This window comes from Emys orbicularis, chromosome 3 (assembly GCF_028017835.1).
Source record: "Emys orbicularis isolate rEmyOrb1 chromosome 3, rEmyOrb1.hap1, whole genome shotgun sequence".
NCBI lineage: Eukaryota > Metazoa > Chordata > Testudines > Emydidae > Emys > Emys orbicularis.
The window spans coordinates 78,134,886-78,195,833 of NC_088685.1; the positions used below are offsets into that span (position 1 = coordinate 78,134,886).

Consider the following 60,948-nt stretch of genomic DNA (forward strand, 5'->3'; position numbering starts at 1 on the left):
TTAAAATAAACAAACAAACAAAGGTGAGAAATAACAGACCTCAACTCTATTGCCCCTCTGCAAATTTGTGTACACAGAGTCAATCCCTTACCTCTCTCTAAAAGTGCAAAGTTTCAAAAAGTTCAATGAATAGAAGATTGTTGGGGGCGGAATAGATCTGGACACGGAGAAGAAGTCTGGAGATAAATGTGAGAAGCGAGGGACATATGCTTGTTTTGTTAAAATATTATATGTTTGCTGTTGAAGAAAAAAAATCCAGAATACTTAACGTTGTTTTAGTTAAATAAAACAATTTAAATGTCTGTCTGCTGATGGTCTTCTCCTAATACAGCATGGCAAGAAAATCCTCCAAATATTAATGATTAACCTGATGAATTGGAGATAGTTCACCTCCCAATGATTTCATAAATATCTGCTTCAATTACCTTTGGTAAATGAAATAACCAAACAATCATTCATTTTCTGATATAGCTGTAAAACTAATCTGAAAAGTTTTCAAAATAAATCACTGTTTAAAAATGTATAGTGTGTACCTTCTAAAAATGAAACCTGCATCTATCTCTGAGTTGTGAAGAATATGTATTAAGGTTATAACAACCAACAGGAATGTACTTTTATGTAGAAACCATGATTAAATCGAGTCTTCCTGACTAGTGATTTAAATCAAATCCACCCTGTGAAGAACTAAGGTTCAACTTCCAAGGGGACAGGGAGGATACTGAAAAATGACAAAGTACAGAACACTAACCTTTAAAAAAGGATATTTCAATAAAATGAGATTAGTTAAAAGAAGGCCCTAAAGTTAAAAGCTAAGAAAGTAAAATCCATAGAGGTGGCATATATGCTAATTTTAAAAATATAAGCATCTCAAAAGATGTGAACAAAAAGGGAACCAGCAAGGAGTAAACCAATATGGCTAAATGGCAAGGTTGAAGAAGCTATTTAAGCCAAACAGAAATCCTTCAAAATTTAGAAATCTGACCCAGTGAAATCAATAAAGAGAAATATAAACTGCAGAAGGCTATAAGCTAAAGGAAAATTAGAAAGGCCTACATGGATGTTGAAAAGCAAATAGCTAAAGGTGTTAAAAACAAACAAGTAAATCAGAAAGCAGGAAGTTTATAAAACAATCAGTGGGTCTGTTGGATCACCAGGAATTAAAGGGAACAATTGAGGAAGATAAAGAAGTTTCTTCGCATCCGTCTTCACCAGAGACGATGTTTGGAAGATGCCTATCCTGGACCTGCTTTATTCTGGTAATAAAGATGAAGTACTCTCAGAGACTGTAGTATCAGAAGAAGAGGTGCTAGAGGAAATTGATAATTTAAGAAGCAAAAGTCAACAGGACCAGATGATAATCTCTTTTAGAACTCTTGGATGTAAGTATGAAGTAGCTGAGCTAATAACAAAAATATGCCATCTGTCATTAAAAACAGCCACTATTTCAGAGGCCTGGAGGGTAGCAAATGTTGTATCTATATTTTAAAAAAGGCGCTGGAGATGATATAGGGAATTAATTATAGGCCAGTAAACCTTACCTCTGTATCTGGCAAATTGGTTGAAATGGTGGTTAAAAACAGAATAAAACACCTGGAAGATTATATAACTGGGTCTAACAAGCACAGTTTCTGCAAAGGACAATCATGTCTCACTAATATCTTAGAATTTTTGGAATGTGTCAATAAACTGATATAATTTAGACTTCACAGAGGCCCTACATAAAGAAGCTAAAAAGTCATGGGGAGAGAGGCAAAGTACTGTCAAATAAAAAACTGGCTAGGAGACAGAAAGCAAAGACTAGAATTAAATGAACAATTTTCATCATAGCAAAAGGTTTGTGAGAGTTAATAAAGCATCTGACTTGCTGTACCCAAACAAATAGTGAGAACTCTGTTTTTCTCCGACAGGTTAACAATGGGGTTGTTCAATATATTGCTTAGTGATCTGAAAACACAGGCTAAGTAGTGAGATAGCAAATTGTGCAGATGACAAAGTTATTTAGATTATTCAGGACCAGAGAGGGCTGTGAGGAACTTCAGAGAGATCAAACAAGCTGGGTGAATGGGCAACACAAAGGCAAATGATCACAATATTGATAAATGCAAAGTCATGCACACTGAAGACAAAAAATATAAACTACTTGTACACCTTACAGGCTTCTAAATGAATTGTATTAACTCAAGAAAGGCACCTGGATGTCACTGTAGACAGCTCAATGAAAGCCCATGCTCAGTGGGCAGCTGCAGACAAAAAGCAAACAAGATGTTAGGATGCATAAGGAATGGGAGGGAGAATAATACAGAAAACATTATTATTATAATAAAATAATAATAATAATAATATAAATCAATTGAGTGATCTCATCTGGAATACAGTGTACAGTACTGTCACACCATCTCTAAAAGGGTACTGCAGACCTGGTGGCGGTTCAGAGGAGGCTATGAGAATGATCCAAGGCCTGGAAAAACACTTACATGAAGAGAGAGATTGAAGATTACGATTATTTACCTTAGAAAGGAGGCGAGTAAAAGGGAACATGATAAAAGTCTATAAAATAATAAATAATACAGTGTAGGTAGATCAGGAACTTCCATTCTCCCTGATTCATAACACAAGAACAAGAGGACATTCAATGACATTATAAGGTGGAAAATTCCAACTAGTTAAAAGAAAATACTTTTGCACACAACATATCATTCACCCGTGGTACTCCTTGCCACAGAAAGTTATTGAGGCCAAGAAATTAACAAAATTTCAAAAGGGATTGGACATTTATATGGATATCAAAAATATCCAGTTATAATTAATGATAAACATTTTGGAAGGGATATTAAACCTCTTACTTCAGGTCTTCCACTGATCTCTGCTATTAGAGACCAGGAAGAGTCTGCCTCCACATTGTCTATCTGCCTACTGCAGGATTCTTACACCTTCCTCTGAAGCTGCTGGTGCTGGCCTGTGAGAGACACAATACTGTACTAGATGGACCTTGGCTCTGATCCAAGATGACAATTCATATGTGCCGAAATCTGAATGTCTTAAGCGAAATCCTAGTACCTAGGTACCTAAATCCCATTGACTTTTGATGAGACCTATCTCCTAAATCTCATTTGAAAATGGGATTTGGGTACTTTTGAAAATTGTACCCATTTTCTATTCCCACTGTTTTAGTTAAATATGTAGCTTAACATTGTATTCTTTGTCATAAAACATACAGGATATGCAACACAGCTGAGTTAGCATCACTACTGCAACCATAACTTCTGGAATTCCTAAATTTTAACTGTGCAATCATAATGTTGCATATAGCTTCTTCTCCCTCCCCCCCCTTCCAGTACACTTTAAGATTAAATAGTGAGTGAGCTTTTAAAAAAGAAAAACCATGAACTATCGAAAGAAAAGTTGCCAAAAACATCAGTCTGTCATTAAGAACTCAGATACAAAACAAAGGGAATAGCTAGCTTTATTCCCGTAGTAGACGATTTCGGGCATCAAGCTTGAAGTATCTAGAAAAACTAATTATCACCTCTCATTTAGACATACGCGTCGTCATAGTCTGTGTGTTTATACTTGAGTAACAAAACAGAATTAGAGCAATTATTTTAAGCAATTTGTTCTTATGTAAATTCTTATACCGCCCCTCATCACTGAAATATGAGTGCCTTCCAGCAGAGTGTTAAGCAATGTGACTAACATCTGTTCATATGCAGTTCGCTCTGTCTCATCCTCTCCCCATGGGAAAAATTACGTGGGCTAGTGTAGTGTTTTGGTAGGGTTTTTTGTTTTATTAATTTATATGAATACACTCCAATATGTTTATATTACAGTCAGTTTCATGCTAACAGTGCTGTATCCCTTCTGAGGAGAGAAGGGAGAATCTCACAACTAAGTTATTTATAGAAAATACTTAGGTAATTTACAGGTGATAAAAAAAGCAACTAAATGACGGGGGGGGGGGGGAGAGAGAGACTCAAGGTGGGTGAGGTCATATCTTTTATTGAACCAACTTCAGTTGGTAAGAGAGAAAAGCTTCCGAGTTTACAAGGAGTTCCTCTTCAGGTCTGGAAAACTGACACACAATGTCTGAGTTAGCTTCCCAGACCTGAAGAAGAGCTCTGTGTAAACTTGGAAGCTTGTCTCTCTCACCAACGGAAGTTGGTCCAATAAAAGATATGACCTCACCCACCTTGTGTCTCTAATACTCTGAGACTAACATGACTACAACAACATTGCATAAAAAAATAAAAATAAAAATAGAACTAATGTAGATAAAATGAAACACAAATGTGCGGTCAAAGGACTGGAAATGTATAATGCAAATAAAGCAAGTACACAGTTCAAAGGCCATATAGATCTGCCAGTATTATTTTTATGGATCAGATCACTCTAGCAATGCTTTAGTCTGATTTTTTTGCTGGCAGATTAAAAAAAATACAAAGCAAATCATTTTGGTAGTTTTAATTTATTAACCCTATTGGGGTCCTTCGGTACTATCATTATATGAATATTTACTACTGCTAATGGTGGCTTATGCCCTTATTTTATGTAACAATATATACCTACAACTATGTCCTTTAGTTATTGATTTAGGAAAATCCACCAGTGAAGTAGAAAAGTGCTTATCCTGTTTTATTGTGTGATGAAGTAAGAATTTTGGTAATATTTTTATGATTGCTATTGCGCTTTAGTTTCCCTCTGTGTTCTGCATGGCTATGCACGGAGTGTAAAGGGTTAAAAAGCTGCTCTTGGGGCAGAGCAGGGGACATGGGAACATCAGAATGGCCATACTGAGTCAGATCAATGGTCTATCTAGCTCAGTATCCTGTGTCCCCACAGGGGCAGGTGCCAGATGCTTCAGAGGGAATGAACTGAACAGGGTAATTATCGAGTGATCCATCCCGTCGTCCAATCCCAGTCTCTGGCAGTCAGAGGTTTAGGGACACCTAAAACATGGAATTGTGTCTCTGACCATCTTGCTTAATAGCCACTGATGGACCTATCCTCCAGGAACTTATCTAACTATTCTGAACAAAGTTGTACTTTTGGCCTTCATAACATCCTATGTCAATGAATTCCATAGGTTGACTGTGCACTGTGCCACATGTGTGTCTAGGGTGGTAGGAATAGGTTATTAAGGACTGACTGAAACCAACACATATCTATGGAAAGACAATGGGAACCCCAGTGGCTAGGACATTCAGACCTAGCAATCAACAACCAAGAGAAAGGAGATTTTTTTCCCCTCACCCCCCTGCAGGGAAGCAGAGCAAAAGCCTAGCTGAAGAATGAAGAGGAAAGGTTTTTGGTAGTTGGATTAAGAACTGGCCTTGCGGGAGGGGGAAGAGAGAGACTTAGGGCATGTCTATACTTGCCATTTAAAACGGAAAAAGTCCCTTTTTTACACAAAAACAGTGGGTGCATCTACACTTGCCAATGACTTTTTGCGGTGAAACGTCTGAGTTTCACCGCAAAAAGAAAACCATCTCCACGAGAGGCGTAAAGCTCTTACCAGTGATGCTTTTGCAGTGATGTGCAAGTGAAGACACTTCTTCCTGTTTACACAGCCTTTAGCCTCCCTAGGATATCCCACAGTGCCTAGGGCTAGGTCTACACTGCAGCGGGGGTCCGACCTAAGATACGCAACTTCAGCTACGTGAATACCGTAGCTGAAGTTGCGTATTTTAGGTCGGCTTACCTGGCGGTGAGGACGCGGGAAAGTTGACCGCTGCCGCGCTGCCGCCGACTCCGCTGCCGCCTCTTGCCGAGGTGGATTTCCGGAGTCGACGGCAGAGTGATCAGGGATCGATTTTACCGCGGCTTCACTAGACGCGGTAAGTCGATCCCCGAAAAACCGATTGCTACCCGCCGGATCGGCGGGTAGTGAAGACAAAGCCTAGGTAACCACTCTGGCCAGCAGCTCTGCAGATCTGATGCCAGGTAAACAGACATCTACCCTCCCCCTGTAAAGCCCCGGGGAACTTTGAAACTCCCCTTCCTATTTTCTTGGCAAGTGCTCACTTATCATCTGGCCAGGTGACAATGCCTGCTCCAGGGAGCAAATGATCCCCTGCTTGGAGCAATGCTGGCCTACTGGAGCTAATCAGTGTTGGGGAGAGGAGACTGTGCAGGGACCCAGGATGCCCCGCAATCACCCCCCACCCCTTCTCACAAGACCCATAGTCAAAATGGAGAGAGCTGCATTGTGGGATAGCTGCCCTCAGTGCACTGCTCTCATCAGGGATAGAAGTGCTGCAAATGTAAACACTCTCTGATGCCTATGGAAGTAAGTGAGTATACAAAACAGCTCTTTTCTTTCACCGGTTCACTATCACCATTGAAACTGACAGCGCAAAAACTCTGCAAGTGTAGATGTAACCCCCACACCTTCTGGGTGTGGGACTAAGGACAAAAATATAGTGAGAGTGCTAAGATGGAGTAGTTGGCATGGCAGCATGGCTCAAGGGAGCAACTCTATATTAACCTTTGTTTCTCTATGCTAATTTAAGGACTTTCAGATTCTGTATGCTAGGTGATTAATAAATTACCATCTTATTTTGGAAAGGATGCCTGGTGTCGCAGCAACTACTCATTGAGAGCACTGTGCCCTGAAAGGGTACCACACAAGTCTCCCACAGAAGTCTGCCTTGGCTAGCTTTGCTGCAGGGAGCCGAGGAGAGAAACAGGGATCACTGGTGCCCAAAGGCCCAGTTTCAAAGTCTGGGAGGTCCCGGGCCTGCCCTTGTGGAACTTTGCGAGTTCTTGGGGCCCAGCACACAAAAAGGATCACTCCCCAGGAACAGGTCGCAAGCTGGGGCATAGACCAGACCCTGTGAATCCGTGACGATGGTACTCTTTAGAACTTTACTCCTCTAAGCCACCTTTGCAGGCCAGTAGTTCCATTCAAAATTGCCAGCTTCAAGCTTTAATAGAGCAAACAATCCATTAAATGTTTCTAAGCTTAATTTTATATAATAATTAGTTCCATCCTAAATACATTGACAATTATCTTTCCTGTTTAAATTACTATAGCAAAGTAGCTAATTATTACTCACTGTTGAACTTCCATCATGCCAACCGACCAACCCTCCATTTGTTTCTAAAGAGCTACTCCTCCTTACATATTATAACAATTTAGTCTGCAAGTACAGTATTGTGACATTTCTAAGCCACTGACCACAGGAACTGCAATGGTGGGCAACCTGCGGCCCAACAGGGTAACCCACTGGCGGGCCGCGAGACAGTTTGTTTACATTTGCACAGCCGCCCGCAGCTCCCAGTGGCCAGGAACGGCGAACCACAGCCACTGGGAGCTGCGGGCAGCCGTGCAAATGTAAAACTGTCTGGCAGCCCGCCAGCGGATTACCCTGATGGGCTGCGTGCGGCCCGTGGGCTGCAGGTTGCCCACCACTGAGCTATATTATGTAGCTATCACCACACGTTTTACTTTGTGGGCCTTAATTGTGTGCTGTTTATATCTTTCACCATGATTTGTGCTCACTAACATAACCTTTGGGGCCTCTCCTTCCAACACTCCTGCATGACCCTAACAAAAGGTCTGCCATTAAACCACTTAAGCTAACATTTACAGAAAGCCCCTATGAGCCAGCTGAACAAGACAGCCTATGGTGCCACTTGTGATCAAACTGGCCTCAGATATTCTGCAGATAACAGAAGGAATCCCTAGTTGTACCCCTAGTGTGGGTTTTCGCAGGGATGCGCTAAACTAGAGAGCTGAGCTGTTTCCATGGGTAAGCTCCTTGCTCTGAAAGTTAACTGTAGCCAAGAAAGGCTGAGTTTTACCTTCAGCGCAGACAAGGAGCGCTAAAGAGAGTAAGCTGTGAACTGTATAGGCTGGGGCTCCCAGAAAGACCCAGTGAAGTGAAATCACTGTACATAATCCCAACTATACATATAAAATGATGAGGTCTAATTTAGCTGTTACCACTCAAGAAAGAGATCTTGGAGTCATTGTGGAGGATAGTTCTCTGAAAACATCCACTCAATGTGCAACAGCAGTCAAAAAAGCTAACAGAACATCGGGAATCATTAACAAAGAGATATACAAGATGACAAAAAATATCATATTGCCTCTATATAAATCTATGGTACACCCACATCTTGAATACTGCACACACATTTGGTCACCCCATCTCAAAATAGATATATTGGAATTAGAAAAGGTTCAGAAACGGGCAACAAAAATTATTAGGGGTATGGAACAGCTTCCATATCAGGAGAGATTAATAAGATTGGGACTTTTCAATTTGGAAAAAAGATGACTAAGGGGGGATATGATAGAGGTCTATAAAATCATGACTAGTGTGGAGAAAGTAAATGAGGAAGTGTTATTTATTCCTTCTCATAACAGGAGAATTATGGGTCACTAAATGAAATTAATAGGCAGCAGGTTTAAAACAAACAAAATGAAGTATTTCTTCACACAATGCACAGTCAACCTGTAGAACTCCTTGCCAGAGAATGTTGTGAAGGCCAAGATTATAACAGGGTTTAAAAAAAGAACTAGATAAAGTCATGGAGAATAGAGCCATCGATGGCTATTAGCCAGGATGGGCAGAGATGGTGTCCCTAGCCTCTGTTTACCAGAAGTTGGGAATGGCGGACAGGGGATGGATCACTTGATGATTACCTGTTCCCTTCATTCCCTCTGGGACACCTGGCATTGGCCACTGTTGGCAGACAGGATACTGGGCTAGATGGACCTTTGGGCTGACCCAGTATGGCCGTTCTTATGCACAGAAAGCCTAGCTTCCAGGCGCTGACTAAATGCTAGCAAACACGGGTTACCAGGGGCGTAAGCGGCCACGCTACTGTTTTCGGGGAGCTAGAAGTAGCCCTGACAGTCGGCTAGCACTTGCCGTGCGGGGTTTCAGCCTGTTGTCCTTGCCACACGCTGCAGCTCTGGACTGCGGCAGGGCTGCTGGGTCCCGCCGCAGGGCCGCGGCGCGTTTGCACTGTGCCCCGGGTAAGCGCCGGCCCGCTGCATGGCACTCGGGCGCTGTCAATCACGCCGCTGTTGCAAGCCGGCCGCAGAGGCACCGCGGCGGTTCCGGAGCCCGCGCCAAGCGCCGCAGAGAGCTACCGGCCCCTGCACAGCCACAAGGGCTGGCGGCGGTGGAGGCGCGTTCAGCGCTGGGGGACACGTAGCCCGGCCGCCGCGGGCCGCAGACAGGCCTCGCAGGAAACACCCAGAGCCAGCTGGTGCCGCCGCCCCGGGCTGCCTGCCCCAGCCCCGCTTGGCTCTGGCCGGGCCCAGGAGGTACTCACCGGCCGCTGTCCCCAGCCTTCTCCCCGGCGGGCCCGCCCCGCTGCTCCGGCCCCGCGGGGCGACTAGAGCCCGGGCTGCTCTGCTCAGCCCGCCGCAGCCCCACATTGCCCCAGGCAGAGCGCTGCCGCCGAGCTCCGCCCTTAGCGGGACCCGCCTCCCGCCGCTGCACAGCGCGGCCACCGCCGCACAGTTCCGGGCTAGGCAGGGTGAGCAGATCGCGAGAGGAAACTATCGGGAGGCGGGGAGGACACATAAGGCCGGGGGCGGGGCAGCCACAGGCGCACATCTCCGACCGGAGCCATTGGGCTGGGGGGGGACGCACAGCCCCAGGAAGGTGCGAGGGGCTCATGGCCCCAGCTCCACCCCCCCCCCGCAGAAGCCGCGGGGCAGGGGCGCATGATCCCAGTTCCAGCCCCCGTCGCGCTGCTGGCTCAGCCCAGCTGACAGCCCCATCACCTCACAGCAGGGCCTGTGAGTGTGGCCAGGGGAGGGGGCAGGGCGTGGGGGAGTGAGTGTCTGGGAGGTCTGTGGTGGGGTACTAGGTAGTGGGGGAGGTTTGTGTGTTTTGGGGTGCTAGGCAGTGGGGGAGATCTGTGTGTGTCAGGGCACTGGGCAGTAGGGGTCTGTGTGGGGAGCTGTGTAGTTGTGGTGGGGCTGTGGGGAAGGATATTGGGGGAGATCTGTGTGTTGGGGCACTAGGGAGTGGGGGGTTCTGTGGGGGGACTGAGCAGTTATGGTGGGGCTGTGGGCAGGGGGGCACTGTGCAGCAGTGGTGGTGTGCAGGGCACTGTGGATTTGGGGGGGGGCACTGGGCATAGTGGGTCCAGGGGGTGTTGGGCAGGGGAGTTGTGTGGCACAGCATGCGCCCGCCCCCCGACAGGAAGGGCCAGGCGGACCAGTGTGCATCTGATCATGCCATGCATGCCCCATTGCCCCTGGCCGGCCCCCCGCCCGCTTTCACACCTGAGGGCTGGCACAAGGAGAGGAGGTGCGGGGCTGGGGCTGGGCGGCGCTGACCTGGGGCGGCTCCCGGGAAGCAGCAGGCAGGTCCCTCTGGTTCCTAGGGTCAGGGTGGCTGGGGGGGTCTCCACATGCTGTGCCCACCACTAGCGCCAGCTCCGCAGCTCCCATTGGCCGGAACTGTGCTAATGGGAGCTGCGGGGACAGGGCTCTCATGGTGCGGGCAACGTGCAGAGCCCCCTGGCCGCCCCGACCCTAGGTGCCAGAGGGACCTGCCTGGGGCAGGGGTGAGGTGGGATCCCAGTGGCGCTTACCTGCGGGGGCTCTGGGGAAGCGGCCGTCAGGTCCCTCTGGCACCTACAGTCATGGGGCTCTGCGTGCTGCCCGCGCTTGCAGGCCCTGCTCCTGCAGCTCCCATTGGCCGCAACGGAAACGGCGCTGGTGGTGGGCGTAGCACGGGGACTGGAGACCCCCCTGCCTGCCACTGTGCCTAGGGGCCACAGGGTCCTGCAGGCCACTTCCCGGGAGCTGCGCGGGAGCCTGCTGGCTAGGGTGACCAATCCACTTCAGCCCCACGCCAAAATATCGGGACAAATGGCGTCCCAACCGTACATTGGTCGGGACATGGGACAAACAACTATATATCGGGACAGTCCCAATTTTATCAGGACGTCTGGTCACCCTAAGGCTGGGCAGCGGCCCGAACGGCTCCCGGGAGACATGTGCAGGCACAGGTGCTGCGACCGAGGCTATCAACCCTGCCCCCCGCCAATGGGAAGCAGGAGTGGCAGAGCCCCTGCCTGACCCACACTTCTTTATTTATGTGCCCCGAGCCAGAGTGAAAAACATGATCGCCGCACAGCATACAGCAGCCCCCTGGGAGAGCCCCTCCATCTGCCTCCCCAGCGCTGCAGTAAGGTCACTGCATTACCCCCCCACAGTCCTAGCCGGTGTCTCCACTTCCCGCCATCCTTTCTTTCGGGGATTGTCTAAACACAGGATTTGCACCGGTTTATTTTAAAACCGTTTAAAATTGACAGGTTTCAGAGTAGCAGCCGTGTTAGTCTGTATCCGCAAAAATAACAGGAGTACTTGTGGCACCTTAGAGACTAATAAATTTGTTAGTCTCTAAGGTGCCACAAGTACTCCTGTTATGTTTAAAATTGAGTTAGTTAAACCTGTGAAAACTTTTGTGTGGTTTCAACCTAGTTATATCAATGGTACCTGTATATATTCTGACACGTTAACCCAACATTAGAAATAAATCTGACTGTGGAAATTATAGAGGAATCTCTCTGCTAGCAACGTCAGGAAACGTCCTTGCTAGATTTCTCTTGAACCATCTTCTTCCTCTGTGAAGACATTCTTCATGAATCTCAATGTGGATTTCTACCAGCATTTCTCAAATGCGGCCACCTGGGGCTTTTCTTGTGGCCACAGCATGCTGGGCTGTGATCTGGTGAGGGAAGGAAGCAGCAGCCTCTCACCCAGGACCGCTATCAGAGGTTGGGTCCTGCCCCCCCCCCCCTCGGGAGCCACAAATGCTGGAGGCGAAGGCAGCCAGCAAGTTCCCCACCTTCCCCTCCCCCCGCTGCCCCCTCCCTTCTGCAGCCCCAGGGTTTGGCTGCACTAGCCAGGCTTCGGTCATGTGGCAGCAGGCTCCAGCCCGTGGCTCGCCACCCCTTCCCCATTGCCTCTGGCCCCTGCTGCCTTCTCTGGCCCTGGGCTTCCACCATGCAGCAGGGGGCTCCATCCCCCAGGCACAGGGTTTCAGGCTCAGGCCCCAGCTATGGAGTTCTGGCCCTGGGCCCCAGCTGTGTGGCACCAGTGGGTGCTGACCCCAGGCTCACCCACCTGCCCCAATTGCCCCTGCTGCCTCCCACAAACCCCCCATCGACTCCCCCCCTCGCACCCTGCTGCCTTCCTCTCCACCACCCCATCCAGGGCTTAATTTGTCCCAGAGCTAAGTAAGGCTACTGTGAAAAGTGATATTTGTTAATATCACTTTTCACAGCAGACTTAGGAGCCAGCTAGGAGACTGTGAAAAATGATATTAACATACAAGTATTTCTGTTTACAGCAGCAGTTGTAGGAGCTAGCAAGTCTTTTAAAAACAAACAAAAAAAAGAAATAACAAAAAAGACAAGAACGTGCAAAGCACTTTGTGTTTCTATGTTGTTTAGGCCTAGTAAAGAATGGAGACAACAGTACAGTTTTATTATTGAGTGTGCAAAAAAAACCTACATGAATAAATTACAATGATTTGGACATGTATATGTGCATATTTGTTTTTCCTAAAGTTAATTAGTACTTCAAGAAAAATTGTCAGAGCAGCCACCAGCACGAGTGCGTGGCCATACTCTGAGGCCACCAAAAATTTTGTTGTGAGAACCCCTAGTTTAAACCATCTAGCGGTACTGCTGACATGAACTTTACTGCTTGCCAGCTGCAGGAAAAATGTAGAGAACACCACAGACCATTATATCTGGTGTTCATGGACCTGACAGAAGCCTTTGACTCCATCAAGAGAGAAGCACTGTAGAAAATCCTTCTGAAGTATGGATACCCACCGCTATTTATCACCATTCCTTGTCTCTTTCACAATGACTTGCAAGCAGTGATCCTTTGTATTGGATCTACTATGGTGCCTTTTAAGGTTAAGACATGCATTAAGCAGGGCTGTGTTATTGCCCCAATGCTCTTCTCCATCTTCCTCGCTGCAATGCTCTATTTGATCATTGACAAGATTCCGGCAGCAGTGCAGCTAATCTATCAAATGGATGCTAAGCTGTTCAACCTCGGCCACTTCTGATCCAAAACATCACTGACCTTCATCATTGAGCTTCAGTAGGGTGATGATGCTGTAGGGGCAATACCTTTGAGATTCCCTGTGTAAAATATTTTCCCCCCACCCAGGTTCCAGGCTCCTTTCCAGTACTGTTCTTTCCAAACTCAGGACTTGGGATGGAAGAGGAAGAAGAGGTAGGCTACAATATCTGGGTAACTCCCACTTGGGGCCTCTTCTCCTTGTGCTGGAGTAGCCAGCTCAAGGTGGTAGTAGGGGGATTACTTTGTGTATTTCTCGAGCTCCTACTGGTGGGGGAATCTATGAGAGGTATTCCACATATAGCAACTGCAGTGTCCACAGAAATAGCGGGTGTAACTGGTTGCTCAGTAGCGGAGAGCCACAACTATCTTAGTCCAAGTTTCAGAGATTTCTATCTACCTCAGTCTACAAGTCCCAAAATAGTGGAGTCCACAAATCTCCCGCACTCCTCAGACATCTGGCCTCAGCAACCTACTGGCCCAATCTAATCACTTTTTGTGCAACGGCCCTAAGTCTTGTCCCCCCCCACCCACTTTGCTGCTCAAAACTTCTGCCTGTATCATTCTGCCATCAGACCCAGCCAATCTAAAATGGCTGCATTCACGGTATCATAATCCGCTGCTTGTTCATCACTGAGTGACACTGACCTTTTTACAAGAGATAGAAAGCCACATGTAGACTCATACCCTCTTTTCCCAGGCTGCTCCTGAAGCCATTCTCTCAAGTATTAACAAAAAAGCCTCAGGGTCATCCACTAGGCCCATTTTGCACAGCATCATGCCCATTGCCTGGTTATCACTCCCTATTGAGGGACTCACCAACTTCTCAAAGAACTGTTGCTGCACATGCAATTGGCCTGCAATAAATTACTGTAGGCTTTGTTGTTGTTCAACTTGCTAAGATAACAAGAACCACCTCTCTGTGTGCTGGATCTGTTGAAACTCCTGTAGGGGTTTCTGTAACTCGGGGCTCGGCAACCTTTGGCACGCAGCCCGCCAGGGTAAGCACCCTGGCTGCCCGGGCTGGTTTGTTTACCTGCCGCGTCCGCAGGTTCGGCCGATCGCGGCTCCCACTGGCTGCGGTTCGCTGCTGCAGGCCAATGGGGGCTGCAGGAAGCGGCGGCCAGCACAGCCCTCGGCCCGCGCCACTTCCCGAAGCCCCCATTGGCCTGGAGTGGCGAACCGCGGCCAGTGGGAGCCGCGATCGGCCAAACCTGCGGACACGGCAGGTAAACAAACCGGCCTGGGCCGCCAGGGTGCCAAAGGTTGCCAATCCCTGCTGTAACTCCTACTACTCACCTACCCACCACAGGAGTTCCTTCAGATTTCCCAGTCTGCCCACTTCAGCTTCCCTTTCCAGTCCTTCACATACAGTGGAGTAGGAAATCCCAGGACAAGCCTCCAAATTCCATGAGGTTCTCTCACGCTGGCTTTCTCTTTGCAAGCAGTGCTCACACACCCTTGGTGAGTTCACTAGCAGTGCGCTTTATTTACAGTGTCTTAGGGCTGGTCCACACTAAGCCCCCAGTTCGAACTAAGATACGCAACTTCAGCTACATATTCAGCTACGTGAATAACGTAGCTGAAGTCGAAGTATCTTAGTTCGAACTTAAAGGTACTTACCACACGCAGTAGGCAGGCTCCCCCGTCGACTCCGCCTACTTCTCTTGCAGAGCAGGATTACCAGCGTCGACGGCGAACACTTCCGGGATTGATTTATCGCGTCTAGACAAGTCGCGATAAATCGATCCCAGAAGATCGATTGCTTGCCGCCGAACCAGCGGGTAAGTATAGACGTACCCTTATGCAGACTTCATGTCCCATTACCATAAGGTTTTTCCCAAGCTTCAACACCCCTCCTGGTACAGGGTGAGAGAGGTCTTACCTCTCTGAGATCTTGGGCTCTTTTACCTTTCCTTCTGTTGCCTGTCTCCCATTTAATAGTCCTTAGCTGATGAGCTGAACCACCCAGTTCTAATCAACTCTCAATCTGGCCCATGTGGGGGTGTTTACAAAGTGCAGAGTGGCGAGTCAGCCCTAGGCTACTTCCACTCTGTCACAGGTTGTTTTTGCGTGTGTGTGTGTGTGTGTGTGTTTGTGTTTGCAGAGGACATCAAAGATGTATCTACATCTTATTGAACAATGTTGAGTTACTTAGTATGAGCAGAGGATAGTAACAAAAGCTTGGATACAATACAGTGGTTGTACTGGATTAAGAATTTAAAAGTTTTGTTTCCAGACTGTAACAGGCAAAGGGAAACACTGAAAATGTGGGTAAGATCATCAATGGATCTGATGCTAATTGAGAACATTAAACTAACAGTGTTGAGAAATCAAAATGATGACAGAAAACAAGTAGCAATTAAGACATGTCAACTTGGAAGCAGTAATTAGAATGCTTGAATCAAGTGGTGGTGTTTGTTTTTTAGTGGATTATAATGTGCTAAAATAGACAAACAGGTCTTAGTGTGCTGCATTACTAGGAGGAAACCTAATCAGGCAATTTCTATTTTTGGAATATGGAATTATTGAAATAAGGAACAAGGGCCCAGATCTACAAAGATACTTAGGAGCCTAAACCACAGATTTAGGAACCTAAGCCTCAGGCACTTACATTTCAGTTTTCGTTCCACTATGATCCACAAAACTTCTGCTGAACCTGGTAGGTGCCTAAACTACTTGGAAGCCTAAGTTTTCAGGGTCAGAGTTTTCTAGCACTTATGTTTTTGCATCTGGGCATGCACATTGCTGTCTCCATCTAGGCAGCTGCACACCTAACTCCTGCGTAGGTCCCAGAGCAATTCACCACTCCAGAGGAAGACAGGCAGCTGAATGCCTAAATCACATTCAGGGCCCAATCCAGTAGGTGTGCTCACAGACTGGATTAGGTCCCATTCAAAATTTGGCCACCTAAGAAGATGTTGCCCACCTTATTACATTTAGCCCAGGGGTTAGAGCATTCACATGGGATGTGGGAGAAACAGGTTCAATTCCCCCCCTTCTCTGCCAGAGGGGGGAAAGGATGTGAATAAGGGTTTCCTGCTTTTCAGGTGAGTGCTCCAACCACTGAGCTATGTAACCACTGGGCTAGAAGTAATAAGGTGGGCACCTCCTCTCACCATTTTGTGTGGAGCAAGGCATGTGTCTAACTACTAAGAGATACCTTAGGCCCCTAATCCACCTGACTCCATGTGGCTGGCTCCGTTTGGGGATCACTAAGCAGATGTGTCACCTTGCAGCCCAGACTTAAGTCCCTCCCCTCTCAAAGATAGGTGCCTAGGACACATTGCTCGTTACCTTCTCCCACTGGCTAGCTTAGGTGTCTCCCTGCCTACCATGCTGGCTTTTGTGGATCACATTCTAAGGCACCTATCTTTCCTCATTCATTGTACAGGGAACCTAGGTGCCCAAATCAGCTTTGAGGATCACGATGATTTTCCAGGAGCTGGTGTAATGCCTCCATCCATCATGGCTTCCACCCAAAATTGGTTTATCAGTCTGAGTTTAGAATTTTATTTAATCAAAATGAAAGTAAAAATCAGGATTATTTTAAACAATATTTCCCACAAGTAACTGAAGTTACAAACTTGAAACAAACTTCTGGGGACAGAGACTTTCTAGCAATTCTGTGTTTTCTAAATCTAGTGAGTATAAAATTAAGACCCTCAATGCTACTTGTAAGTGCAAAGGAACGTGTAAGGGGTACAGTAGCCACAGTTTAGGACCTCACTAAGGTCTCACACAGGATTATATTTTACCTCTTGGAGAAGCAAACACACAAAATTGTTACCAGTTTTCCAGCAAACTAAAAGAGATGCATTTCTTAACTTTTACATCCAACACTGTTTCTGCACTAAGATGATGTAGGCTACCTAAATTAATAGGTGGACCACTAAAAGCTGTCTTATGTTATGTTAAAATTGTGACTAAGGCAATTTCATTTGACAATGTGCATCAGGAATATGCTATAGGTTCTAACAAAGGGTTTGGGACTAATGCATAAAAATTAAGTGCTTCCTTACTACATTTTTGGAGATAAAAGGGACACACCAATAGCCACAGTGAATTCTATCTACACAAAGAGGACAGAGACAGGACAAAAAGAGAGACAGTAGCTGCAGTCCTTAAGAGTGCTCCATTTGAGAAAATGCCTGAGAAAATGCCTTTGTACAGTAAAAAGAGGAAAAAAATAAAATGAGGAAAAGAGAGCAGTAGAACCAACCCTTTCATAAAACCAAAAAAGCCTTCATTTGAGAGAAGCCTTACAGTGCTTAAACATGGGGAACTGAAACAGGCCTCTCTACGATACTCTTGTACCACTTTCTATTCATTTTGCTGATGAAATTTTAAAAAAAGTCATGTAATGTTCAAGTGCATTTCCTTGTAACAATGCAAATGCTAGAAAGCCAGAAAACCATGCAGCAGGCTCATCCAACATAAATCTAGGTGGTAAGTACTAGTCCACTACCAGTAGCAAGGCTTGAAAAAATTTGTTGACATTCACCTGTTTCTACTAGTTCAAACGAAAAGTCCTCTGGTGCTAGGTTTACATTTGTATTGCTGCATGTTCACTGCCTCACTAATAAATCAGCTTCCACGCCCTAAATAAATCAGTATTGACACTTCCTCCCATAACATATTTTGGGTTCACTCAAATTAATTCTGGACTTTTCCTTCCTCTTCTTCATATGGGTAAACATGCTGCTTGCTAATCCTCGCTGGAAAAGCATCAGCAGCTTTGGCTACTCCACTCCTCCACACCCCTGAATTTAAAAGAGAATGCTGCTCTGTCCTCTTAGTAGGAATGTGTTATGGCTTGTATTTCAGTAATTGGCTATTTAGCCCATGACTTGCCCAATAAGTATGATTTCCTGATCAGGCCTAGGCATTTTTGTCTTCTAGCTCTTCAATCAACTACTGGGTCTATTGGTGAGCTTGGGATAGGATGCACATAAACTATTTAAAACCATTCTGTGAAACCTAATATAGTCAGTTCTACCGGAGGTGAGATGGATGCAGGGGTCAGACATCTGCTGGCTCTATGCCTGAATTGAAACTCTTGAAGCAGGTGCAGAAATTAAGGGTTTAGCCACAGAATCATTCAAGGACAAGGTTGGTTGTAGGCCTCCTCAGATAGTCGTGCCCATGGATTCTTCATTCTCAGATTATCTGTATACCTTAATGGTCTCTGTAGCTGCAATCACTAATATTTAGGAGCTTCCTTCAGCAGTCTAAATATGCATGGAGGTCCATGGTAAACATCATGGAGTCTTCTGCTCTCTTCCCTGGTTAGAAGAAACTCTGGTAATTTAATTTGTAAGTAATTTATTTCCTCCCTCATCATCATGATGCCAATTATAATAGAAATGATTTGTGAGAGAGGAGGGTTGTGTAGTCAGAGTCTCAATAAGTTGGCTCTCTGGAAGCTAGTTTTAGTTTCAAAAGACAAGCTGGATGAGGACAACTGCTAAGAGGCCCCTGGTCTCACAGAAGTTTGTCTCAGTGATGAGGACATATAAGAGGCCTTTTCACTTTGAAGTGTTTTCGGGCTTTCTGTACCATCCCTCCCCCCGGTAGGTTCATAATGCTCAACAGGGCCAAGATAGTAATCTGTAAGAGTAAAGTGGTAAAATCTCTTTGAGGAGTCCATGTACCTGAAGGATTCCACGGCAGAGCTGTCAAAGAATCCTGGCTCAAAGATAGAAAGGAGGCCCTTTATGCTCACATGCAGGAAGGTTTCTCAGGACTCAACACTGAATCTCATGCTTGAAGAGAATTAAAATTTTGTGTTTCAGACTTCAGCAATTAGTTTGCATAAGATGACGAAGAACAATGCAGATGGGAGATTTGGAAGAAGAGCTAGCCCTCCATTTTCACGACAACTTGTTTAGGATGTATAGTCTAGAACTACACCAGAAAACCAATTACTGGTACCTCCTTTATGGCGTAAGGACTAGTGCTTATGTTGTCATTCTTTTTTTATATTTATTTACTGCATTAAAATATTTATTTACAAAAAGTACAATGGTCAAAATTTTCACTTAAGCTGAGTAAGATCTATATGGATGGTCTATTCAGTCTTTCTTCTTCTATATGCTATAATTTTAAATAAGACACAGCTAGTAAGTGGCAGCCTTGAAAAGGTCCCTCAGAGCCAGAGAAGGTTATAATGTACACCTCTACCCCGATATAACGCAACCCGATATAACATGAATTCGGATAAAATGGGTAAAGCAGTGCTCCGGGGGGGCAGGGCTGCGCACTCCGGTGGATCAAAGCAAGTTCGATATAACGCGGTTTCACCTATAACACGGTAAGATTTTTTGGCTCCCAAGGACAGCTTTGTATCGGGGTAGAGGTGTAGTATAATCTCCCAGAACAGGAAGTTACTAAACCATATACCAGAAAATTTGCAAAACCTCAGTACATAAAAATCTGTAACATTAGCAATGTCCTTTGTTTGACTACATCTGACTGATTCATCCATCTGCATCCAGTTTGAGTTTTCAGACAACAGTTTAAGTCCCCAACTGTCTCCCACCCTTCAGAAGTTTACCAACTGTGCTATTTCACTTATCTTCACATATACACAGCCTGACAGTGTTAGTGATGCTAACATAGCGTTCAGGCCTGTATATTTGCCTGAGATAGAATTTTGGGTTTTCTTTGCCCGTTTGACTTATAATATTCTTACTAACCTGTGAACAAAGACACTCTCTGTTGCATCTGCCCACAACCAGAAGGGGTTTATAGCACGAAGAAAAAAGATAAGGAAGAGAGTTAAAGTGTTGCTGGTTTTAGTGGGAGTTTAATATATGACTGTTTTGACTTCTACCTCAAGGCAAGGTCAAGCAACCAGTTGGGAGGGACAAGGGAAGGTTGGGGGGGAGGGAAAGGAGGCGTAAGAAACACTAAAAAGCCAAAGAAATGGTGACCCTGGCCAAAACACAACCTCACTCCTTACCCATCCCATGGGATACAAAAGAGGTGGTACCAAAGCCCCAGACTCTCGACCCTCCAAAAACGGAAAATTACCATAAATTGTAAGGGGTGGTGCTGGGGCATGCACTACAGGTATAATCGAGCCTGCTAAGAAAGAGCTGGGGGGGGGGGGGGAGAGGAGAGGAAAAATATCTACTGGTGTACAAAGCTATGGATATGCTTGCTTGATTAACCCCAATAAACACTGCATTGCTTGCACTTCAGACTCTGGTCTTCTTTTTGTCTGCGTGACAATAACCAAGGGACGATGAGGGGAAGCCCTAACAGGGAGGATACTATTTTCATTCCACCCCAGCCTTCATTTGTGAACTTGGGTTTTAAAGAAACCCCATAACACTTACTCCATACACTTAAAAATGGTGTTTCCTTTTCCCTACTGCACAAATCTTTTAAAATTATTTTAATCTGTGTCTGTTTAGAACAGGCAGAAGCCTGCACACATCTAAATTATAGAGCATCCAAATTTAGAGTTCTCTTTATTTATACAACCCCCCCATTATATACTTACCCACAGAATTGTTTAAGATCATGTCTCCTCCATCTATGAAATTATACTTGACATTCTTATCTACCCTTCCCAAACATGCTCATAAGAGAACTCTCTTATAAAACAGGATGAAGTTTAATGTACGTGAATGTCAACAATGTAACAAAATTAATGCCAATGTACTGCTAGTAATAGATGTTCTGTATATGCTATTTAGCTAGATCTATGGAATTTTTAAATACAGCAGTACTGTAGTATGCTCTCTTTATTGGCAAGTCACTACCAATATCAGTGCAGTTGTGTCAAATAATGTAATTTCCATAAGTACAGGATGTGACAAAATTCCAATTGTTGGTAGAGTATACAGGTCTGTCTCATGTTACGCTGGGGTTACGTTCCACGGTCAGCGCGTAAAGCGAAAACCGTGTAGTCAAAATGACCCTTGAAAATCCCTTAAATCACCCATAAAGTACAATTTTGTGTATACAACCCTGTACAGTACTATCTATTGTATACAGCAATGTACAGTACAGTATATAATAAAAACTACATATGCAAAATATAATTTTAAAGTATTTTATTAACAGACAGAAGAATGAAAGAATAAAAAATGAAAACAGTACAGTACAGTGCAGTACGGTAAACCTGAACAGTCACCAGTCATCCTGGATATTCTTGCTAGTCTTGTACTGTACACACTCCAATGATTAGTCTTCCTCTTCCCCTGACAACACTATTATTGAGTCGTCAGGGCTTGATGTCGATCCAGGAGATGATGGGCCAGGCTTGGGTGACGGACAGCGAGTCGTAGACGAAGTGGTTAGCTCTGGTTCAGCTCGAGAAGTTGATTGTGTAGGCTCTGCTGCTGCTGGTTGTTTTTTCTTTAAAAACATGGTGATTGGCAACTGTCGCTGTTGTCTCTTGAGCTCCTCAAATATTTCTTGGTACGGTCTCAAATCATCCGTAATACTACATGTGATTTTAAGGCTTCGTTCCATAGAAGGCTCATATTCAGAAATTAAATCATTCAAGTGTTTCGCTGCTTGGAACACTTCAGAAAATGTATGAAGATTCCAAGTTGCTGGCTCTTCCTGTTCGTCATCATCTTCGTCTTCTGTAGATGATTTTATCAGTTCCTCTAACTCTTCGTTAGTCACTGTTTCTCTATGGCCCTCAATTAATTGCCCAATTTCTTCCTCGAGGATGTCAACGAAGCCATCTCTACCCACTTGCCTGGCCACCTGAACAATGAGTTGCACTTCTTTGTCAATGGTCGGGAAACTCTTAAAATCATTCACAGTCTTCCCACAGGTTTTGCCAACATGCATTGACTGTTTCAGGCTTGATTGCATCCATTGCCTGTTTAATATAAGTGATGCAATCAGCAATGTTGAAGGCCTTCCAACACTCCATCACATTAACATTGGGATCAGCATCCATAGCGGTAAGGATCCATGAGAATGTAAGCCTCGTGTACATGGCCTTGAAACAGCTAATGATGCCTTGGTCGAGAGGTTGGAGGTGGTATTGGGGGGGGAGAAAGACGACTTCAACATCGTTATGCGCAAACCGGAGTGCCGCAGGGTGGCCAGGAGCATTGTCTACGATCAGCAACACTTTAAAGTCAAGTCCTTTCTCTTCAAGGTACTGCTTGACCTCCAGAATGAAACACTTGTGGAATCAATCCAGAAATAATGCTGCCGTCACCCAAGCCTTGATTGCCAGAACACAGGCAGGAGATTTTTGTTCTTGCCTTTTAGGGCACGGGGATTTGCAGCCCTGTAGAGCAAGCCCGGCTTTATTAAAGGCCCAGCCGCATTTCCACAAAGCAACACAGTCACACGGTCTTTAGCTGCTTTGAAGCCAGGGGCTTGTCTTTCTGATTTTGAAATGTAAGTGCAGGTGGGCTTTTTTTTTCCCCCCCAGAAGAGCCCAGTCTCGTCAGCATTAAAAACTTGTTCTGGAAGATAGCCCCTTTCCTCTATGATTTTCTTTAATTGTTCGGGGTAGGCTTTTGCTGCCTCCTCGTTGGCAGATGCAGCTTCACCAGTAGTCTGCACGTTTTTGAGGTTGAAGCGGTTCCTAAAACTGTTAAGCCAACCTTGGCTGGCTTTGAATTCCTTCTTATCAGAAGGCTGTCTCTCTTCGGCGGGAGGTTTGAACAGCGCATAGATGCTAAGAGCCTTTTCTCGCAACATGTTGCCATTGATAGGCACATGTTTATGGTTCATGTCTTCCAGCCATAAGTTTAATGCCTTTTCAGTCTTCACTAAAGTCTTATCACGCACTTGGCTCGTCACCGTAGCAGTTACTGGAGCACTTGATGCCACGGCTTGATGAATTTCTGTCTCTCGAATCTTGATGGCACGGATGCTAGATTCGTTACGGCCGTATTTACGCGCCACGTTGGCGATGGACATACCGTCTCTCAATAAGTCCAACACAGCCAGTTTTTCCTCCAGCGTTGGAACACATTGCTGTTTCTTCAGTTGAGCACCAGATGAAGTAGGTGCCTTGCGTTTAGGGGCCATGTTATACAGTACTAAAAATACATACTGTCTCTTTAAACAGTATAGGCACAGTAGAATCTCACTCAGCACAGCGAGATGCGCACAGTGAGAGGCACAGGGGGACTGAGTACTGTAGTGGGAACAGCAGTACTGTAGTGGGAACAGCAGATTTGCTTCTCCCATCTCACACTCACTCTGGGGCAGACACAACTTTTTTTTTTTTTTTTGCCAACCCTCCAGGGTTATTATAGGGGAGAACCTTATCACAGGCCTAAAGACATGCTGTTGCTGTCAAGTCCCCCCCAAAAAATATTTTAGTGGGAACAGCAGATTCGCGTCTCATGCTGGTGGAATCGCCCGCACTTCCACCCCCTGACCGCGCAAAGCTGAAATTGCGCATGTTAAATGTGCGTAATATGCGACAGACCTGTATAAACCTTTCATACTTTTTTTTTTTTTTTTTTTAACTGAACAGATAATATAAGATCTGGACTGAAAACCAAATGCAGTGCATCACGGAAGCTGTATTCCACAGTAGTGTATCTTAAACTTAATTGTAGCTGATTGGAAAAAATAAATAAAAAATAAAAATCTACGCATTCCCAAATGTCTAAACTGTCAAGATAACCAACTCTTCACAAAATTCTCACTTCTTAAGAGAACTGATAGTCTATTGAGAGCAGCGTATTATCCATTATTCTATATTCCAACCAGTATTAAGTAGCATTTGAACTCAAAATAGAAGTGGTTGATTGAGGAATATAGTTCCAAAGCTGAACATTCATGGTGCACATGATCAGTTACTTGCACATATTCCTAATGGTGCTCGGTTGGGTTTAGCATATCTCATATTACAGAATGATCCATATTTTACACACACAGCATATGTTACTTGATAGTCCAAAAAAGAAGGAGAACTGTAAAAAGGTTAAGACATTTTCATCTAAAGAAAAAAATAATTAGAAGTCTATTCCTTTTTCTCCCCAACCCCCACCCAATTGATTAATCTTAACAAATCCCTGGACCAAAACAAAAACAAAAAACCTCACATAGTTTGAAAAACGATAGATGTTAAAAACTTTTTTCAAAGTACAGCTGCCTTTTAAAAAAAGTACTATCTATATTTTAATACGTAAAATTAAGGTGCAAGAATTTTAAACAAAAATGAACTAAAGAGCTTTATTGACATCACAGTACATTCAATAGTAATTTTAAGAACATTACAGCTGAAAGAGAATGGCATGTTTTATATTCTTATTAAGCACTACTGTTTCTGAAAAAATTGCAATACAAAGAAATCCTATTATTTAACTGAGCAGCATTTGGAAAAAAATACACCTATTTACAGTTTAAAAAAGGATTCTGGTTTCACCTACACAGCCACAATGTGCCTCTATAATGAGACAAGCCCTTAAAACTCATGGAATTTTTTAATGTCATATCACTGGTGCCACATCGTTCCTCAGCGTTTACGACGAGGAGGGGTGGTTGACCTGAAAAATAAAGGGAAAGGGGAAAAAGTTAATGGGGAAAGACACTCCGCCCCAAAACCACACATACTTCAGGCTTAACAATTAGTAATTTTAAAAGACTTCCCAAAATTACTTTTGCCCAAGACAACAATCAACAAATACCGAATTTTATTTAAAAAAATACTTTTATATGTTGTACACAGGAAGACGAATAGTAAAAAAAAAAAATAATCAGACAAAATACTTAAAAAGTATACTACCTTGATCGTGACTTAGACTTGTGTTTGCGGCTTGCCTTCTTACCAGACCTTTGAGATTTCTCCATGGATCGTGACCGACTATGCTTTGATTTCTTAGCCTTCTTTTCTTTGCTGCTTCCTGGTGATTCAGAACTGCTCCTGACACTAGATTCAGAGCCTGAATGTCTTTTACTATCTTTGGTAGAACTTTTTTTGCTTTCCTGTCTAGAATCCTGTCTTAAAATTTTAGCAGACATTGAATTGCTGCGAGAGAGAGCTCTTTCACTATCTCTTTTTCTCTTTAACCTACTGTCATCATGATTGCCAGACTTACTGTCTTTTTCTTCTTTTCTTTGCTTCTCTTTTCTTTTCTCCTGGTCTCTCTCCCGTTCTCTGTTCTTTTTCCTATCTTTATCTATGCTCCTACTTCGTTCCCTTTTCCTCTCTTGATCTTTACCTTCACCCTTGTGCTTGTGCCTATTTCCACTAAGACTTCTATGCTGGTCATCACTTTTACGCCTATCTCGACTCCTGCTGCGACTAGCACGACTAGCTCGCCTATCCCTTGAGTGACTACTGCTTCTACGCTTCTCCCAACTTCTTTCCCGGGAAGGACTACGATTTTTTCGTCTCTCCCCCTTGTCCATGCTATTTCTACTAGACCGTCTCCTTTCTCTTATCTTTTCCCTACTTCTACTCCTCTCTCTCCTATTTCTATGAGAATAACTCCTACTTCTACTGCGCCTAATTTTATGTGATGGAGATCTACTGTGACTACGTCTCTTCTTCCTTTTAGGAGAGGAAGACCGTGAAGAACTGCGGCTACTACCTGAGCTCGTACTATATGATGTACTAGACACAGTACTGCTGCTACTACTGCTTCTACTGTTGCTGCTAGTGGTACCACTACTAGAACTTCTTGACCTACTCCTTCCTGTTCTCTCTTTTTCTTTAACCTCTTTTTTGGGTTCTATATCTGGTGCAGTTTCACCTGGAGATCTTTTCTTTTCATTAAACACATCCTCCGTTTCCTTCGCTTCCTGTGGTGCTGAATTGCTATTTTGCTCTTTATTAATGAATTCATTCATCTCTTTTGCAATTTTTTCATTTTGTAGTTTTTCTTCTGGAAAAGCATATGAAAGAAAAAAAACAGAAATAATGCCAAATAACATGGTACAGATACATGGCAAGAGAACAAATGTGCTGTCTTTCTTGGCTAAGGAACAAGTTCCCAGACCACCTTAGTCATTTTTAGAAAACAATTCACTTGCCACTCCTCACTACACCATCATCTTAAAAGTTCCTGGATGACTTTTGCATCTTCTTTTAACTCCCCCATGCTTAATACTGTTTAACATACAGGATTTAATTCACAAGCCTGTAATGACAGGGAGCTGCATGGGATGACCTAATTTTATGACACTATAATTTAGAAGTGATTTCTAAAACCTGCTTTCTGAATTTTTTTTTTTTTTTTTTTTTTTTTTTTTTAAAGGCGAAACAGGAGATATTTTTAACACTTTTGGATGCTATTTTTGTTTACATAACAAGAATTTTGGCAAGTGATTAATTTATACTTTATGTTCGTATTTTAAATATATCTGGACTTGATGCATATGGGTAAGAGAAACCATTCTGTTTCCATGACGACAAAATCACCTCAAAGCGATATGTACTGCAAGATGTGTTAACTTCTCCATTCCACCCTGACGGACCACATCTCTAGGAAAGGATAGTAGAGACTCCATACTCACTCATTCAATCATTAGGTTCTTTGTTGAGACTAATTAGCAATGTTGTGGAGGGAGAGGGGGCATGGTTCTAGTGGACATCTGTCCACTAGAAACAAGACTAAAGGCTTGTCTATACATGGAGTTGATCCTAAGTAACTCCATGTATTGATATTTTCTGGAATAAGCGTGTTCACACATGGAGTTAATCAGGAACAACTCCATGTACAGAATCAGAGGGGTAGCCGTGTTAGTCTGGATCTGTAAAAAGCAACAAAGAATCCTGTGGCACCTTAAAGACTAACAGATGTATTGGAGCATAAGCTTTCGTGGGTGAATGCCCACTTCATCAGATGCATGACATTCCCATGCGTCTGACGAAGTGGGCATTCACCCACGAAAGCTTATGCTCCAATACATCTGTTAGTCTTTAAGGTGCCACAGGACTCTTTGTTGCTCCATGTATAGACAAGCCTTCAGCATACCAGACTGCTGACAGATCACTACCAGTATGGACCAAAGTCAAACTGGTGACATGAAAGTAAAAGAAGGTTATATATCCCATTTCCAAGTTCCCCAAATCATCCAGATCTTCGATATATTTTATTTTAAAATAGCCCTTAAGCAAGAAAAATAAATACTTATGAATTTTATAAGGTTTTTCAGTGCATTACACACATTTTAAACATATTAAAGGATTAAGATACCACCATTTGAGGGGTAAAAATTAATTTTAGAATACTTTTTCCCCTTCAATATAATTTTTTTTTAAATAGCAGAACAAGACACCGTTACATTAAATGCATACATTGCCAAAAATCTCAGCTATCCAGAAAATCTGTAAGTGCTCACCTTTTACAATTCAATTATAATCAACTCTGATATACAGCACACACAGATATGGAGTAACAAGATATGTTTGTTTCAGCTGCATGTTGAAGAGGTTAAAGGTTGCCCCCCAAAATTCTACATAAAACTGAGTCAGCTGTACCTCACTGAACACAGATAACGATTACAGTTGTGATCCAAAAATGTACTCAACCAGGGTAAAGCACTTCTGTTGCAATAAAGCTTTTTTTGTCTATTTATGATAGGAAACATCCATTTACTGCTCTATCTGGTGATAATTTAGTCTGGCTAAATAGCTATGCACAACTCCATTGTTTGCTTGCTGTGACAGTTTAAATGGCAAAGTGAATACCTCAGAAGTGAAGTGTTTTCTAGCTAATGGGCGTGGGCCCACAGCTTTAATATTGCCTTTAAGTGGGGAATATTACATGATGAGCAGAAAACTAAACAAAAATAGTATTGTTTTCATGTAAATATCCTAATATAAATACAAATAAAAGCAGGGGAAGAGAAACTGAAAATTGAAAGAGGCAAGATGGTTTCTAAACAAAAAGAATTTAAAAGCCACACAAAACTTCGTTTGAGATACACGAACACACACTTACTTATTGCAAGAACTGCCTTATGAAGAGACCACCTTTTACAGGGGTGGGAAAAAGACCAGGAGAATGAAGTGATTTGGAAGAGTTTTTGGATCATTTTCACTTCAAGCTTCACAAAAAAAACCACCTTCTTGAATATTTAGCAATGACAAAGGTTCTGTGTTTGCTCGTGTTTAACTAGAAGTAATCGAGCAGGCCAGGAAATTAATATTATAAAGGACCACCTAGACAACAAATTTAAAATAACCTTTCAAAATTCCATAGTTTCAATATTTTTCCTCAGGGAGACCTCTTCTCCCTCATGTAACCACAATACAGAGCACTTCCACATTCCTCTCCCTTGATATATGCATTTAATACACCTAAAGAGAGGAATGGAAACTAAATGTTGAGATATCACACCCCTTTATGAAGGAATGGCTGATCCAGGTCAGCTTTCAGGCCTTTAAACAAAGAGGAGAAAATGTCCAACTTCAACACAACAGGAAATAAATATGCCAGTGATACACTGTTTGAACTTTAACTGCCTTGCCCCCATCAGATCCTGACTGAAGTAATGAATTGCCAACAGCCCCTTTTTTTAAGCAAAATGATTGGTAAACATTATTCTCTGCCTACATCCAGTGGACTTACCCCACTCTGAGACTTAAGTGAGCCTCTCACCCATGCATGTACCAATCACGATTGCTCTCCAGGCAGGAAACACAGAAGTAACCCCAGCACATTTTCTTGTGCTGTAACCATCATGCATGAGGGGGGACTTAATATCCAAAGTGTTAGGAGAGGTAGGCCAGAGAGAGCTCTGATCAAGGCTATGTTCTCAGAAGCTATAGTTGGAGTGACTGAATGTGAAAACTGGAACCGACACCAAGTTATGAAGACACACATATAAACATACCTAGTTGCATAATCTGAGGTCCTGAAAGGAACATTTTAGCAGAGTATCTAACCTGGAAGTGTTTCCTGCAATGGGACAAGGAACTTTTGGCTGGTTTTGAGAACCCAAAAACCCAAAGGAACTTCTTACTGTTTGAGTGAATGAGTATGTGAATGCAGGCCTCTTGCAGAATTCCTTCTATTTGACTTGCTGAATCATGAACAATTGAGTCTCCGAAATTAGATTGGCACACAGAAAACAGTTCACTTTCTTCACATTTAGAATAGAGTGGAATCTAATAGGTGCCTTAGGCTACAAAAAGCAGTGAATATATCTCTACATCTGCTTTAAGAAATTGCAAATCCTGGGTCTTACTTTCTTCAAGGCTTGAGCAGTCACAAATCACTCCAAACCAAAATTTCAGCAGTTTGAAAGAAGATAATCCCTCTGGCTGAGGACTGTTCAGCTTTCTCTTAGAGACCCAAGTTGCAGTATGATTTTCTTTGGGGGAAGAGGGGGAAAAACCCTAAGGCAAACAAGCAACATAAAAGTCTAACTATCCACAAAGAAGCATCCTATGCTAATCTAGGCCTAATGGAGTGACAAGAGAAAAATTCTAAAAAAAAAAAAAAAAGGCAGGAAAAGGGGGAAATCCCCAAAAAATCATAGCTTATCCAGCCACCAAGTTTTCACCATCTAGTGAGAGACAGAACCAGACTGCCCCTTTGAAATGGGGAGTGACATCACAAGAGTTATAATATTTTTCATGTATTTAGAATGTATATATAAAATTCTTCATCTGCACAAACTCTTTTCTTCATCCACTAGTAGGCTGACATATACGCACTGTGTAGCCTGACAAATAGGTTTGGAGAATGGTTCTCAACCTGAGAACACTTTGTAAATGTATACTCTATTTCAAAGATCCTTGTGCAATGCAGTCCTTGTAAAATTCATTCGCATGTGAAGGGACAACATAAGGCTTATGTCCCACTTTAAAGAACAGTGGAGAAAAGGCTTCACATGGTCCCTCTCCATAGGGGTGAATTTTACCCTAAATCAGGATTGATATTTTAAAGGAATTTACTTTTGAAAACTATCTGTAGAACCCTGCACATACAGAAAATTTGTATCTGCATCTGATCTGCAAAAACGATTTGTGGATATTTGCGGATATAAATCAGATATCCATGGATTTGCAGGGCTCTATCTGTTGTAATTTGCTCTTTTAAAACTGAGAAAGTAAATAAATAGTCTATGAAGAACATATATAATGGATCTTACAAGCAGGAAAGAAAAAAAAGGGACACAAAACCAGTTTTTGGCAAAGTATCTCAAACACATTTTTGAGCAAAACTTTAGAATTAAGGAACATCATTTTTATATAAGGCTCCATATGTTTTAGCCTGAAAATAAATAAATAAATTAGTGGAATATATATATATATATATATATATATATTCCACTAAGTTGTAAAATGTATGTATGTATATGTTTTTATAGCAGGAACACATTTAAATGACTTACCTTCTAGCTGTTTTTCTAGTAATAGTTGCTGTTCTCTCTCTTTTCTCCAAAATGCTTCCTGTTTTTGCCTGATTCTGTGTCGTAGTTCCTCATCATCAGTATCAGATGATTCAGAGCCTCTGTCACTCCTCTCATCTTCACTGTCTCCTGATCCATAACCACCCAGTCCACCTGCGTGCATAAAGCCCAGTCTATCACGAGGAAAGATTAAGCCTTGTTCTTAATATTTCTGTGGGGCAAAGAGGAGAGTACATTGCCCTTCTTTCACTTTCTCTTCTCTGAAGAAGCCACTTATTCTGAGGGAAGTGCCAATGCTGGTTGACTGGAGTGTTCAAGGCCCCCATTTCTGTACTGGTGCTTATTATCTGGGTTTACTCCTTCTGGAACAGCTTGTCTATTTCTCAGCAAGCAACCACTGTGATCATGGCACTTTTCTCATTGTATGGAAGGGCAAAAAAAGCTCCATATAGAGCCAGTAACAATGCCTTCCCATGTATCAGCAAGCACACAGACAAAGCAGTGAAATGCCTGGGACCCTGTCCCTGAAGACATCTCTGCAATGACTTCGGCAGCCTTCAGTTGTCCAGGGCTTAGAATTCCTGAATGCCATATCAACTTTTCTACTGTGGTTTAGAAAATACTGTACGTCAAAAGGTACAGAGATGGAATAGAAATGGACTTCCCTTGCCCCCAAAAGAAAGATCTGAGTATATACTGGACTGATACAAAGTAACCTTAAACATCTGACACAGAGGCATTTTACTTTCTTTCCATTTGAGTTTCTCTTAATCTTTATTACAATTAGTTTAAAAACATCTGAATAATTGGGACAGAGAACATTTCACCTTATGTAAAGGAGTTCAACAAAGTTCACAATATCGTGTAATCAGCACATGATCATTGACATTTTATTGTAGCACTGCTACTAGACTATGGTAAGATGACAACATTGGGAAAGAGCTTTTCCTATTACATCTCAGAATGCAATTCTACGTTTCACATCCTGTACATCTTCAAATTGATAATCGTGGATATGGGAGCTTTAGTAAGTGTGTAGTTTTTCAATGAAAGTATAAATTTATTCTAAACATTTGAAAAGGCTTTTTTTTGCAAACCAGAGCTTTACATTTTTATCAGTTATTTTGTCAACTGTTACCCACGGTTAACATAGGCTGGACCAAAACGGGAGTAATGCATAAAAATAGTCATCTTCCTTCAAAAAGATTGTAGTTTGCTCCTGGAACAATTCAAAAACCATCCTATTAAAATTAGTTATCGAGTAAACTATCCAGCCAAAAAAAAGTAAGTGTACTTCTCATGTGTTTACCTAGTTTACAAACTTAGGCAAGATTCTGATACTCTACTCAAATGATTAGTTCCTTACTCCACAAATTATCCCTCTGAAATCTGTGAGATAACTTGTAGAGTAAGGTTCTACCCAACATGAGTAAAGGTAGCAGAATGACCCTTAATTATTAGGGTAATTACAACCTAGTTTCAACACACAATTTCTGGAAATGCAAGGTAAGAGTGATCTCCCCATTAAGCCCCTCTCAAAAATAAGGAACATACTTACCGAGCCCAGTGAGGGAAGCCAGTGCACTGGACTGTGCCAGCTGTTTTGCAGGAGCTTTGTATCACATCAACAACAGGAACAACATGTTAACACAAATAGCCACGATTTCATAGTCATGAGAGTCTATGGTATTGTTAAATCTACTACTATTGCTGTTTTTTGGAGGGAGAGAAGAAACATTAAAAACGTATCATCCATTTAAAACCAGTCCTAGATTTTCTCACCATGTAAAAGTTTCACATTATAAATGTGAGTTAATAGTCACTTGCAAACCACAAATCTATATTCAGAGATCCGTTTCCAAGTTACAGCATCTGCATATATATTTCAAATACCAGTATTTACATATTTAATTTTACTCATAATTGTATAGAAAAAAAAATCACCTGCTGTTATATATAGAGTGGCTTGTTAACAGTGAAAGAAAATGAGCTACTTGAGGATTCATATTTGTCTCTTTTCATTTCTGATCAACTAAAAGTTTGAGGTAAAATGATAGCATTAAGAAATAGATATCTACACTGCAATAGCCATTAACACAGAGATACCATCATAACTAAAGAAATGAATTATATGAAAGAAATGGAATAACTGAAGTAACTCACAATACACTGCACAGGACAACAGTATATGATTACTGGATTTGAGCTCTAGCAAATCAGATGCATTATATATTGATTGCTCTTGGGAACAGTTGCTATGGAGTAAAATGTTCTAAAAACATGCAAATATAAAATATTCACTGAACAAACTAAAAAAGAAAAGCATACCTTTAGTTGCTTTACGATGTACGTCTTTGGCTACATAATAAATTTCTTCATTTGTGACATCTAAAAGAATCTCTGTCAGCAGCAGTTTTGTCAACATCATCTGAAGAAAATAATTTTAAACAACACTGGAAGCATAGTATTTGGACCAAATTCTACACTTTGTTACACATATGCAACCCTACTGCTTTGAACGGGTGTAAAAGCATAATTTGGTTCCTTTTACTTAATTATTTTTTCTATACAAAAGATCAGTTAAAATTAGGACTCTGAAGTAGTTTGGAAATCAAGTCCAATTGAAAAAATCCAAACAATCTGTACTCTCACACTGACCTATAATCATAAGCATTTCACATACAAAAGCAGGGTATGAAATCCCACTATTACAGATTGTACAATTACTTAATTTCATTAAAATAAAGTGCATGCATACGACTTCGCAGGTTTGGGGCCTTAAATACCAGGACTTCAGTTGTAGAGGGTTCAGAAAGAACCACAAAAACCTATACGAGTCACCTGAAATAGCTTTTCTATACATAGGAGACAGAGACCCTCCAATGAATACTAGGTCATAGTGGGAAACAAGCTCCCATTTCTCATCGTGCAACACCACAAAATATTGCACGTCAAATAATTTTAATTCTTTGATAGAAAAGTTGCTGCTAGCCCAAGACTAAATCTTGCTATTCTTGGGCTTTAAGAAACTGTATTTTTAGCAAAAAGTAGATGATCCGGGGGCGGGGGGAGGGGGGTTTGGAATGTTAGAATAAATTCCAAGGAAGAATGATAGAATTATTAGTGGACGAAGACCAGTGAGGTGGGCAAAAATGCATGGTAAATAATTATATTGTGTTTCTTTACATCTTATCAGATAGCTCTTGACTTCACATATATGGTATAGTACACACACGTATGTAAGTATATTCTCCCCTATGTGGAAATGCTATCCATATGTTAAACTGGAGACACATACGACTCCATATATAATCCCAGTACAGTATACAATCTATGTTATATATTTATTTAAAATGTCAGGCATAGAAAAGCACAACTACTCTTTTATGCCTAAAGCCAGAAAAATACGTATAGACGAACACCCTTTTGAGAGAACTGTTATTTATACCATTTGATACTCCTTTTCTTCTTCTGTCATTTCTGGTTCACTTTGCTCCTCTTGAGGAGCAGGAGAGGGGCTCCTACTAACTTTTCCAACACTTGCAGCTTCTGTGTTTTCGATGTCGTCTTCTTCCTCATCACTGTCCTATAAGAAGGACATTGCATACTTTAGGACTAATTCATAATTAAAACAAGGAAGTTTCTATTTATGGTTCTCAACAGAAATTGAAATACAGCACTTCAGAATGAAGCAAAACAGCCCTCCAAACAAGTAAGTGATCCCCCTTCCCACTCTGCAAGCCCTTGGAGCCAGAAATCCAACCATAAATCACCAGCTGCAATGCAGGTTTGGTAATCCTCAGATGGACCGTCAAATCAGTATTTTCAGAGGACAAGCCATGGTGGGTCTTTTTGGTTAGGACACGCAAAGCTGTTCTTTGAGGCAGGGTGTGGAGGATATAATGTGAGGGGATCAACGTAGACACTTTTTCCCCAAGTGAACGGGATTTATGCATGGATTGCAGGAATCTGACTACAGGATCCAGAGAAAGGACCCTCACCCAACAACCTAGGATATTCGTCAGGCAAGGCAGCTGCCCAAGGAGAAAAACTAACGGCTCTCGACTGCTCACCTGACCCCTCTGTGTCCAGAAAGGCCACCTATGCAGTGGTCTGGTCACTGTAGGATACGTATCCAGCACTGCAAATCATTTAGGAAGAACTACCACAGACACAAGGCTACAGCATAAGACTCTCTAAATTGGTTCATTTTGGCAAGCATGGATGCACTGGTACATTTGTACTCAAACTAGTCCAAGTACAAACAGTTCAATTCTTTACCATAGACACCTCCCTCCTAGTCTATGCCAATTACCAATTTATGTAAACAGAAAATAAGAGCCAATTTTATCACTGCCTCTTTGCTATTACAAACCAAGTAAAAATAAATATTCTTTAAGCTATGCTTAAATTTTTGCCCATTATCTAGCAAGAATTTACAAAGGTCAGGTAAGTGGCACTGCAGTTGACACAAACTTAATTTTTAACATGAGTAACAAATAAGTGTTGTAGATAAAGAGAAACTATTTTTCAGGTTAGAGAGAGAAATGTTAAGATCTTTCAGGAAAATAGATATCTAGATCAAAAGTGAATGCTTCTACTTACAAATTTACTTTTCTGAGGTAACCGTGGACCATCTCCTTCTTCAGCTTCCTCACTTGCTTTCTTTTCTTTTTTAGACATCTGAGACCGTTGCTGTTCCATTCTCTCTTTTTCCAGCTTTTTCTGCTTTTCTCGTTCCATCTTTTCCAGACCCTCACGAATCCAAGCAGGAAGGGTTCTACGTTTCACAGCATCTGCATGCCAGAGATTTATAGTTTTGTCAGAAGGAAAAAAAATAAAAAGATACATCTTTCTCACCCAATTAGAATTTTTTGTTGTTGCTATTATTAAGTTGTAATTACAGATTTCAAATGTTACATTTCTTTTTACAATGAAAACCATCTCTGAAATCATGTTTTTGGGTTTTTTTCATTAAAGTGTGGTTAACATGTACCAATCTGTGGAGGCTCCTGCTTCACAGGCATCGCGATGGGTGAACGTTGACGGTCTCTGAACGAGGGCCTTTCCCTTCGGTTCTGGGGAGGCGCTGAAGGTGCTGGGGGACCTGGTGGCCCTGGTGGTCCTGGCTGCCAGTAAGGTGGATGAAATCCACCTTGGGGTGGACCAAAAGCCGCCCCATGCTGAAAGAGTAATGCAGTTCATTTTTCTTCACATTTAATACAATGCACTCTAAACTTATTCCTTGGGCTCCACATAGCATGTGTGCACGCACATGTGTATGTAAGTGAAACAACAGAAATCCAGGCAAATTGAAATCATGGATTTTTCTACCTAAGTATGGTCTTTCTACCTGTTTTACTGTGGTCCCCAAAATCTAAAGTGTCATTTTTATTTAAAAAGTCACTATTATTTATTTAAGAACTTCTGGTTTTGAAAATAGTTTTTAGAATGTAAACCAATGCATAGACACCATAATGAATGTATGAATGGGCTGCAGACAACCCCTTTTCACAACCTCTCAAAACTGAAGTCTGATACCCATCTAGCTGCTGTCAATATTAACCAATTCACTATCAACTATCATCAGCATACTCAGTTAAAGCTGGGGTGCACAAAGTAGCACGCAGAGTCCTGAAGTGTTGACATGCAATCACTCTCTCCCTATAACTACAACTTGAGGACAAAGGTGAAAAGCTCCAACTTTTTGTTGCTTGCTGCTGGACTTCACCTGCAATCTCCACTCATCTATTGAGGATGTTACAAATAAAACGATATATTATGGCTGATCAAAATAATGCATACATTTATATGCAAGTTTGGTATAGTTCTTGCATTCCTACCAAGTTGCCATGCAAGTCAGAGTTGCAAAGCTGTGGCACAGATGAGTGCATGTTATAGTTGGTTCCTAGAAATAGCCATTGAAACCATTTAAAAGGATGGCATATAGGTATAAGGCTGCAAGCATCAAATATTTTATGACAGGGTGATTTAAGTCAAAATTATTAAATTGCCAATTTTCAGCATGATTTAAACAAGCAGGACCTTGATTAAAATGGATTATTTTAATCTTGTTTTGCATTTGTACTTCTTAGTTATTTTCTTTAAAAAAAGGTTGATTCTCATTGGTTGGTAACCATTAAAACATGCTGATTTGCAACTACATATACCCTTTACACTAAATTTGATACTACTTTTTGTTAACCAGGGGACACACTATATCTATGCACATTTATTTAAGCAATTATATAGCTTAATTTTTTACATTTTTTATTATGTTTGAAATGGTACCTATTATATGGATGATACGTTTCTTATTTACTACGTTCATTTTTATGTGTGATTTGTGTCAAGCTCTAATTGCATGCAAACTGCAATTCAATTAAAAATGCACAAGAACAGCATTTTAATTTTTTTTATTAGTTAACTAAAACTCCCTTAAATGTGCTGGATACATAAAAACAAGTTCATCAAAACATGTTTTGCATTTAAAACTGATTATTAAGAAAAGTACTATATTCTGTCCATGACTAGTCCTACTAGGCACTACAACAATACAAATAAATAAAAATAATAAGAGTTATCTGTAGTTAATAAATTGAACTGATTGTTTCGGGTTGCCATGTCCTTCAAGATTTTAGAACTAGTAGAACTCATTCTCTCACACGGAGTTTTTATTCACAGACTGGAAGAGGAAAACAAACTTTTCTTCTTTTTCAACTCCAATCAACTTTTTAAACTTTGAATGAACTAGTCATTGAACTATCTGAATAATCTGAAATGAAGAAAATATCTGCTACTACTATCAAAAGCTGGCTTAGTACTTCAACAAACTCTGGTTCCAGGTGCTTAGGCAACGACTTCCGCCAGCTCAGTATGTGATTTTCTTTAAGATTTTGGCAGAAAACATGTTCTGTTTAATATTTATAAGCAGTTCAGGATTTAACACAGGTTGTCTTAATTTGAAATAGGTTTATTTTAAAAAAGAAAAATGTTTTAAATTTAAATTAAAAAATCTGATTTTTTTCCTCTCTTTTTAAATCAATGTTTTATTATATTCTTTTGGTTATTCAAATAACAGACATTTAGTACTTCCAATGTAATTTTAAAGATAGTAGCATTTACTGCATCATCTGCTACAAAGTGGACTTTCAGTACCATTTTTACAGGATTCTGAGAAGTTGTCTATAAAACTTTGTCCAGTAATAGCAGACAGAAGACTTTTATAGCCTAAAGTATTTGAAAATGGATGGCTCACCTCACATCTAACAATGATGCCGGACACTAAAATTTAAGAGTAGAGAAATTAGGATAGAAAATAGAAATAAATTCCTATACCTTTTGTCAGTCTTCCCCACAGATTTCTATTGTCTGTGAATATGAGGTAGATGTTCCAAAAGGTAATGTGTGTTTATAATTTATTGTAACAGGTTTGAGCATACAATACCATTGAAAATTGGGGGGGGGGGGAAATCTAGAGTAAATTCTTTGGATATAGACTTGGACAATATCCCTCACTGTAATACTTACAAAAAAATCTATTCTTATATACACTGCACATAACGTGTTTGCAAGAGTAAAGAAAAAAATTGGATGTGAATTTTTTTTTTAAATAATTGTTTATTCATAGACTCACAGAAGATAGACATGGAAAAGATCAATTGGATCCTCCAGTCTATCTCCCTGCAAATGCAGGGCTATTCCCTATAGCAGGGGTTCTCAAACTTTTTCTTGTTGAGGCACCCCTCAACATGCTATAAACACACCAGGGCCCAGCGGGGGCCGGGAGGAACTTGGGGCTCTGGATCAGGGGGGACCCTTAGGCATAGGCATAGTTTTACTTCTATTGGGGGGTGGGGAGTGGAGGGCAAGAGCTGGCGGGGCTTGAACCAGCTCCATACATCGGGGTCCAGGAAGGGAGTGCCACCTCCACCCCCCGACTCACTCAGGAGGCCACCCAGCCTGCCTGGGCTGTGTGGGGATGCAACCAAAATATATAACTCAAAGGGGGAGGGGACTCAGTTCAAAAAGGTTGAAAACCGCTCAGGATGCAGGGAGGGGATAGCTAGGGGATGTGTGCAAGCAGGGGAGTAGCTTAGGGTGCAGGCAGGAGGTAGTAGCTAGGGGCTATGTATGGGCAGGTGGGCGATTCCAGTGCAGCTCCCAGCTTCGGGGGGAGGGAGCGGGGGGGAGGGAGGAGGTTTGCCGGCTTCAGCCCCACACCGCTCCTGGCTTCAGAAGCTTGAGGGGGCGGGAGAGAGTGCGCTAGCTTCAGCCCCGCGTTACTCCACTCTGGGGTGGGGTGGCCACCAACTTCAGCCCTGCGCCGCTCCCAGCTTCAGCGCTGGGCTCGGGGCACTGGGTTTCAGCCATGGGGCTCTGCGGATCCCCTGAAAGGGCTCACGGATCCCCAGTTGAGAACCGCTGCCCTATAGTACATTCTCTAGTATATTTAGGTATATTATTTTCTTAACTTTATTTAATGCTCCTTTCTTTTACACAACTTTGTCAAGTTAATTATATACTGGAAAACACTGAGTCATTTTAATCTTGCACATAACCACTTCTCATTATTTGTACGGAAAAAATCTTGTTTGGCCTCAGAACTGAAAACTCTAAAGTCTTCTTCTGTATGCATAAGGTATTTTGCATTGTGTTAAAATGTATCTTGGCTGCTAAGATTTAGCAGCTAACAGACTTCTTGTTTGTAGAACTGAAGAGTGACAGTCGCCGCTAGATATTCTTAGAGGAACACTTCCACAGAAGGGACTCTGTACGTCTACAATATTAAAGCAACAAATATGTTTCACCTGATAGTCAAACTGGTTCACTGGCCCCATTGCAAAGTTATCGGGTGGTCCCCCAAAGTTGTGATTGTTCTGGTTAAATATATGCCTGTTGTCAGGGGCAAATTCCCCACTATCCTGACTGTTGCTGTCTTCAGATGGAGGAACAATTTCCATTGGACCAGGGGCTGGAGGCATCCACTGTTGATCTGGAGGTGGATGTGGAGGTTGGTGAGGCATTCCCCATTCTGTTCAGGATTTAGAATAAAATTCAGTATGAAGTTAACAATGAGACTTAGCTTACAAACATTTATTATTTGTCTATCAATCTCATGAAGTGCCAAAAAACAAGACATTCAGCTTTTGTCTGATAAGGAGTCAGGTAGGTATAAACTGATATATAGTCATAGATTAGAGTTAGAAGGAGCCATTATAACCACCTAGTCTGATGAAGCAGGAAAAACGTGGTTGAATTATAACATATATCTTTCAGAAAGACATCCAATCTCTATTTAAAAATCTCCAGCAATGGAGAATCCACCACAATCTTGGGTAAATTATTCCTAGTCTGAATTTGTCTAGTTTCAACTTCTAGCCATAGGATCAAGTTATGCCTTTGTCTGCTAAACTAAAGAGCCCTCTAATATCAAATTTCTGTTCCCCATGTAGTTACTTATAGATGGTGATCAAGTCACCCCCTCCACCTACTCTTTGATAAGTTAAACAGATGGAGCTCCTTGAGTCTATCGCTCTATGGCAGGGCTTTCAAATCCTTTAATCATTCTCATGGCTCTTCTCTGAACCTTCTCCAATTTTGAAACATCCTTCTTGAAGTATGAACGCCAGAACTGGACATAGTATATCAATAGTTGTTAGAACAATACCAAATACAGAAGTAAGGCCAGTACCAAATACAGAAGTCCCTCATCCTGTCACTATGGCCTTTGTTCCTAGAAGCATGACTTTACATTTGGCTGTAGTGAAATGCATATTGCTTGCATCCATAAGAACATAAGAACATAAGAAAGGCCGTACTGGGTCAGACCAAAGGTCCATCTAGCCCAGTATCTGTCTACCGACAGTGGCCAATGCCAGGTGCCCCAGAGGGAGTGAACCTAACAGGCAATGATCAAGTGATCTCTCTCCTGCCATCCATCTCCATCCTCTGATGAACAGAGGCTAGGGACACCATTCTTACCCATCCTGGCTAATAGCCATTTATGGACTTAGCCACCATGAATTTATCCAGTCCCCTTTTAAACATTGTTATAGTCCTAGCCTTCACAACCTCCTCAGGTAAGGAGTTCCACAAGTTGACTGTGCGAAATCTGACTCACTGAGTCAGATTAAGAGGACAAGGCACTAACAGAACAATTATTTACCATTCCTCCAATCTTTGTATATTGTGCAAACCTGATTAATAATGATTTTGTTTTTTCCAGGTCACTGATAAAAATATTAAATGGCATAAAATCACCCAGGACCCCACTAGACACATAGCCACTCAATAATGATTCAACATTTCTATGTCAAGTTCTCTATGTTTACATTACAATGCAGAAAGTTAGTCAGAACAAAACTACCAAAAAAACAAAAACAAAAACCCTTAAACCTTGCAAACATTAAAGGCAATATTCAGTACTGCATATCTTAGAGGTGGCAGCACAGAACTTGAAGACCAGGAGTGGAAGGACTAAGGTGCCCTTAAGACACTTTGAACCTGGGGGCTACTCAAGGGGTAATTTAGACAGCCCTGAGGGCTGCCCTACTTATTGCAGCTTCCCTGTGGAAAGCAGCACTGCTCAGATTCTCTGCAGAGCGGCATACTGGAGCCATGACTGCCCTGGATCTTTAGTGAAAGAGGAAGAATGTGGTTAAGTCACTGAATTGGGACACTATACACCACATAACTTCTACCTTTCAAACCTGACATTCTACTCCACTTTGTTAAACATGTATATGTACCACAAGTGATTGTCTGAGATAGTCTAAATGAAAATTTCCATTCAGTTCACATAGGCACATTTGCCAAAGTGCCAACAGAACTTTGAGAAATCATTGTTTTAACGTTTTAAACATAATTCAGTGCACATGTGCAGATTTTGGGGTTTTTTACCCTCCCTTGTAGCTATAAAATCAAATGCAATTTTCACTAGACCAATAAAAAACCATCTACAGACTTAGAAACTGCATTCCTGCCAAATTTCAAATCGCCAATACATTCTGCAGATGTGCTAGATCTGTTTTTTTTAATTTGCAAAAGAAAATGTTTGCAAAATAATTCTTGGAAGTAAAACTGCAATTCTTCTACTCCTTCTGTTCTTGAAATCAGCTCTATTTTTTTTTTTTAAATGAAACTATCAGGACAAACATTTTCCTTGATAGGAAAAGAAATATACATTTCAGCCAAAAACTAAATTTTTGAGAAAGTTGTAATTAACTGAAAGTGACCCATTTTATTGTAAATGTTCAGTTAATCTTAACTATAGGCATCCCATGTGAGGTGCATATAATGGGTAGGGCAAGACCTGGGGAGAGCAGATAACCTCAAAAAGGAAGACACATACAATAAAAGTGTATTTCACAAGCAGACCTCTGCCCTTTCTGATCTCCAAGCTGTTGTGCCTTGAAAGGACACCACAGCAAGCATCCCACCAGCTAAGTGCTGGACAGAACTCATTCCATAACCTGTCAAAAACATTGCCCAAAACAGCTAAAAGGGTTGCAACAGAGTGACAATAGGTGCTCTCTTCCTCAAGAGCACATTGTGCCCTTCAATGCTCCAGCTCCTACCAACCTGGGAATAAGAAGGGAAACAAGTAACTGAATCCCACGGGGGGAAAACCAAACACAGGTGTTCACCTTCTATATTAAAATTCAAAGACAAAACCCAAAGACTATTATATATATATACACACACTAACTGGTGTCTATGAAAATTTCAGATGACTAGACTGTGCTATAAAATCTTCATGACTGTACTCTTTCCCATCCCTGAATCAGCTATTTGTTGAATGTAGACATCATGTTGTCAGAAGTAAGTGAATGATGCAATGGGAAGGGTGACACACACAGAAAATAGAGAAACAGAGGATAAATATAAATACATATTCACACATTCACCAAATTACCGAATAAATAATTAAAATATGGGAGGGGTTGGAGAGAGAGAGAGAGAGGGGTGGGGAAAAAAAAAAAAGAGAGCGAGAGAGAGAGACACAAACCTGGCTGCCACATTCTGTTGAAGTTGGGATCCCCCTGAAAATTACCATGGTTGTTTGGACCAGGCTCTATTCCGGAAATATCCTGTCCATTTGGCATCATTCCTTGTTGTTCTACCACGCTCTGCTGCCCCGAGGCTTCCCGTTGGGCAATCCATGCCTGGGCTAATGCAGCCCAGTCAATCTGGCCTAAAACAAATTTTAAAAACTTTACCATTTCAGTATTTAAACTTCCAAAATACAATTCTACTAGTGAGATATACATATATTCTCTTAATGGAAGGATCACTTTATTTACCTACAACTACCTTGCCCATGATTCATGGCATGTAATTAATTACATTTTTATTGCCGATTGCAAATATGTCAACGTGTATGTGCATACTGTTGCAGTGGAGTTTCTCTAAATGAATACTATATATACTGTTTTAGTTTTTCTATCATTACTTGAATGGATGGTAGTTATACTCCTGTTGAGAGTGAAGAATACAAATTCAGATTTTAAAAGGTGTAAACTCCGTAAATTCTATATTAGTGAAGTTAAGTTTAATGAAGATGTATAGTTAGAGCACATATTTGTAGTGTATGTTAAAATGATCTTTTATCTTCTTATAATGGCCTTTTGAGTTCCTACTCCTTTTTTGTTCCCTTTTCTCTGTCACTCCTCATTTTTACCTTGTCTATTCTCCCATAATGTTTTCTTAACTATTGTCTGTTCTGCTTTGAGATTGGACTTGCTACTTTTTTGTTCCACATTTTTTCTCCCACCATCACTCCTTGCATTAAAGCAAGAGACTAGCACAGGAACTAGAAGCAACTGGAAGTGTGCCAACAAACAGTAGGCAACAGGTACAATGTACTTCAAAGTGAATGACTATACATTAATTACTCCTGATTTAAGTTATCTATTTACAGATGTGTACAAACAGGAGCACAGAGTTTCATTTGCTAATCATCTAGTTTAAATGCACATTTTCCATTTTTCATGTATTTGTTGTCATATACTGTTGTGTTATTCTTATTTCATATATTATTTATGGAGGACATAACTTGTGTTTAGTCCTAATAACCTTTTGGCTCCACATGTATTTTGAGCACTTCTCTTTTTCTACAATTCTCATCTATATCAGTTTTAGTTCTGCAGAACATTAAAAAGAGTTATTTTAAAAATTATATAGTGTCTTACATCTGAAAAGGGACTTGCTTGTGGTAAAGATTTAAATAGACTCCAGGTCTCTGGGTCACTAGTCCTCTGCATTTCCCTCAAGACCATCTTTCCCCTACTGTATGTTACCTCACCTCTGTTATGCAATTTATCTTTACAAGAATAGGGGGGAAATAACTTACTTGGGGTTACACCACTGGTGAATTACCATAGAGCCATCAATTCACAAAGATACTGTTATAATAAGTATTAGACATCATAAAGTCAGCAAATAATCTCTAGGTAGAAGTGCAGTTGGGGATAGTTTATGCAACAGACAAAAACACAGAACTAAAGACATATGTGTCTGCCAGCATTCTGCACACTCTAGTTGGGCAGGGACCGTCTTACGTGTTTGAAAAGCATCTTGCACACCATTCACATTACTGTAACCAAAATAAATAATATATCCATCTACACAAAAACAGATTTCACTGAAGTGATTTTTAAACACATCTGTATGCACACTTTACCAGACAGGCATTTCCTAGTACAGCAGGTATTCTCAACTGCAAGGTTTCTCATGACTTAGCTTGGCCAAAAGCCAATGTTTCTGAAAAGAAAGGCCAAGAGCCATCAAGAATCACTAAGGCAACAAAAATCAAGAACAAATAAGGCAGACTAACTGTTGGGAATAGATTATAGTCTGTCAATACTTTATCAACCCAAGACAAATCAATTCACTTACTTGTACTGTACATATTAAAAATCAATTGGGGGATGGGGGGGGGAGAAGAGACACTAAGCATCATTGCGCCCAGAAGAGCATCAGAAAATACAATTTCTCAATAGCTGGTATAAGAAAGGAGTAACCACAGTCATGCTGTAATCCAAGGACTAAAATTCAGATTACAAAAAATAAATTAAATTGTATTTTGATAGCACAAATCTTGTTATTTACTTACTTGGATCTTGCTGATGCTGGAAGGACTGCATCCACTGTTGCTGGTTCAAAGGCCATTGCTGCCAAGGCTGTCCACCTTGATCCCACATCTTTAATTCTTTATATATTCTACATTTAATTAAAAAAATGGTTTTACATTTGAACTGATACTCAGGAAGCTTTACATACTTGAACCTATTACACAATTGCACAGAGACATTTAACTCCTGCAAAACCAAGTTGACAAAGCAGTATTGGTTTAATAATTTTAGCTGGAGGAAAATGCTAACTGTTCAAAAAATCAACTGAAAGAGGTTATTAAAAACAGCTGTGTACTGTTTAAACTCAACAACATTGTATGACTTCTGAAACACTAATATTCTTTCCCTAAAATTTTCATAAAGCATTTAATTACAAAATGATATGCAAGATGTGGTAATAAGTTTCTTAAGATAAAGTTACATGACAGCAATTTAAATAAAGTAAATATTAGATTACCACTGCACATTTAAGGAGTTATTTTTATAACTAGAACAATATTATCCAACTGATGCACTTGTGTGTTCTTTAAAAAACAGATATTATTATATAGACAGCATATCTTGTGGAGAAAGGTATTTTTCTATACACCCTACAAACAATGCTGTTACCAAGAGACAAAGAAAGGCCCTGATCCTGAAAGCTGATCTGCACAGACTTTACTGGGGTTCCACACAGACATCAGGCTCTACCCACATAGATCGGCTTGTGGGAGTGGGGCCAAAATGTGTTGTATGTAATTACATGAATATGGCACAGGTAAAAGAAAATGCAAGCCTCTTGGAAGCTATGAAACAAACTTTGTAGGTTTTTAACAAGACCAGTTCAATTTTGAGATTATCAGAGGGATTATCAGCATGAATTTATTTTACTTCTTTCACCACCTTTTTGTTGCAGGATAAAACAAAGAAGTTTCATTGGGTACCATACTACTCAATGGCACCAGTTTAGGACATACCGACACCAAATAACACGAAGGCAGAGCACAAGTCAATAGCATCTTGATCTGTAACTAAGAAGCCCACTTTGTTTTTGTATCAGTAGAAAGATGGGAAAAGTTACATGTCAAGGGCACAAGCCTGGCATTTAAAATGATCTTGCAAAGTCTGACTTATGCTTAAGAGAGTGTCTGTATTAGACTGCAGGTATGAATTAAAGCAACTTTACAAAAACCTTGCCTTCATACATAAAGAAATTGTACACAATTAAGTTTGTTTTTTCAGTGATCTTCACATCTTCTAATTGTGAAGATAAATCAAGTTTCTTCCTAAATATCTTTGCATTCTACTATAAAGCATCAGAAACTGTAGACAACCACTAGACTCCAAAGAACACGATGCCAGCTGTCTTGATTTCTGGCTTCTATATTACAGTAAGAAAAGCTAAAAATATATATTTCAATACTCCCATTGTTACTCTTCCACAAAAGCAAATACCGCAGGCTGCTGTAGGGATGTCACGTGACAAACAAATGGAAGGACGTACTAGTGTAACTACTGATCAATGCAGTTACACCAATCTATACTTCCCTAACGTAGACAAGGCTTTAAATACTAATAGTCCACCACTAGTCTCTGAATACTAAACAGACATTAATGCCATCCCACTATGGCACTCAGGAGTCATGTACATAAATGACATGCAACTGACAACATGCATACTCAAAATGCATTCTGATTAATGCTCAACCAAAAAGATCTAATTATCTGTTACATCCCTAATTGGGAATGAACAAATATTTTTTCTGGGTACCTTAAGCCGACACATTAAGACTAAGATCCCAGAATGTTATTAACAATTTTACACTGAAATGAGCTGTCAACATTGGATGCTCCATGCTGCTAGAAATGGACTTCAAATGAAGCCCTGCTCTTTGGTTTATTCTTTGAAAACATAAGCAGGTAACTTGATTGAAAACATTAGCAGGTCTTTGTAATAATTTAAAGAAACAGCATAATTGTAAAATACCACAAATGGCTCCTTGGTACATAAGTCCCAGCAGCCCAGTTGTGTAGGAGGACGTACAGACTATTTAATCTTACTATTGAAGGGACTATTCCATTTACACCGTTTGTTTTTACTGAGTAATCCTTAGACCTCAGTCAGTAGTAGAGATAGCTCTTATGCACTCCTCTGATGGCCAAGAAAATGATACTGCAACACTAAAAAGTATCAATATTTCTATAAAAGAGTGGTGCAGTGAAGTACACAAGGCAGTAGATTCAGTGACAGGAACTTATAAGAGATAAAGTGTAGAATTAAGAAAACATGCCCTTTATTTTTGGATTTATACAGAATAACCAGACTTCATAGCCAATTCTCCCTGGAAATATTAATTTTTAGGAGTGGGTTCACTCGACTTGACATTTTAGTGAAAGGGGTTCACAGGTTCAAAGTTTGGGAACCACTGGTGTAGACACTGCATTACTTACATTGCCTGCTGGCTGACAGCCCAGAGCCCTGCCGCCTCCTCCCACTGAGGGATTGTGGGGTGGGTGGGGGGGGGAGGGGGGGAAGAGCCCGAGCCCAGCCGCTGCCCAGGTTCTCCTCTCCCGCCCCCAATACATCACCGGGAGGCGGACAGGTGAGCCCAGACCTGACAGTAGGAGCCAAAGAGGAAATGTGAAATAATAGCAGCCATGAAACTGACAAGAATGTCAATTTCACTGCTGGAAGGCTCCCAGCTGTGAAATTGCGCCCCAGCCTGGCTCACAGCCCCAGGTTTGGGAAAGGGGGACTCCAGCTGCAAATCTGTAAAGCAGCCACCCCACGCAGACAATCTGGACCGAAAGAGACTAGAGTTTTCTCTTAGGAGGATCATATATTAGAGAAAACTGAAGTCTTTCAGTCCAGATCCTCTGTGTGGGGTGGCTGCTTTACAAATTCACCACTGGGACACTATGATTCTCAAGCCAGCATGGCTGGCCATGGGAGGATCACTGGTGCCAGCATTTTGTAAGACCTAGTAATTCTGTGAAGCTGTAAGGTTTTAAGATTCAAAGCTAGTAGTTAATTAATTGGGACCAAGTTACCTGTTTTATCCATAACAGACTATAAAGGACACTTATCTACCCAAACTTCATGGTGAAAGGTATAACTAGAATGTGAAGGCAGATTTATTTTGTCTCATACTCCTAAGCAATAAATAACAGATGCTATTCTTGTATTTTTCCCTGTCAGGATCACCAATTTAGTGCTCTCAAAAATAAATTTAAAAAACTGATCTCAGAGAACTGATGGGTGTCTCCACACAATAACTGACAGGGTGTTAGGCACTTTCATCCATCTGAAAGTTGACACCCTTTTCTTCAAATTAAGAACTGACACATGCAGGCAGCAATGAGCGGAGGCTGTAGAAGACAGAGTCCAACTTACAGAGATATAAGAAAGACACCTCTGAAATTAAAGTGCTAGATGATGAGCTGATTAAAACTGTATTGCTAAGGCAAGCATGGTGCCTAGTGGGAGTACTGCCACACAAAAGATAAATGGTTGGGACTTTGCTTTGCCTGTCTTTTCCTACGCTGGCGACACCACAGAGGTAGAGCCCCTTTGGGCAGCACTTGGACAAATCCAAATCCACTTCTCACTAATGAAAATTCACTATAACACAGAGTCAGTAAGAGCTGTGGGAGGTTCTAAAAGATATTTCCCTTCCAAAGAGATGGTGGAGCCCCTTTGAGAAGGAAAGAAATGCTGGAAAATACAGTTCAGTGTACAAACAGAATCTGGGAGCTTGAGGAAGCTGCACATCTCTCTTGCTGGCTGGATTCAAATGTTAAGCAAGACATCTCCCCTCCAATAGAGTGGTATGTCAGTTTGGCATTTAGCAAATGGGAAGAGGGTACGACTCTGATCTCATAAATGAATACAATTTAAAAGGCATAACTGGATATAAAGGTCCAGAAAAGAATGTTAAATTCATATGTGCCTACCTGGAAGGGGAAATCAATACACACTCAAACACAAAGTTGTGGTAGTTTCATTTCTGGCTGTTTCACCTACCAGTGAAATTAGCTTTCTCTCTTTTGCATTTCCTTGCTCTCGCATGCCAGGAATAAACAAAAGACCACTTAATCAGAGCTCTAAGAATTGTTTTCTTATTCCCCCATGTCAGACCAGAAGACTGGGATCTATTAAAAATCTGTTTACCAAAGGGGGAACGAGAACCTAATTCAGTTTTCTTGCTATACAGACATTACTACCTGAAAGAAAGGTACCTAATGAATTCCAATTACCCTTTTTTTTTTTACTTGTATATATTTTCCTGTTACAGACAATGTAACAGTTAGTACGATGTCACAGAATAATATAAATAGTCTTGTAACATTCTCTGTAATACTGCTTCTGTGTGTTATTCTTTAAAATACTGGCCCAGATTTCCCCCTCTAGTAGAGCTATCTTGTGCCATGCCACCCACACAAAAAAGGGCCTAATGTTGAAGCAAACACCTATGAGAGAATCAACATTTTGTAGGAGGACCTTCTCCTGCTGTAGATCTGGTGTAATGGCATGTCCAGGGCTTTCCTATAGCCCAGTGATCCCAACAGCTATAACAGACTCTTGGAGACAATGGCAACTAGCATAATTTACAGTGGGGGCTGACCCAGCACACAGCCAGCCCAGGACAGAGGGAAGCACAAAGGTTACTTAAAAGATATCTATGCATATCCCCCCAAATAGCAATGTGCACTCGTCAGCCACAGCCAAGAACAGGGGTCACAATATCCTTTACATACATTTCCCAATTCTTTCAGAAAACATGCATTTGTTCTTTTTGCCCCCCTCCTGTCCCTACAATGAAATATTTTCTTGTAGATTTGTAATGTGTGCCCAAGTATGCTATACAGGCCGATAACAGGTCAAAGCACCAATTTCCCTTATTTCATTTTTTTTTAAAAGGATACTAAATATATTACTGTATTTGGTGGCCTTTAATATGAAAACTTTGCAAAGTGAGTTTGGACTGAGTTAATATAACTATCTTGGATGTTACTGTGCTTCAGCCAACCCATTTTTAGTTGACCAAAGGCTTCAGTGTTACCATGAGTAGCATTTCTAAGTTGCTGAAGTTATTTATTCCTCAGTTACTGTGGTATCTGCCTTATACCTAAGATAGTCAGAAGTATCATAAACATTTTTTTAAATATTTGTTTCAAATGTCAACTTCTTGCAGAATATAATTATTTCTAAAGCTTCTGTTAGCAAGAAGTCAGAGCAAAACCTAATGCATTTTTATCTCAGTTACTTATCATTATGGCCCTTACAGTTAGGCCTAACTGCATACGGTCTTAGTATCTGAAGTCTACTTTAACCATTCTTCCCAATGTCCCTTTGTCCAAACATGGAATACAGGCCTTCCAAATATGTACCGACGATCCAAAATAAAGGACAAATAAAGGACAAATTGTAATGTGTGGCTTGTTTAGCACCTGTAACAGTCTTCAAGAATCAGCAATTCTGAGAAACATTTACATTACTACCCACCGGAATGAAGCAGGTTGAACAGAGGTAAATTTAACTGAAAAATTGTTATAAAAAAACCTGTACTGAAAGAATAATCCAAAGGGATGAAACTTTAGTCTTCTGTTATTTCAAACTTATACTTGAATAATGAACTGAGCCAGAAAGATAACTTTAAAAAGCACAATAGGCAAAATATGGGCAACTGCAGTGTCTTATGTGCACTTTCTGATGTTTGGAGAGATAAAGACAAACGTGCATAGGTACATCCAAGCCATCATAACCTGCCATATTTTATTCTTCTTCACCTGGTTGTGGATCAGATAATCTCACAAATCTGTGACTAATGTAACAAATATACCAAATCTATTTTTAAATTATCTTTATATAGAAGATTACATTGATATCATATACAGAAACAGCTGCTGGACTGTTTACATTTACATGAGAAATTAAAAAAAAAATTTAAATTGTGGTCAAAATTCTACTAAATTTAGAAAACATTCATGAAAAAACTGATGGGTGCACAAAGAAATGAAATCAAGTCACCCCAACTAACAGGGCTGGCACTCGATTTTTCAACTGATCATCCAATGTATTGTGTGCCTGAATAGTACTATCAGTCTACATTAGACTGTAACATCCTTCCTGAAGGATTTGTTTTCTATAGAAACCAAGCACACGGATGAGGCATACGATACATAAGTAATGTCTGTGCATCAGGGAAGGTGACTGTTCCATTATATTTATTTCTCTAGCCAAGTAAAACCCATCCAAAGACCCACTGCAAACCTGTTGTCAATGGCAACCTTATGAATCCATACCTGGCTTGCCAGCCATGGAAGGAAAATGAAGCTGGAGGCACCTGCCCCCACAATATCTTACTTTGCTGAGCCTAACCAAAGGCCTAACCTGCTTGAGACTCTCTCATCTGGGGGATTCGTTTTAAAGCAAGAATATGCTAGCCTCCCCCACTCCTGAGAGGAAGGCTCTTATTGTGTGTTTTAGGGCAGGTACAATAGTAACAGAAGAAAAGAAATAATACATGACAGGCTGTGAAGTTAAATTTCCCCAAGTTAGGCAGGTCAAAGCTTTAGGTAGAAAAGTAGCTACATAATTAAGGGCCCAATCCCTTATTCACAAAAAGTAGTATATACACTCATACAAGCAGTCCCATTGAACTCCACAGAACTGCTTGTGTAAGTATTACTCACTTAACAGGAGTAAGGATTGAAAACTTGAGCTCTGATTAAGGAGGTGTTTAGAAATGTCCTATCTCTGTTGAGCTGTTCAACTAAGTGTAGGCATTTTGTAAATGATAATATTGATAATGCTACCCCTTAGGAGTCCCCCAGTGGAATGATCATCACACATGCTGGTGCAATGCAACATATTTTTCACATTAAGTATTTAAAAGAAGTATCCTGGTAATTTAACAGTTACAGAATCCTGACGTTACGGGAAAAACCTGGCTCATAGCTATTAATGCTCTGGTCACTAGCACACAGAATCAGCACTGCAAGCAGCTGAAGAATCCTACTTTTTTGAGTTTAAAGAGAGGTTTGTACTTCTCCATCAGCCGGACCATGAACCTATCCCTCTTGTCACTCGCTTTCTTGTACCTGAGCAAGGCACTGCCTAAGTTACCCCAATTACATAATCGTCACTGCGACCTAAACACAAAGCAGGTCGGGTATATGCAAACCTAGTAACCCTCCACCCAGGATGGCTCAACTGGGTTTCAGAGTAAGTTTAATGGCATTGTCGCAGGCAAAGTCCAAAAACTGGGCAGCCCTAGACACAACAGGCAGGTCTCCCACACCCACTGGGACCACGGGCACATGGCAGAGAACTCAACAAAGAGCTTCCCTTCCTGCTCGAACAGCAGCGTGGGCTGCGCGCTCCAACCCATTGGGTTCTGCTAGACTTGACCACTTACGCATGCGCAATATGGGGTACCGAGACCAGTCTCCATCAATCTCTTGGGTACCCCCCTAAGACAGCAGCGCATGCGCATCGCGAGAAACGGGGGCCACTCTCTCCAGTCACCTCGATTGTACCCCAGCTCCCTCGCGTAGCGCATGCGCAAGTGCCAACCGCCACGGGGGCGGGAGATGCTCTTCCTCTCATCGGGAACATAAATCTCTCCCCAGGGGCGGAAGAAGCCTCCCGTTGGCCACCCAGCCCCTCACACAGCGAGCGGCTCGGACAACAGCGCCGAGCGCCCTCCAGCCCCTCCCCCCTCGGCTCGGCGGGGCGGGGATGCCGGTCGCTTCAGCCCCCCGGTCGCCGCGATGAGCGCTGCCCGCCCCATTACTTACATGTTCCCTCTCCTCCCCCCGCCGGTCACAGGCGGCGCCGCTTCGTCTCCTTCACCGCCACCGCCGCTTCCTCCCCCTTACTCCTCGTCCTCACGAACAAGACAATATGGCGCCCGCTGGTGTTCACCCGGTAGTGAAATTTGCGTCACTGAGCTGACCCCTTCCCGGGCAGCGTGAACGCTCTCGGGCGCCATCTTTAAGGTGGGCAATAGAGTGGCCGTGAGCGACTCCCTATCAATCGCCCTCTTTACTGAGGAGAAGCGGGCTGCAACCTCGCTTGCAGCCATCTTTAGCAAGGGTAAGACCCGAGCTTCAGCCGCCGCCATCTTTAGCGAGGGCGACTGCACCGATTTCACCCTAGCACTTGGGGTGGGGAAGCCCCTGTGGCTTCAGCAGGGACCGCGGAGCTGCTGCTGGGTGACGGGAGGTATCTTGAGCTCAGACAGCGCAGGCCGCGGCGGGGAACCCCACCAACCCCTCCCGCCGCAACCACACACTGCTTTCCTACACCGTCACCACCACCACCCTCCTCCCAGCCTGTGCCCCACCCCCCCGCACCTCCCCTCTCTCACACACAACCCATATCCCACCGGTCATCCCCCTACCCCCACTCCTCTACATCACAACCCCATTCCCCCCCATACACCCCACCACCACAACCCCGGCCCTGCTCCCCAATCCCCACCACAACCCATATCCCACACCCCCACCCCTGCATTCCTCCACCTCACAACCTCCTTTCCCCCTACACACCCCACCACCACAACCCATATACCACCGCCACCATCCCTCACACCATGATCTGTACCATGCATTCCTCCACCTCACAACCTCCTTTCCCCTACACACCCCACCACCACAACCCATATCCCACCGCCGCCATCCCTCACACCATGATCTGTACCATGCATCCCTCCACCTCACAACCTCTTTTCCCCTTACACACCCCACCACCACAACCCCTGCCCTGCTCTCCAAACCCCACCACAATCCCTCCCTGTCACAACCCACACCCTACCCCACCCCATGCTGTACCCTCCCCTTCTTCCACAACCTTCATCCTTCACACACACTCCACCCCAACCTGTATTCCCCCTCACACACGCACATCCCACAACCTGTACCATACAGATCCGCTCCATCCCCCACCAAAATCTCTATCCTATCCTCTACTCACACACCTCATGCACCCACCCCCACTACACTGCTCCCTCCTCTATATACCCATTACCACTCCAATCCATATCCTTCTCTGAACAGACACGTTTTTGTCTGATTCCATATCCTCCCCCCTACACGCACAGACCTCTTGCTACATCCTGTATCCTTCTCTACACAAAAACACATCCCTACACACACTCACAACTCATCCTCTTCTATATACACACACATCTATGTACACACCCAACTCCTACTCTTCCTACACCCAGACACCCACAACCTATATCTTTCCCTACAGACACACACACTCTTGCCACAACCCATGCCCATAGCCAATCCCTCATCACAACCTATACCTCCCCTACAATCTCCTCCACTGTAGGATCTTACTGATGAGCTGACCAGTTTCAAGATAGAGTCTATGTACAGAAGTGAGGTATCTAAACTTTCTGCTATTCTATGGAGCTGCAGGTTGTGATAGTCCTGTCCTGCTCCAGCAGTGCGACACTGGAAACCAAGGATTGCATCTAGAGTGCACAGGAAGTGGGATGTGTAGGCACTTCCTGGAGGACTTATTCTACATCCCATCTTTCTGTATTTAACTAAAACATTATTAAATTAAACAGACTATAAATGATAAATACGATAACTGACAACAATCCTTCAAGTTGCTTAAACACAACCATGTCTTGATCAGTCGTTAGGGCATTTCAGCAGTCTTCCCGGGATGCTGTATTGCAAACCATCTTTAGAAAAGTCCTTGTTTGTAAGAAACTGTTCAGTCCCATGAAATAATGGGGGCAGTTTGTGAAATATTTTCACCTTGTGCATCTGCTCTCGCTTCTCTTGGCTAAGGTGTCAGGTATCTCAAGCATATTCCTGTGTAAGATTTTGCCTTCATCTATGATCAGTGAGTATGGGTGAGGTGACACCTCTTTGATCACTATAGCTTTGACTGGCCAGCACTCATCTTGCCAAATTCTCACAGAGACTTTGTTTTTTAACTGTGGAAGATGTCTTACTCCTTTATTGTAATATTTTGTCTGATTGTACTTTTCCAGTCTTTTTCTCACTTTCACAGTCTCCTTAGTCAGACTTTGTTTTTGTCCCATATCTGGTAATCAAATATTTATACTTCTGTTGTGGAGGAGTTCCACATTGCAACAATATAGCTCTATAGTTGAGTAGTGCCACAAATGGATCTTCTTTACATCCATTGCTTTTTTGAACAAGTTCTTCACTATACATGCCACCCTGGTACTGCAAATAGCAGTGTGGGGGCTGACTGTGCTGTAGTGGTTAGTGCCAAAGTAACTGGTGTTGAATGAGTCATTGGTACTGCAGACTTGGTACCAGAGGCAATAAGTTTTGATCCATGAGACATGCTAAGAGTCGGGTACCATGCTTCCTTTGGGCTACAGCAGTACCCTATTCGGGCTGTGAAATCCCCTTAGACTGCGAATGAAGAAGCGATTTCATTCTCTGTATGCTTGGGTCAACTAATTGGGATATGTCCCAATGCTTTCTAAAGGAGTGATGCTCCTTTCTTACCTCTATCAGAAGTTTTAAAGTTTTAGCTGATGATCCCATAGCCCTGTGAGAGTCTATAGTCAGGGCCATCTTAGAGAACGGAGCTTAGGAGCTAAGGTTGATCGGGGGTTTACTGGGGCACTTCTAGACTCAAACTGAGTTAGTCCAGGGAGGTCTTGCTTGCCTGGGTCTGAGGAAGGTCAAAGCCTGGTCCAAGAGAAAAAGTTTGAAGCGAGCCTCTCTTACCTTCTGGATCCTTTGTGAAAGGAACCTAGAAATGGTACATTTATCAGGGGTGTGTCCGTCCTTGAGGCAAAAAAGGCATCTTGTATGACCATCATTAAGCAGCACAGGAGGGACAGTTTTTGGACCCGGAAGACTTAGGTTCAGTCATGACTAAGTCCCAGTACCAGGAGAAATAACTTCTCTCCAAAAATATCAATTATGTTAATGGGCCAAAACTACACTGACTACACATTAAAAACTCCTAATCTTAACACTATTTACAAATATCTACAATAAGTGGTTTAGAAAGTGTGCTGAGATGCAGACACTGTTGGGGTTCTGTCTCTCAGCCATGGCAGTAAGAAGGAACTGGGGGGCAGTTGGGCCCGCTCCATCCTTTATTCCCTTGGCATGAGGACATTCAGGGTGCATCCATGTCTCCAACAGAAACTGCTGGCCAAAAGATTCCAATCCTGAGCACACGGGATACATGTGCACCAGGTGTGGAATATATATGGACAGGCACTCAAAGAATCTTAAGTTATAAGACATTTACAGTAAGTTCAAATTGTCTAATATTCTAATTCTCATTTTCTTTCAACTTACATATTAATTCCTCCCCCTCCCCCATAAAGGACTCATTTAGTAGGTATATTCAGTCGGGGTTATAGATAGAACTAATGTGATAACACCTTTAACAGCTGGTACCCTGCCTAAGTGCCATCAGACTCTTCATCCTTCCTGTCAGGCACACATTTGTTATAACTGACACTGCCTGTTGGAAAGTAAGGTAACACTTGGGTGTGAGGTCATGAGATGGTTATAACTCTCAATTGTGACATCAGAGCTGTGCAATACCTCTTTTTAAATGCTTCTTTTGCAGAGGACCCACAGAAATTTCTGCACAACTTAAGATTCATGTGTGGTGAGGGTGGAAGTAGGTATGGCTGGAGCAGTGATGGAGAGGGATACTTTTTTTAATTAGATCTGTAAAAGTCCTTACTGAATTTATTTAAAATAGACCAGATTCTAGTTGTCAAAGACTTAACTCTGAAATTTGAAAGCATGCAATTAAAAATACCCTACACGGGTGTATTAAAATCATCCTTTATAAATGGGCCCTGTTAGTAACTTTAGGGCCTGATTTTGTACCCAATGGCAATGGTCCCATTGCTTTCAGTGATGCAAAATCAGACACTCAGTAGTCAGCATGGTGCTTACCATTGTGAATAGTCTCATTTATTTCAATGGTGTACACCATGATGACTTAGCATTGGGGAGGTGGGCAGGAATATCTACGAATATTTGAAGTGAACACTGAGGAGAAAAATATTTATACAACAGAGTGCAACTAGCAGTTTTATTAACAGTATAATAAAATAGTGAAATTAGTGTTATAATAGATATAATTAAGAAAGGAAATATTTAAGATGAATATTAGCAGAAACTTTCTGATCTATAAGGTTGTAAAATAGTCTCCCGTGAGAAGTGGTGGAGGTACATTATTTGGCATTAGACTTGACAAAAGACAAATGTACACAATGAACAAAAAATGGTTACTAACTTTCTGTAACTGTTGTTCTTGGAGATGTGTTACACGTGTCCATTCTAATATAGGCGTGTGCATGCTCCGAGCACAGTGGCTGGAAATTTTCCCCTTAGTGGTATCCGTTGGGTCAGCTCTGGCGCCCTCTGGTGCTGCACACTCATAGCACCAGAATAAAGGGCCCACCTGACCCTGTGCCCCCTCGGTTCCTTCTTTCCGGCCAACACTGACAGAGGGGTAGAAGGGTGGGTCTGGAATGGAGATGTGCAACACATCTCAAATAACAACATTCTCCTGGGGGAATTCTGTGCCAAAAAAAAAAAAAAATTCTGCACACAATATTTTAATATTCTGCAAAATTCTGCATATTTTATTTGCCAAAATAACACAATATAATCACACCAGTTTCAATTATTTTGGTAATTTATTTCAAAATACCTGTCAGCAAGTATGTCTGTAACAATAGAGACAACAGAAAAGATTCAGGAAATGTTTTTTGACAAATAGATTCCTTACTAGGCATATTAATACAGAACTCTGAGTAATAATTCTTTTACACTACAATACAGAATCGTATTTCCCACACCCCTCAGAAGCATGCAAAGGCTTGGGGGAGTTAGGGATAACGGAGGAGCTCAGGGAGAGGGAAGTAATTGCTGGGAAGGAGCCTGGGTGTGAACTTGGCGGATTGTTGGGAAAAATATGGAAAAATATGGAACAGGGGTTTTTTTGGGGGGGGAGGGCAGAGAGGGTTGTTAGGAAGCTTCCCCCATGCAGACCCTGGCAGACCCCTAGCCTCTCCCATTCAGTCAGGCACATCTGCCCCTGTCCCCATGTGTCTCTGTGCCCCCACTCAGGCACCTCCCTTTCCCTATGTGGCCCTGCACTCCCTCCCCCATCCCTTGTGTCTCCACTCCCATTCAGCCCCTGCGCCAGTGGCGGATTAATAATTTTGCCGCCCCTAGGCCGGGAAATAATTGCCCTGGCCCCACCCCGACTCCGCCCTTTTCCCGCCCCCATTCCAACCCCTTCCCCAAAGTCCCCACCCCAACTCCGCCCCCTCCCTTCCCCTATTGGATCCCTTCCCCAAATCCCCGCCCCCAGCCCCGCCTCTTCCCCCAGCGCGTGGCATTCCCCCTCCTCCCCCCTCCCTCCCTGCCCCGCGAAACAGCTGTTTCGCGGCGCAAGCGCTGGGAGGGGAGAGAAACAGGACGCCGCAGCGCGCTTGCAGAGGAGGCAGAGGTGAGCTGGAGCAGGGGGGCGGGGTGCGGAGGGGAGCTTCCGCCCCTGAAAATTTGCCGCCCTAGGCCTAGGCCTTGTCGGCCTAGGCAATAATACGGCGCTGCCCTGCGCCAGTCTGTCCTCTCCCATTAGCCCTTATGAGCCTGTTTGACCCCCCAGCAGCCCCATGCTGTCTGTCTCCTCATATCACTTTACCCCTCCCCCCACCGCGTGGCTGGTATCAGGGAAAAGGGAAGATCCCTGCTAGCCAAACGCGAAAAGCTCAGCACCAATGTCCCCCGCCCCCACTTAGCTAACTGCAGGGAAGGATTTCTTTTCAGCCACAGGCAAACAGCCCAGTAGGAACGGCCACCTCTGTCCCCTTAATTAAAATTCCCGTATTTCAACCAGGTTACCATGACCGATATCACTCTCCTGAGGATAACACAGCGAGATAAAGAACGGATGTTGCTTGAATGCCAGCAAACACCGGGACCATACGCTGCCATGCCATGCAATGATACCAGATTACTTGCTACTAGCATGGCGTGGTCAAGTGTCCTACCACGGAGGACGGAATAAGACTGCCCTGCCCAGAAACCTTCTGCAAAGGCTTTTGGAGTACCTCCAGGAGAGCTTCATGGAGATGTCCCTGGAGGATTTCCGCTCCATCCGCAGACACGTTAACAGACTTTTCCAGTAGCTGTACTGGCCGCGAATGCATCCCAAGTCCTCAGGGCAAATTAATCATTAAAAAACGCTTGCTTTTAAACCATGTTTTATATTTACAAAGGTACACTCACCAGAGGTCCCTTCCATGGCTTCATGGTCCGGGATACCGCCTTGGCAAGGTTGGGAGGGTATTTCAGTCAGGCTGAGAAAAAGATCCTGGCTGTTGGGGAGAATGGAGTGCTGTGTGCTCTCCGCAAGCTTGTCCTTCTCCTCCTCCTCATCTTTCCCGTCTGCAAAATCCTCAGGCATGGCTGAGAGTACACCCTCCTCGGAATCCACGGTCAGGGGTGGGGTAGTGGTGGCGGCCCCCCCTAGAATTGCATGCAGCTCAGCGTAGAAGCGGCATGTCTGCGGCTGTGCCCCGGACCTTCCGTTTGCTTCTTTGGTTTTCTGGTACGCTTGTCTGAGCTCCTTAACTTTCATGCCGCACTGATATGAGTCCCTATTGTGGCCTCTCTCCATCATGCCCTTGGAGATTTTTTCAAATGTTTTGGCATTTTGTCTTTTGGAACGTAGTTCTGCTAGCACGGAATCATCTCCCCATATAGCGATCAGATCCAGTACCTCCCGTATGGTGCATGCTGGTGCTCTTTTTCAATTCTCGGACTGCATGGTTACCTGTGCTGATGAGCTCTGCATAGTCACCTGTGCTCTTCACGATGGGCAAACAGGAAATGAAATTCAAAAGTTCGCGTGGCTTGTCCTGTCTCCCTGGCCAGTGCATCCGAGTTCAGATTGCTGTCCAGAGCGGTCACAATGGTGCACTATGGGACAGCTCCCGGAGGCCAATACCATCGAATTGCGTCCACACTAACCCTAATTCGAACCAGCAATGTTGATTTCAGTGCTACTCCCCTCGTCGGGGAGGAGTACAGAAATCGATTTTAAGAGCCCTTTATGTCGAAGTAAATGGCTTCGTTGTGTGGACGGGTGCAGGGTTAATTCGATTTAGCGCTGCTAAATTCAACCTAAATTCATAGTGTAGACCAGTCCTAAGCTGCAACTCCCCCCCCCCCCCAAGGTATCTTTGCAAGTCATAGCATGCCTGTATACACAGGCTGTGATCCAAGAAGAGATCCTTTGGGACAAGACTGGATGCCCCTTCATATGCTTTGCAATTGTAATGAAGAGTTGTGTTGATTTTCAAAATGGCTTCATTCGTTCAATGTAGAAGGGTAATGCTCGTCTGACATCCAGGGAGTGGAGCATTCATTTCCTGTTGCTAGCATGCAGCTTAGGAAAGAACACAGGAATAAAAATATCCTGGTTCGCGTGGAATTGCGAAACTACCTTAGAGAGAAAGGCCAGGTGTGGTCGCTACTGTACCTTATCCTTACAGAAGACCGTGTATGGGGGCTCCAAGGTTAAGGCCTTAAGCTCAGACACCTTCCTGGCTGAAGTTATAGCTACCAAGAATGTTACTTTCCAGGAAGGGAAGAGGAGGGAGCATGTTGCTAAAAGCTCAGAAGGAGGTCCCATCAGTCTAGTAAGCACAAGGTTGAGATCCCAAGGGGGAATTGGCTGTTTTATTTGAGGAAGTGGCCCAGCATGGGTTTCGCGAAAACTTAGCAACCCACTGAACCGGCACAGAAAGCTGAGATAGCGGCCAGGTGCACTTTTATTGATGATACCAACAGACCTTACTGTTTTAGACACAGCAAATAGTCCAGGATAAAGGGAATCGATGACTGTAAGGGTGGGAGTGTGTTTTTGTAATGCCCAAATGGAGAGTCTTTTCCACTTGGCCAGATAGGTGGCCCTAGTGGATGGCTTCCTGCTGCTAAAGAGGACCTCTCTAACAGGGTCTGAGCATGTATGCTGTGAGGGGTTTAGCAATGGAGTTTCCATGCCATGAGATGGAGAGACTGCAGATTGGGATGCTGGAGATGGCTGTGGTCCTGGGTGATCAAGTCCAGGACCAGGGGCAGGGTTATTGGCGTGTCCACCGACAGGCCTAGAAGTGTGGTGAACCAGTGCTGGTGAGGCCACCCTAGTGCTATTAAGATCATTGATGCTTCCTGCCTTCTGACCTTCAGCAGGACCTTGTATACAAGCGGGAAGGACAGGAAAGCATATAGTACATGGTCCTTCCAAGGGAGGAGAAAAGTGTCTGTGAGTGAGCCCGGGCTGTGATTCAGGAAGGAGCAAAACTGGTCACACTTTCTGTTGTACTTTGTTGCAAACAAATCTATTTGGGGAAATACCCACCATTGGAAGATGTTGATCACAAC

At 42.6% G+C, this 60,948-nt stretch overlaps 1 protein-coding gene across 1 annotated transcript; it reads right to left on the minus strand.

The window, feature by feature from the left end:
• Positions 1-23,304: 23,304 nt before the first annotated feature.
• On the minus strand, positions 23,305-52,415 carry PNISR (PNN interacting serine and arginine rich protein). Its single transcript, XM_065400658.1, has 12 exons — positions 52,303-52,415; positions 44,502-44,608; positions 42,396-42,581; positions 39,196-39,419; positions 35,382-35,568; positions 34,991-35,181; positions 33,834-33,971; positions 32,714-32,813; positions 31,944-31,997; positions 30,368-30,538; positions 24,804-25,905; positions 23,305-24,564 (listed from the first exon to the last, which is right to left on the minus strand). Exons 2-12 carry the CDS (start codon positions 44,587-44,589, stop codon positions 24,534-24,536), a joined length of 2,472 nt encoding a protein of 823 aa, XP_065256730.1. The 5' UTR covers positions 44,590-44,608; positions 52,303-52,415; the 3' UTR covers positions 23,305-24,533.
• Between the last annotated feature and the right edge of the window lie 8,533 nt (positions 52,416-60,948).

What these genes read in the sequence shown, in the direction of transcription:
- PNISR (XM_065400658.1), bottom strand. Translation starts at nt 44,589, where the DNA reads ATGTGGGATCAAGGTGGACAGCCTTGGCAGCAATGGCCTTTGAACCAG. An exon ending in GCAGGAGCCTCCACAGATTG is followed by an intron (nt 35,182 to 35,381) that starts GTACATGTTAAC and finishes TCTGGCATGCAG; the next exon opens with ATGCTGTGAAACGTAGAACC. An exon ending in TACCTCAGAAAAGTAAATTT is followed by an intron (nt 33,972 to 34,990) that starts GTAAGTAGAAGC and finishes TCCTTCTTATAG; the next exon opens with GACAGTGATGAGGAAGAAGA.